Source organism: Elaeis guineensis, chromosome 11 (genome assembly GCF_000442705.2).
Source record: "Elaeis guineensis isolate ETL-2024a chromosome 11, EG11, whole genome shotgun sequence".
NCBI lineage: Eukaryota > Viridiplantae > Streptophyta > Magnoliopsida > Arecales > Arecaceae > Elaeis > Elaeis guineensis.
This window is the reverse complement of record NC_026003.2, coordinates 33,373,046-33,445,134: the sequence shown is the minus strand read 5'-3', so window position 1 is coordinate 33,445,134 and position 72,089 is coordinate 33,373,046. Positions and strand designations below refer to the sequence as shown.

Here is a 72,089-nt window from a genome sequence, read left to right as displayed (position 1 = left end):
ATTGCCTCCCTGGACCCGAACAGGCCAAAGAAGAAGCAAGGTAATTATATGATAACTCCTTGCAACTTTTCGATTTGTGATACTACTGTCTGGGTATTGGATACCGGAAGCCCTTATCATATTTGTAATTCGATGCAGGGTCTGCAGGTCAGTAGGAGATTTGATGAAGGCGAGAGGTTCCTGAATGTTGGAGATGGAAGCAAAGTTCCAGTTCTAGCTTTAGGAATCATGAGTCTTGTAATCAATTCTCGTAATGTAATTCTGAGTGAATGTCACTATTGTCCAAGTTTTTTATTAAATATTATTTCTGTAGGCCTTTTGGCCGTGTACGGTTATGATTTTTTAATAAAAAGAAATATTTGCAATATCATTTTGAATGGTGTTACAATATTTGTTGGACAATTAAATAATGGAATTTACTTACTATCACAGCCTGTTAATGTGGTTCAAAAATTCGGTAAACGCTCTAGAATAGATAATGTGTCAGAAGTCTACCTTTGGCACTGTAGGCTAGGTCATATCAATAAGAACAGGATAAACAGGTTGGCTCAAGAAGGAATTCTTGAAGTTAGTGATTGTGAATCACTTCCAACCTGTGAGTCCTGTCTTCTTGGAAAGATGACCAAGTCACCTTTTACTGGAAAAGGTGAGCGAGCCAGTGAACTCTTAGGTCTGGTACATTCTGATGTATGTGGACCCATAAGCTCAAGTGCAAGAGGTGGATTTTTCTACTTCATAACCTTCACAGATGACCTATCTAGGTATGGGTATGTCTATTTAATGAAGCATAAGTCGGAATCATTTGAAATGTTCAAACTATTCCGAAATGAGGTAGAAAAACAAACTGGGAAGTGTATTAAAACTCTTCGATCTGATCGAGGAGGTGAATACCTTTCCAATGAGTTTCTGACGTATCTAGGGGAGAATGGATTCTCTCTCAGTGGACTCCTCCTGGAACACCACAGCATAATGGTGTGTCTGAAAGGAGGAATCGGACCCTGTTAGACATGGTTCGATCCATGATGGGGTTTGCTGGTCTGCCGATCTCCCTCTGGGGATATGCGCTCGAATCGGCTTGTTACCTTCTAAATAGAGTTCCGAGTAAGTCTGTAGCCAAAATGCCATATGAGATATGGATAGGACGTAAGCCAGTACTCTCGCACCTTAGGGTTTGGGGGTGTCCGGCTTATGTTAAATGTTTAATTACAGACAAGCTTGGACCTAGGTCTGACAAGTGTAATTTTATAGGGTACCCAAAAGAGACCAAAGGGTATTATTTCTACCTTGCTGATGAGCAAAAGGTGTTTGTCAGCCTTAAGGCAATCTTTTTAGAAAAGGAGTTCCTTAGTGAAGGAACTGTTACCTCTAAAGTCGAACTTGACGAAGTTCGACAGGTGGAAAAATCGACACATGTTACTGAACCTGAACCGGATTTGATTAGATCAGATCCGGAGCCCATTGATTATGCACCCTTAAGGCGGTCTGGTAGAGTACCACATCAACCGGACAGATATTATGGTTTCTTGGTCCGGGATGGTGATCCTATCGAACTTGATGAAAACGATGAGGATCCGATCACCTACATGGATGCAATGCAGAGACCTGACTCTGAGAAATGGCTAGAGGCCATGAAATCCGAAATGGAGTCCATGAAGGTCAACGATGTGTGGACATTGGTTGACCCACCCGAAGGAGTAAAACCCATAGGGTGTAAGTGGGTCTTCAAAATGAAGAGGGGCGCAGACGGAAAGGTGGAGACCTATAAAGCCCATCTGGTTGCCAAGGGATATCGTCAACGTTATGGTATAGACTATGACGAGACGTTTTCTCCTGTGGCAATGCTCAAATCCATTCGGATTATGCTTGCGATAGCTGCCCATCTGGACTATGAAATCTGACAGATGGATGTGAAGACAGCTTTCCTAAATGGAGAGCTGGACGAAGAGGTGTATATGATACAACCTGAAGGGTTCACATCCACAGATGAGTCTAAGGTGTGCAAGCTACAGAGGTCCATTTATGGACTTAAGCAGGCATCTCAGAGTTGGAACATACATTTTGATAGAACGATCAAAACGTATGGCTTCGTTAAGAACGGAGAAGAACCTTGCATTTATAAGTGGGCTAATGATCCAGCAGTAGTATTTCTTGTATTGTATGTGGATGACATTCTCTTAATCGAGAATGATGTCCCTGCATTACAGGGAATAAAGATTTGGCTATCGTCACAGTTCTCCATAAAGGATCTGGGAGAAGCTTCCTACATCCTAGGGATGAGGATCTATAGGGATAGATCCAAAAAGTTGCTTGGCTTATCACAGTCCACGTACATTGATACTATGCTGAAAAGGTTCAGCATGAAAATTCCAAGAAAGGCTATCTACCGATAGGCCATGGAATTTCTCTCTCGAAGAGGGATTGTCCGACAACACCTCAAGAGAGAGAGCGTATGGGTAGGATTCCATATGCTTCGGCAGTGGGATCTATCATGTACGCCATGATATGTACACGACCAGATGTGGCATACTCACTAGGGGTAGTGAGTAGATACCAATCTGATCCAGGAGAGAATCACTGGAAGGTTGTTAAAACCATCCTGAAGTATTTGAGAAATACTAAGGACCAGTGGCTTATATATGGTGAATCGGACTTGAGACTTATAGGGTTTACAGACTCTAGTTTCCAGTCTGATCGCGATGATAGCAAGAGTGTGTCAGAATTTATTTTTACCCTTAATGGTGGGGCTGTCTGCTGGAAGAGTTCCAAGCAACACACTGTGGCTGATTCAGTATGCGAGGCGGAGTATATTGCTGCATCAGATGCTGCCAAAGAAGCGGTGTGGCTGAGGAAATTCATCACCGAGCTCGGAGTAGCACCCTCCCTTGTTGGTCCAGTTCTGCTCTACTGCGACAGCTCTGGAGCCATTGCTCAGGCGAAGGAACCAAACGCACACCAGCGGACGAAGCATATTCTGTGCCGCTACCATCTCATCCGGGAGATCGTGGATCGAGGTGACGTAGACCTTCAAAAGATCGACGGGAAGGAGAACCTGGCCGACCCATTCACTAAAGCCATTGCGGTGAAGGAGTTCAACGACTACAAGTCGAAGATGGGTATTAGATACTGCACCGATAGGCTTTAGGCCAAGTGGGAGATTGTTGGGAATAGTGTCCCAAAGCCAATCGTCAGCCTGTTGACGGTTGTGCTCCTTTTGTATTAGTACATGAATTATAAATAAATAAAAGTTATTTTGGTATTTTTTCATCACAAATGTTTCATCTTCTAATGAACTCCTGTGTTGTGGTGAAGTCCTTAGGACTATTTAGACTCGACAAAGGAGGATTTGTCGTTTAGTCCTTAAACATGTTCGCGACCAAATGATACGTTGTTACCAAGGACGACAACATTTATCGAGCATAGGTCGTTGTGTGCCATATGGGTTGGTTGTCCTCATAACCAAAGAGTGTGGAGACACTGGTATGGCATACAGATGAGATGTAATGGTACATCTGCACTGAACGTGACCAACTCCGGAGCTATTTCTGCTGTCAAGATTTGCTCCGATGGGATATGGGTATAAATGTCCCTCCGACCTGAGACCGCCACGGTGACTTGCAAGCAACTCACTGCACTTAGGCACTGGACTACCTGAATTTCTAATTCAGTGACGGAAGGTTGCTGGGTGTAGTCAAGTACTTGACTTGTCGGTGCGTGTGTCAAGATGGGATTGACCACTCCAGTTTAGGAGCTGTGTACAGTCGTGTTTCAATTTAGCAAAACCTTGGCCAGGGTAGTCCTAGTGAGGAGTCACAGGACTAATTGAGTTGAGCATGATTCGGATGATATCATCAGGGTTGACAGTTTAACCCTGAGTCATCCTAAACACAGGGGTCAAAAGGGATGAATTATACGGTAACCATATTCACGTAGGTTCTAAATGTTGCGATTGCGATTATTCGACCTATCCGGTCATCGGATACCATTGCTAGATGGTCACTTCGATTAGTACAGAAATTGGTTCCTGTGCTACCGGCTTAGGTTCGAACCTGTGGGGTCACACACATTAGAGGTTCCTTTCTAATCTGATGGCTGATTATGAGTCTTATCTATCTGGAACTCTATGATTGAGAATTAGGATTCTCTAATCATGAGTTCCACACATTTTGGGTACCGGGGTCAAAATTTTGAATTTCGAATTTTGAATTTGAAATTTGAACTCTTTGATCAGGGTTTCATATCGATGGTCTCTGATGCCTGATTACCCATCAGATTTGGACTCAACATTTATGAGAGGTTTAATTAGTGATTTAATCACTAATTAACTCAATTTGATTGAGTAATTATTTTTGGATCAAGTCCAATTGAATTGGATTCAGTTTGGATTGACCCGATTAGGTTAAATGTTGACCTAATCGCTAAGGTGGCTTAGTCCCTGATTTGATCAGGGGTTAGGTTTAGTTAATTTCTGATTCGATTAGGATTTTATTAAGCCTAATTAAGCCTAATTATGTTGGGTTTAATTTTGTCTAATTCTGCTCAACCTATTTTAAACTAGGTTGGCTCAATTTGAATCAAACCACCTTGTTTTAAATTCCCTGCGTCACCCAACTTCCTTGCACCCATTTGAATTCACGAGAAGAAACTTCTCGTGAAATTTTTCTCACGTAAAACCCTTCCCCACATCCTCATTTGTGAGCCATATGGATGGATAAATTAATTAGTTAGCCATTCAAATTCAAAGCATGTTTGAATTTGAATGGATAACTTATCACTTGCCCTTTCATCCTTATCCATTTTGTGCGCCACATTACTTACACGAGAAAAGGTTTCTCATGAAACTTTTTCCACGCACAAAGAGCCACGCCCCTTCTCTTCTCACGCCCAAAAGGATAGGGATAAGTTGGTTTTTGTTTGAATTCAAATTTGATTTGAATTCAAATGTGTAACCTCTTGTCTTTATCCTCTCACGCGGATAAGACACGTTCGACGTTGTTTTAAAAAGAGGAAAAAGGTGGGACGCACATAGAAAAATTAGGAGAGAAACTTTGGGGCGTGAGGAAGGCTTCTGCACAAGGTGAAGGTCCAAAACCTTCCGAGAGAAAAAGAAAGAAAAGAGAGAAAATTGGGCGCAGGGTTTTTGGTGTGTACCCTAGGGTTTCTACCTAGGGTTCGGGAAGTGAGATTGGTGTGCCACGAGTGTCGTGAGTCCACCAAATTTCAGAGAGAGATCCATCAGCCTCTCAAGTAACTGTGCAGATGATCCAGAGCATCCGAGAAGTCAGCACACATCGATCGAAGGAGTTCGATCAACATCTGCCATCAAAAGGGTGAAATCACGAACTAGCATTCGTGAGGAGCTGATCAGACGGGAGCTTCGTGTGGATGATCCGCAGAGGCTAGACAGTTGGGTGGCTACGATGTGACAATCAGAGCCCTCTGATGGTGATCAGATTGCGGTGATCGACTATCCGCAAAAGGTGATGTGTTCTGAACACAGTACTGTAAAACGTTTACTGATTTAAATTTGAATTTCAAATTTAAATGCATGCTGTTGTATCATATTTAGATTCTAGTGTAGGGTTAATTAGTATTAATTAATGAGATTAATTAATAATTCCGCTGTAAAATAGTAATTTTGAAAAAGTTTTAAAATTACCATTTTGCCCCTGCACTAAATTTTCGCTTCATTAGAGCCAACCTCGACTTGCTGGAAGAAAGACGGGAGATAGCTCAGGTTCGGATGGCAGCCTACGACAGAAGGTTGCTCGATATTACAACGCCCGGGTTAAGAACAAAGCCTTTAGAATGGGAGATCTAGTGCTTCGACGAGCCACTGTCTCGCAACCTCAGGACCGAGGGAAACTCGCCCCAAACTGGGAGGGACCGTATGAAGTCAAAGAAGTAGTCTGGCCCGAACTTATTATCTTAAGGAACTCGGGGGAACCGACCTCCCACGACCGTGGAGCTCGGAAAACTTGCAGATGTACTACCAGTAACTTCATTTTAATTGAAAATCACATACCTATATGCCTTTGGACAATGCGAACAAACTGTATCAAAAACGAAAGGGAAATCTCATCCCGACAAGGTCGAAGGCCCGGTTCCATTTAGACCGGATGGGGGGAGAGGCCCTACAATGCCCATATGCGCCCCCACAGCCCTGTTAGGGACAGGAGGAGAACCTCACCCTAACTTGAGCAAGGTCGAAGGCCCGATTCTATTTAGATCGGATGGGGGGAGAGGCCTTACAACGCCCATATGCGCCCCCACAGCCCTGTTAGGGACAGGAGGAGAACCTCGCCCTAACTTAAGCAAGGACGAAAGCCCGGTTCTATTTAGACCGGATGGGGGGAGAGGCCCTACAACGCCCATATGCGCCCCCACAGTCCTGTTAGGGACAGGAGGAGAACCTCGCCCTAACTTGAGCAAGGTCGAAGGCCCGGTTCCATTTAGATCGGATGGGGGGAGAGGCCTCACAGTGCCCTAATGTGCCCCCGTAGCTATGTCAGGAATAGGAGGAGAACCTCATCCTGACATGAGCAAAGTCGAAGGTCCGGTTCCATTTAGATGGATGGGGGGAGAGGCCTTACAGTGCCCTAACGTGCCCCCACAGCTAGGCCGGGAATGGGAGGAAAACCTCGCCTTGGCTCGAGCGAAGTAGAAGGCCCGGACTCCTACGGGAGCTGGGCTCCGTCCACAACGCCAAGGAAGACTCCACCCGGACTCCTACGGGAGCCGGCTCCGTCCATGACGTCAAGGAAGACTCCACCCGGACTCCTACGGGAGCCGGGCTCCACCCGCGATTCCAATCGTAGGAGGGTTCCGTCCGAACTCCCATGGGAGCCAAACTTCGCCTTGACTTCAGCGGAGAAAAATTCCAAGCAAAAAAGGAAAAGGGAAGCAATGGACCACAACAGCAACGATTGGAAAACAAGCAGTGGCCAAGGCACAGGGAACCCTGCCACAGCAAGGATTGGGGCTCCCATCAGGAGTCCCATCTTTCAAGGAAGCTTTCGACGCGAAATAAGACAACTTCTTCAGGGTAACAGAAGCTCGGACCTCCGAGCCCGAGCCCTGAGGGGGACTCCAAGCCCGAACGGCCCCAGGTGAGCCTGCAACCACTGACGAGAAAGATGGGTTGATGCAATGGCAACCGGGTGCCTTCGAACGGCGTAAAGCTCGAAAAGGAGCTCGACGAACAACAATCCAACACGAATAAAAGGGCCACCGGTGGCCTTAGGACGATGCTGAAAAAAAAAAAAAAAAAAAAGAGAAGAGAGAAGAATAAAGAAGTTCGACAGACAACTACTCGACGCAAGATGCGGATGAGGTAACAAAATCTCCTTTTCATTTTCCAACTAACAAGATGTACGTTACAAGACCCGGAGGGCCAGAAAAAAAATACATGTACATCGTTGCAAGGCTTGAGAACAGGTTTGGAAGGGATTCGCCGGAGGCCGCTTCAAGCTGCGAACTTCTCTTCCCATTTCTGTCCCTCCCAGCCGCGTTGTCCAATGCGTGTGGCGGGCCTATCGGCCTTCGCCCCGCCTTGTTTCGCTCCACCTCCGAAGTCCCGACCTCAGGGGGAAAAGGATGGGATAGATTTTCGGGGACGGTACGGGCAACGGCAGCGACGATGAAGACCTGTTTCAAGAAGAACCGGAGTCACCCTGGGGGCAGCGGTAGCGCCAGAGATATGCATCATTACCAAATGCTTCGTGACGGCCACAGTCCAAAATGCTCCGGCAAGGTCGGCATGCGCTACTTCCACCGTCCCCGCAACAAATTTTACTGCCCCACCGTCGACGTCGACCGCTTCTGTCCCTCAGCCCCGTCGACATCAAGGATCCCGCCACAACTTGTGACGACAGCTCTACCCTCTTGACCGGTATCACCCCGCCTTGCTATTCCGAAATTCTCGGGCAGAATACCTTTACCGGCGGCCCCGTTATTAAATCCCTGTTGTTGAAGGAATTCTTCCTTGGGCCCCCTTTGAAACGACGGGGATCCTCAGCAGCCATTTGATGGCGGAGAACTCACCGGCCGCTGTTCTCCTCCTTGCCTTCCTCCAAGCCCTCGGCATCCCCTTGAGGATGGCCTCTGGGGTGGAGGACATGGCGGGGAAACCCCTTAGAGAAGAATCGAGGGGCTGAAAATGGCAAGGACTGGTGCGGAGGAAGTGGTTGAGTAGTTAGGCTCTCAGGCGAAAGAAAAGTGCCGTCCTCTTGGCAGGATGAAGTCCCGAAGGAAGAGTAGGGGATTTAAATAGGCAACGGATCTTAGCGCAGTTATGGCGGCGGGTGTCCCTAGGCCAACCGGTGCATGCCGCGTGTCCCGCGTGTCCCACTCGCCACTATCGAGGATTGACTGTTCGCAAATTTCCGTAGCACGACGCTTGGGATCACGTTTCGGCAAGAGTTCCGAAAAGACTCTTCAAGTCGCCTTAACCGGGAAAAGGGCTCTGACGTGCGCACATTAAATGCCAACAAATCCCAGGGCAGTTGTGCGCAGGATTCGAGGGGATAACTTCGGCAATGCCCATCTCTCTGTACTTCCTTCATTCGAAATTCAAACTCGGAAGTAGGGGGACTGGTGTTGGGTATGAGATACCCGCGGCCGAAGTTCTCAGCAGGATCAGCCCTTGCAGGAGCCGAGCTCCGCCGCCGACTTCAACTGCCGGTAAGATTCTGCCTGGACTCCTACGGGAGCCGGGCTCCGTCACCAACTTCAATTGCAGAAGGATTCCGCCCGGACTTCTACGGAAGCCGGGCTCTGTCCACGGCTCCAACCTCAAGAGGGATTCTGCCCGGACTCCTAGGGAGCCGGGCTCCATCACCAACTTCAACTGCAGAAGGATTCCGCCCGGACTTCTACGGAAGCTGGGCTCTGTCCATGGCTCCAACCTCAAGAGGGATTCTGTCCGGACTCCTACGGGAGCCGGGCTCCATCACCAACTTCAACTGCAGAAGGATTCCGCCCGGACTTCTACGGAAGCCGGGCTCTGTCCACGGCTCCAACCTCAAGAGGGATTCTGCCCGGACTCCTACGGGAGCCGGGCTCCATCACCAACTTCAACTGCAGAAGGATTCCGCCCGGACTTCTACGGAAGCCGGGCTCTGTCCACGGCTCCAACCTCAAGAGGGACTCCGCCCGGACTCCTACGGGAGCCGGGCTCCGTCACCAACTTCAACTGCAGAAGGATTCCGCCCAGACTTCTACGAAGCCGGGCTCTGTCCACGGCTCCAACCTCAAGAGGGATTCTGCCCGGACTCCTACGGGAGCTGGGCTCCGTCACCAACTTCAATGCAGAAGGATTCCGCCCGGACTTCTACGGAAGCCGGGCTCTGTCCACGGCTCCAACCTCAAGAGGGACTCCACCCGGACTCCTACGGGAGCCGGGCTCCGTCACCAACTTCAACTGCAGAAGGATTCCGCCCGGACTTCTACGGAAGCCAGGCTCTGTCCACGCTCCAACCTCAAGAGGGATTCTGCCCGGACTCCTACGGGAGCCGGGCTCCGTCACCAACTTCAACTGCAGAAGGATTCCGCCCGGACTTCTACGGAAGCCGGGCTCTGTCCACGGCTCCAACCTCAAGAGGGACTCCGCCCGGACTCCTACGGGAGCCGGGTTCCATCACCAACTTCAACTGCAGAAGGATTCCGCCTGGACTTCTACAGAAGCCGGGCTCTGTCCACGGCTCCAACCTCAAGAGGGACTCCGCCCGGACTCCTACGGGAGCCGGGCTCCGTCACCAACTTCAACTGCAGAAGGATTCCACCCGGACTTCTATGGAAGCCGGGCTCTGTCCACGGCTCCAACCTCAAGAGGGACTCCGCCCGGACTCCTACGGGAGCCGGGCTCCGTCACCAACTTCAACTGCAGAAGGATTCCGCCCGGACTTCTACGGAAGTCGGGCTCTGTCCACGGCTCCAACCTCAAGAGGGATTCTGCCCGGACTCCTACGGGAGCCGGGCTCCGTCACCAACTTCAACTGCAGAAGGATTCCGCCCGGACTTCTACGGAAGCCGGGCTCTGTCCACGGCTCCAACCTCAAGAGGGACTCCGCCCGGACTCCTACGGGAGCCGGGCTCCATCACCAACTTCAACTGTAGAAGGATTCCGCCCGGACTTCTACGAAAGTCGGGCTCTGTCCATGGCTCCAACCTCAAGAGGGACTCCGCCCGGACTCCTACGGGAGTCGGGCTCCGTCACCAACTTCAACTGCAGAAGGATTCCGCCCGGACTTCTACGGAAGCCGGGCTCTGTCCACGGCTCCAACCTCAAGAGGGACTCCGCCCGGACTCCTACGGGAGCCAGGCTCCGTCACCAACTTCAACTGCAGAAGGATTTCGCTCGGACTTCTACAGAAGCCAAGCTCTGTCCACGGCTCCAACACTCAGGAGGGACTCCGTCCGAACTCCCACGGGAGCCGGGCTCCGCCGCCGACTTCAACTGCCGGTAAGATTCCGGACTTCTACGGGAGCCGGACTTCGTTTTTGACTTTAATTGCAGGAAGGCTCCGTCCGGACTCCTGCGGGAGCCGGACTCTGCCCACGACCCCAACTGCGAGTAGACTTCGTCCGGACTTCTACGGGTGCCGAACCTCGCTACTGACCCCAACCAAGCTCCGACCGACAATTCTGGACCCACTGGCGGGCCACAATAACGGCCATGACTCTGCTCCACTTCCTGCGACGGACCCTACGCGACCTCATCACTCCCTGACAGGCTATATTAACGGTCATGATTCTGCTCCACTCCCTGCGACGGATCCTATGTAATTCCACCACCCCCAGATGAGTCACGACAGCGGATGCCGCTCCACTCCTTGCAACTGATTCCACGTGGTGAGCTACGGCGATAGCCACGATTCCGCTCCACTACCCTTCGCAATAAATTTCTCCTGACTATGGACGGCCCACTACCAGATGGTTACGAACGTCGCTATCAGTCTGTGGCACCCTCCGCCTATAAAAAGGGGGACCCCAGATACGTTATTCTCTAAGCTCTCGTCTTTTTTATCTAAAAACTCTGCTAAATTCTCCATTCGAGCACTCCATTCTTGTTGAGGCAGAGAACTGACTTGAGCGTCGGAGGGTCAACCCCACCTTCGGTTTAGACTTCCTTTGCAGGTCCCGACGGCGACCGCGACTTTCTCGACTCCAGCTTCTCCGACGCAAGCGGATTTTTGCACCAACAGGAAGCAAGATAATTCTTCTTCCTATGACCTGCTTCTAGTAGAAGCAACATATCTAATTTGGATCAATTTTAGACTAACTATTTTGACTGGACTAAGAAGCCTCAATACGAACCCATTCGTACTGCTGAACCAAATTCAACTTTCGATACTAATTAACAAAGTTGGGTCTCATAAGTCATCACTGTCTAACAGCGATTGGAGCAATTAAGGTTTAGCCTTATTTTGAGAAAAGAGAACAATGATATAATGTATATGAATTATTTTAAGCCTAGAGACTTGGACTTTAGTCTCAAGGTTCTCCCACTATTTTATTCAAATTGGTAGCCCCTACCTTCAATTCGAAAATTACTTTAATTTTCTAGTAGGTACTAGAATCCACATAGACTTCACACAAGTCCGACTTTGGTCGGCCAACCCATCTGCATCTACAGATAGATTCATTAACCAATTATTTCTCCAAACAACTTCTAGTAATTCAATTTTGTCCCAGAAACCTAATCAGTAGGCTTTGGCCTCTACTGTAAGGATCCGATTAGATCCAACCATTAACATGACCATACTTGGTGCATCTAACCAACGAATGATTAAGCCCAACTTTGGTTGGCTCACCTAACCATCATTAGAGAGATACTTCCAAGTCATCATATGATGAGTGATAATTCCATTAGTCAACAAGCACCAGGCCTTTGGATTTGCAATGATTATTGAGTTAATGGACTCATTATCAAAACACCTTAATGGGAGGCTATGACTCAGTTATCTCCATAACTTTATCATTTTAAGGACCTAATAATTTTAAAAGATTTAAAATTATTAGTGATTTAAGGATAGAAAGGACACGGACCAATTTGCTCTCACTGACTTCACCAAGTCAAGTCCTCCCACTGACTTCTCAAGTCATTAACAAGGAGTAGGATCAAATTTGGTCCATGGGCACCTAGATCAGTCTCACTGAATGAAATTAGATTCACTGATTTCTTATGTGACATGGGTTAGCACGAATAAATGAGCAACTTAATCAAGACCTGATTAACCACATTGGTCAGATAAGTATGATTGGTGGGAGGGTCTGCCAAAGCTTGCCTTAGACACCATAAGAAATGGCCAGGTAAGCGGGCTCCCAATTAAAAACCACCGATCAGATTTACCTTAGACACCAACTGGTTTATCAGTTTTGATTTGGTCTACCTAAAGACTCGGACTCAGCCGCTGAGCCACGATCAGTATCTATTTGTTAGATATATGGACTTTGATCAACTATAACTATTGAAGTGATCTATAGAAATGACCTAATCCTAATTAACTTTTAATTAGGTTTGATCAATTTTTTAACTTAGTTCATATTTAATCTAACCCTAGGTCTAACCCAGTTAATGACCTGATCAAAGCTAGCCCATTACCCTTTAACCCATGTTTTATGAAATTGTCTTAGGATCTTTAAATCACAAACCTAGATCCTAAACAATTACTTAATTCTTTTAATTAAGTTCATGGCTGAGGGTTGGGGTTCAGCATTTTGAAATCTATTTTCAACTTTTGAAAGTTTTAATACAATCTAGTGTTGTTTCACTAAATAGGTCGACTCATTTTAAAAATAGATCGGCTTATTTCACTAACAAACACTAATTGTATGTTAAAATCAGTCAGAAAAATAATTCAGCCAACTTTTCAGTTGAGCTGGCATGCTGGTCGAGCTGGTATGCTGGTCGAGCTGGCCCGATCAGCAAACAGAACCTTCGCAAGATCCTATTCTTGACTGATTTTAATCTATGTACATTACATAAAAATTTATGAAATAAAATAGACCTAATCTAAAATATTAATGATAAAATTCATTTAAACTCTTTTAAATTTTCTAGATCGTAACGTACCAGGACAACCTTTGCACTGTAAGGGGTAAACCTTACAGCAGGATAACCTACAGTCCGTGCGATCATTATTTTATTTTTTTAGATTTATTTTAATGCAATCATGAATATGTTATAAAAGAATCTAGATGCTCTGATACTACTGTTGGAAAGGGTGTAGGGTTTCATGCATGAATTTCAAAATATTTTTGAAATATAACGCAATGGAACATGTAAATTAAATAATTTACTCTATAAATACATGTAATCAAATTACTAAATCTTATAATTAAGACCTATAACATGTCATATTAATTTATAAATCAAAAAAATAAAAATTTTGGTATTGATCAAATCAATACCCTAGATCTGAAACAGTTTCAGATCTAAAACCTAGATCACATCTAGATAAGAGAAGAGATCAGATCTCTTACCTTCATGCAGGTTGAGAACTCTGTGGTTAATTTTTTTTATTATTTTTGAAGTCACACATGCATCTGGCCTCTACAGGTGATCCACACGAGGCTGCAACAAAATTGGAGGTTCATCGAACGAAGATCCGCTCGAAGTGCTAGCTTCTTGCAGATCCCTCCGGATGGTTAATCTGAAAAATATTCTTCGGATCTCTTGGATATTCCAAGAAATGAAGAATATGAGAAAGAATAAGGAAGAAGTCAAACTCTTTGACCTCCCTAAAATCAAAAATAATCTGTAAAAGAAAAAGGGTCCTAAGAGAAGATAGTACTTCTCTTTCAGTACATCAACGATTGATGTCCCAAAAACATCTCTATGCTAGGATATGCGAAGACCTTTTTCTCTAGATATTTTCTTAACTTTCAGATCTTATGATATCTGATTTTTCTCATAAAAAAATCTAATGATTTATGGAGAAGAAAGATTCTTAAATAAACCTTAAGAGAAGACCTTCTTTTCTTCTTCTTCTCTTATCAGAACATGATCAAATCATGTCCAAAATTAGATCACCATGCTCCAACTCATTGGAGCATGAATTCACCATGCTATGCCTCTTTCCCTCTCATATTTTTATCACATAAAAATATAAAATAAAGAGAGAATAATCTGAAAAGAAAAATAATAAGAGAAAATAATCTTCTCTCTTACCTTGTGTTTCTACAAGACATCAACTTTTGATCTCTTGATAGAAGACTCTTCTCCAAGAATTTGATGCCTTAAACCATTTATTCCATCCTCTTTCTCTCTCAAATTTTATTATATAAAAAATATAAAAAATAAAGAGAGAATAATATGAAAGAAAAATAATGAGAGAAGACAATCTTTTCTCTTACTTTTTTTTCTACAAGACATCAACTTTTGATCTCTTGATAGAGGACTCTCCTCCATGGATATTGGTGCCTCAAACCACCCATGCCATTCTCTTTTTCCTCTGATTATTCTATCTATTTTTCATCAATTTTTGATTGCCTATTTCATCTCATATGGGGCGGCAACTTTATATATGGCAGATTAGGTCAAAAGACCTAATCAACAAGGAGTCCATGGGGCGTCCAACTCTTGGACGCCCCTTGCCTTATCTATTTCATGAAGAGTATGAAAATAACCTCAAAAGAGGTGACAAAAAGAAGGGATAAGGATGGAGGAAGTTGGTGCATGAGAAGAGGGAAGAATTCTTGTGAAGAGGGACTCTTTCAAACAAAGGAGATAAACCGAAACCACTTTTCATAATTAACTAAATCTCTTTCCATATTGAACCAAATCAAATCTGATTCAAATCTCTAGAATAAGTGGTGTGAGATAATATTTCTTAGATATGGATATTTCATAAAAATTATATAAAATTAAATTAGTGGTGTGGGCTTGAAGTTTCTTAGGTGGCACAAGGGAGGATTTGGAATCCTAGTCTAACTAGGATTCTTATGTAGATTAGGTCAAACTCTTTGAACCCAATCTAAATTAATTACAACCTAATTAATAATGATCCTAATCCAACTAAAAATTTAATTAAATCAGATTAAACCATATTTAATTTTGATTTAAATCCTAACTTAATTAGGAATTAGGTGCATACAAGTCCTAGTCGAACAGGGACTTGTTCTCCCTTGCAATTGACTTATCCAATAAATCAATTAGACTTAATTCAATTAAATTCAAACTAATTCTAATTAAATTAAATTTAACTAGACTTGATGTTAGCCCAATTGCTCAATCAGATTGAGCCAATTAGCAATCCAATTGCTAATTGATCCTTTTGCAACACTTGCATTAGGTCAAATATCAATCACATTGATCGTTTAACCTTAGAACGATTCTCAATCGTCGATTAACCATCTGATTAGGTTATAACCTCTTATGTGTGTGATCCTATAGGTTCGAACCTAAGTCGGTAGTACAGAAATCAATTTCTGTACCAGTCGAAGTAACCATCTAGCAATGATTTTTGATGTCCAGATAGGTCGAATGTATGCAAAGCAACATTCTAAGAATCCTAACCCATAGTTACCGTATAATTCATCCTTTTGACCAATAATGCCCAAGACGACTTCGAGTATGCTGTCAACACTCATACAAGTCATCTCTATTATGTCTCAAAATTTTGCAAATCCCGTGACTCCTCACGAGGATTACCCAGGCCTAGGTTTTGCTAAATTGAAACACAGCGAGACATTCTCTTCCTAAAGTTAATTAGGAGTGGTCAATCTCATCTTAACTCACACACCGACTTCACAAGTACTTGACTGTACCCAAAATTTTTTGAATCTATATTAAAAATACAGGCAGTCCGGCATCAAAGCATAGTAAGTTGCTTGCAAGTCACCGTGGTGATCTCAGGTCGGAGGGATACTTATATCTATTAGCCTTAGTTAGCTACTCTTGACAGTAGAGTGTTACATTGATCACGTTTAATGTAGATGTACTCCTACATCTCATCTGAATGTCATACCAGTGTCTCCACACCACTTGATTATAAGGACAATCAACGCATATGGCATACAGCGACCTATACTTGATAAGTTATCATCTTTGTTAATAACTTATCATTTGATCGTGAACAATTTAAGAACTATCCAATAAATCTTCTTTTATCGATTGATTGTGGTTCTAGGGACTTCATCATAATTTAGGAGTTCATTTAAGGAAGATAGTTCTTTTATGATGAACCTGCCAAATAACTATTATTATAGATAATTCATATACTAATTTCAATCATCTACCACTTAGATGATAGGATTTAGGACACATTTCCTAACAGTAATTACAGGACGTGAAGAGCTAGGCTCTGCCAATGGAGGTTGGGGAGGAAGATCTTTCCAGCGAAAAGATTGCCTCGTGGATCTTGTAGAATGTTGAGCTTTGATCTTTGCCATGATTGCTTATATTCTTTTTTCTTCTTGACACGCCAATCTATTACGATCAATCCCTTGTTGCACCTATTATCGGTGAAGAGCATGTGCAAAATAAAATCCATACTGACTGGAATTGTGTCCGGCGGGGATCTCCGATGCTTAAATCAGTGGGAAGTGGTGAATAGTAGGTAATATTCAAAGAGACAGAGTTTCAGCTTTCAAGAGACCTTACCAAATGCTGTTCATTTACCTCCTTTTATAGATGAGTAGTTGGTAACCGTCTGTAACGGTTAGACACATGGGTCTCGCTTGTTCTGGCATTATGTGATCGTGAGATGGGTAGTTATAGTCGCCACTGATCATGTTTTGATCATTATGCATTTTCTACACTGACAGTTTTTGATAAGCCGACTATATGTCGGTAATCAAAATATGTCATATGTCGATTGTATGTCGACGATTGTGGAAGTCGGAATGAGTATCGATCGATAACTCTGATATACCGACGGTCATCAATCTGAAATCAGTCGAGTCGTCATAGTTGAAGTTTGTCAAATTTAAGAATAGCCAACTGTCAGTCGGCCAACCGATTGATAGTCGGTAGATCGTGTTTATCAGACCGATCAAAAATCAGAATCGGAGAGTCGGCTGAATTGCTCCAACAGATATCATATATATGAAGGTATGAACTAAACTTTTGATACTCATATATATATATATATATATATATATATATATATATATAATTTTTTTTTTTTTTGAAAATTACAATATCCCAACCTTTGCATGGTCATATCAATTATCTATGTATATAGTTATATATATATATACACCATCTTTCACAGGTAAACATTTTATATCCATTTCTATTTTTTTTTAAAAATCTACTAATAAGTAGGATGAGGATGACGTAGGAAGATGCTCTGGAACCTGACCCCCTTCAATTGCCGTCCTGATGCCCGCACCAAGCCCGGACTGGTGGAAATTTGGAATGCGAGAGGCTTCGTACTTAAGACAACACCAACGTCCCCCACCCGGGCCAAAAAGATCGAAACGAAGTCTCGAGAGAAGGAAATGGCGGAGGAGGTGAAGCTGGGATCGTCGAAGCCGATGGTCGCCAAACAGGAGGAGATGGTAGAGGCGCGGGTGCCCATCCCCTACCGCGACCAGTGCGCCCACCTCCTCATCCCCCTCAACAAATGCCGCGTCGCCGAGTTCTACCTCCCCTGGAAGTGCGAGACCGAACGCCACACCTACGAGAAGTGCGAGTACGAGCTCGTCATGGAGCGCATGCTCCAGATGCAAAAGATCCGCGAGCTCAAAGAGAAGAAGAAGGCCGCCAAGATCCAGGGCAAATCCCCCATCCCCCTCATCCCCTCCACCGCCAACGCCTGATATCCTTTTCCCTCTTTCTTCCCCTTTCTTCTGGTCAGTATTCGTTACAACCAGATTCTCTCTTTCTTGTTTTGATTGATGATGTCTCCCGAATCTGCGATGATTGGGTTTTGATGGAATATTGGCTGATTGCTGATCAAGCACTCATTTTGCGTACCAGGGATGCCAGATCTTTGATAAGAATTGGATTTTTCTGGAGTTTTAGGGTTAATGCGTTTAGAGGAGATTTGTTTGCCTCATGTTATAGGTAAGGGCAAGAAGTTAAGAGGATGGTAGACCGTGCTGATCACAAATTACCAGTTTTTCATGGAGTCTATAGAAGAAACATGTTCATTATGCCAAAAATTTGTATACTGGTGCCGCTGAAATCTGGATTGCCGTCAGATGGAGCTGGAGTGGTGGTGTGTCCTCCTGACAGAAAATCTGCATACAAGTCCAGACCGGAATTGGCTCTGACGGGACCTTTCGACGCTCAAGGTAGATCTCAGAAAATAATAGAGAAGGAGTGTAGAAGATTATGAATGCGTACCTTGGGAGGTCCCTGTAGATCTTTTTGTAGGGAGTAATCGCGTAACCATTGAGAGAGATCATGGGGGTGATTTAGGTGCAACGTGGCGAGACTCCTGGTCGAGATCATTGGAGTGGTTATCACACCTCTCTTATGTGTTCCAAAAATCAATTGAGAGTCGTAGATGATTTTGGATTTCGAATTAAGGTGCACATGAGATTGGCTTTACCTCTTTAGTTGAAGGTTTGTATAATTTGATGGAGTTGGGTGCTGAAAGAAAGAAATGGCCGAGTTGAATCTCATCTAGCAAGATGAAAGTCTGTGCTTAAATATGGCCGAAGTCAGAATTTAACATGCTTGAGCGCCCCATCATCTGCAGTCATTTGTGTTAGAAGCCAATAGCTTGAATTCCGCTGACTGTGGTCAAGGTCCAGGGGTCACTATAGGTCGAAGCTAGGATTGAGCCATCTCGCCGTGCCCATCGGCCCAAACATAACCCTTTGTCTCCATCTTCGGCCTAAGAAGGAAATATCCCCCTAACATGTACCTCCTACTCCTGAGTTCAATTTGAGTGAAGGGAGTACTAGAATTTTGATTGGCCGAAGATGCATTGTCCCTTTTGCGAGAGCAGTGCACATGCTTCTGGAATGAAGGGGAAGTCATTTCAAATTGCAATCATGGCTACTAGACGATCGACAGAATCAAAAGAATAGCACGTCTTGTTTTTCATACATACCATTAATGGGCCGATTGACATCTCTTTGCTATCATTGAGTTGCGCCATATGTCAACCATCAGATGGCCGGATAGGATGTGGTATTTGGATAGTTTCAATTTTCCTTGTTTAAAAAGGAAGAGGTCTCTCACTTTTTCTGTACATTCTCGGATCTTCTTCTTTCGATTTTCTTTTCATTTGGAAGGTGTTTCGGTTCATCGACGGTTCCTTTTTAAGCGGCGTCTCCACCTCTCGAAAAATCACCATCTTCTTCTTTTTTATCATGCCACAACAGGTTGGTTTTCTCTCCTTTTTTGTGTCTCCTTTTTGCCTTCCTGATTTGGTTGCTTCCTACATCTCTAATGGCAGATTCTAAGAACCCTAGCGAAAATTACTCTTCTGAATCAATCCCTTCCTCTTCTGGGAATATTCCTGTTAATGGGGGTGAAAAGCGTGACGCCACATCTTTTGCTCCAGGCTAGATTGAATCTAAGTTGGGAGTTAAGGATTTGAATCGCATTCGCATTTGGTACAGAGTCCCATCCATCTTTGAATTAGAACCTCCTGGTCCCAATGATAGAGTAAGCCACCCTCCCCCTGATAGGATAAGTTTGTACGAGAAAGCCTTTAAAGTTGGATTCAGGCTTCCTATTCATCCTTTCATCGTCGAGATTTTTTGCTTCTTCAATCTTCCTCTGTGCTCTGTTATTCCAAACTCTTTTCGCTTTATCATCAGTTTTTTGATTCTTTGCTCTAGAGTTGGGGTTCAGCCTTCTCTATCTTTTTTTCGATCCTTTTATACCATGAAAAAATGCATCGGGGATTGGTGGTATGTCTTCCCAACAAGGAGAGCTCTCGCATTGATAACGGGGGCTCCATCCTTAGTGCATAATTAGAAGGTCTGGTATTTTTTCGTTTTTGATCCTTCCGTAGAGGAGTGGAGATGTCCACATTGGGATCGATCGAGGGATTCTGACTTCAAGGTCCCGAAGCTTGGAGATGAAGAATGAGAGCGCTCTGAGATCTTGAGGGGATATAAAGTTCTCCCACTGAAGGAGTTGCTATCAGAGTAGTCTCTTTATAATGCCGATGTTAGTGGCCGATCCTAGAGGTGAGGAGATCCCCATTCCTCCCCCCGATGTCTCTTTTGAGGCCTTCCACTGATGTTGAACTTTTTCGCAACAATGATGAAGCCTGAAGAAGTAAATGAGCTGTTGAGGAGATCATCGAAATGGGTTGTACCTTCTTCATCTGCTGGAGTTCCGATGAAATCCAAAGCTTCGGATAAAGGCGAAAAGGAGAGGGCTCCCTCGACTTCAAATAAGGAGGAAGCTATTTCGGTTCGTCCCTTACGAAGTTAGCTTCCAAAACCTGTTATGCTCCCCGCCCCCCCAGGTTGGCCCAGTATTGGCGGAGTTGGACTCTGTTAGAGAACAATGAGTCAAGAGCAGGGTCAAGGTTCATCCACCGCTAAGAAGATTTTAGATAGTTGGAAAAACTCTAGCTGTGCCTTCAAAAGCATTCTCCTGAATGACGGTTTGGAGGAGATTGAGAAAGAAAATACTATGAATTAGTAAAGACAAATGATCTCCACTTTCGGGAAGATGAATCTACTCCTGTTTCTTTTTTTCCATCTCTTATTATTTTTTTATTTTATTTTATTTTTACTCATTCCCTACTTATAAATATAGGCGGGACATTATGTGGCAACTCTTATCACCAAAATGAACGATGCTGAGAAAGAGTTGGCCGAAGCAAATAAGAAATGTCAGTCGATCGAAGCTGCAGAGGCTAAGGTCAAATCGAGGGCAAAAGCTACTGAGGCCGAGGTGGCCCAGTTGAAAAATAAGTTGAAAGAAATTGAAGCCACATTAGCTTCGGAAAGAAGAAAAAGATTGGAAGTGCAAATCAGGTCATTGAAGTTGAGAGGAAGGTCCAGGAGCGGGCTGCTGAAGCAGGATGCGTAGCTATGGAAGCCTTTCGTGCATCCGTCGAATATTCGGATGGGAAGCTTACTTTCAGTCTAGATGCCTTCAACACTGGTCTCGATATTTATCTCAAAAAGGTGAAGGAGCGCTTCCCAGACATGGATTGGGATTTTTTATACCAGTTGGAAGAGGAGGGAGAAGAAAATGTCGCCGGTGGGACTTCGATCGTCGAGGTAAGCAGGGGACCGTCCGAAGTTTTCGTACCTTCGAAGGTTGTCCTTGCACTCGTCTCTGTTGATGTTGCACCAACTCTACAAGTATTGGAGCAACCGGTCGTGGTTTCATCCGATCTACCATCGATCGATCCTTATGTTGAGGTCGGGCATAACTAAACTTATATTTCTTTTTATTTTTTATTTCGTTAATCAATGTAAAAATTGACTTTTGAAATTAATGAAAGAAAAAGTTTTACCCATATTTTAGACTTATTTGTGTGCGATGTCCTCAATTGATCCGTTGTGATTGTTGCGATCGCATGTTCACCCAATACCTGGTTAAGCATCTTTCAAGGGCTTTGCTTATAATAATTTGAATTGAAACTCTTGAAAGGAGCTTGTATCAGGCTCAGTAGGATGTTGCTGAAGCTAAGGCGAAACTTCGGAGGCTTGAGATAAGTGACGAGGAGGCAGCGATGCAGACAAGGAGTCTGCAGAAGCGTCTGGAGGAGGCGAATAAGCGTATGGAGGAGTTGAACAGAAAATACTTCTCCGAAAAATGTAGGTTGACTACAAAGCGCAATGAAATTGCTAAATCTACCGGGGCCGCTAGTTGGAGGATGGGTGCGGAAAAATCCTTTCTCAATGAGCAGCTGCAAGAGGTCCAAAACGAGATTGCAAGACTGAAGTATGACTTGGCTTCATGTAGGATCGGTGATAAAGCCAAGCAAAAAATTGATAAGCTTAAAGAAGAGCTTTATTTAGTTAGGGGCGAGATAAGAAATCTTTGTCGCTCATTGGATGCGAAGAGGTCAACAATTGATGACGTTTGGAGCAAATTGGTCAAGACCAAGAGGACGGTTGTTGACCTCTTGGAGCCCTCCAAAAGGATAGATCTTCATTGTCCGAACTTAGAATTCAGCTTGCGGAACATACGGTTGCGGCTGAGCATGCTAAAGCAACTATCAATTTATTGGAGGATCGGCTTGCTTCGACGTTACGGGATACCACCATCGCAATTAGTGGTATATCAGCTCAAGTGATGGATCTCAGCTTTGAAGAATGTCGAGGCTTAGTTAGAAGACTTTTCCCAAAAGTTGATTCTCATCTTCCTGCTTCAAACCTAGGGGGAACATCGAATGCCGAAGCTCCACTGGCCAAGGATTGATCTTTGAACCTGTGCATCTTTTCCTTTTGTCTTTTTGTGATTGCCTATTTTGTAATAGCTGTAAGAAATTTTTTGATAAGGAATAGGATTTGAAACTTCAGCGTTGCACAAGTTCAATGTCTCACTTGTAGGATCTATAATTTGGATGAATTATTTCCACACTGAGACGACTTGTCATGGCATCTGCAGAGTGGCCATGTTTTTAGATTCGGCTTATTTTTTGGCCAAAGCCGAGGGCTCGAGGGTCCTTTTGTGTTAGCCCTCGCTCGTAGATTTTGATTTTTGGCCCGGATGAACATCAACGGGCTTCGGGGGTTCTTGTTAGTTACCTCTGCTTGTAGATTCCGATCTTTGGACCGGATGAACATCAACGGGCTTCAGGGGTTCTCGGTTACCCCCCGCTCGTAGGTTCCAATCTTTGGCCCGGATGAACATCAACGGGCTTCAGGGGTTCTCGTTGGTTACCCCCCGCTTCTCCTGATTACTAAGGTCTTCTTGGGCGTTGGCCCGCTGAAGAACAGGTTCGGCCTTTAGGGGTTCTCAAGGGTTAGCCCCTGCTTCTTAGTAATGGAGGTTACTGTTGCTCGTTGGGAGAAGAATCATCGCGATTGGTCAAATGTCTTCCTAAAATTGGAGCGTCCATCGCGGCATGCCTTGGGACTCCTGCCATAATGGCAGGCGAAATTTTCCAAGGAAATCAATCGAAGGTCTTCTTCTAGGCCATCTTCCGGTTGCCATGTGGCAAACTTGGGTAGCTTTCGAAGCGCTTCGCTGACTTCGTTCGGATAAGAGAGAGGCGTAGGGAATGGCGGTGACGGTTGAAATTTCAAAATGCGACACGTGGAGGATTCGGATTGGCTCTCGCGTGGGCGCATTTCTGCTTGGATCTTCTATAAATTGTCCCTTCCTACCGCTGGTGCACCCACGAATGTCTTCCCTGTTCTCGTTCCTTTTTAGTTCTCGCTGGATTGGCTCTTGCGTGGGCGCAATTCTGCTTGGATCTTCTATAAATTGTGCCTTCCTACCGTTGGTGCACCCACGAATGTCTTCCCTGTTCTCGTTCCTTTTTAGTTCTCGCTCTCGAGATCATGGAGCCTGCTCCCCGCCAAGTCAAAGAAGCTACCAAAAAGAAGGCAGAGTTTCTTCAGAAGGACTCTAGCAAAAAGGTGAGGATGGCGCTCAATGAGCCTCCTCCTAGGACTCCTGGCGCGGGCTCCTCCATTGGGGTGACGCTCTGCCTTGGCACTGCTGAGGAGGCCTTTAATGAGGCCCCTCTGCTGCATCACCGAATTCAAGGCCTCAGAGGCCTTCAAGGGAGAACTTCTGGATGCCTCCACGACTGGGTTTGTGCAGGATTTTGAAAACTGTAAGACCCGCATCAAGTATCTGATGTCATAGCTGGACCTGCATCGTCTTCATCTCGAGACAGCGTTGATGAGGTTGGGATGTTCTCTTCGGATGAAGATTGAGTTTTCTTTATCTTGAATCTTGATCTTTGCTGTGGCCAAGGAGTTATGGTTTCGGAGGAGTCCCTATTTTCCCCTTTTCTCTTTCTTTTTTATGTTTCTGTTATTGTCTTTGTTTTTCCATCTTTCGTTTGTAAGTATTTTGAAGTAATGAAAAAAAGGGCATTTGCATTTATGCATACCTTCTCTGTGCTTTTTGTTTCTCCTTGGTATTCTCTTCCTTTTTATTAATTGCCTTCATAACATATTTAGTTGGTTAATCCCCAAAGAGAATTTACTTCAAGGGGGTGATATCAAAAGATAAAGAAAATAACAATGTCTTTAAAGAAGAATATAACATTCAGTGGATGAATAATAACATCACCAATAACACATCCGCAAGTTATTCAAGTTCCAGGACCGAGATAGAAGTGTGCTGTCCAATTGCTTGAGGCGATAGGTTCCTGATTGGAAAATTTCATCCACCTGATAGGGGCTTTCTCAGTTGAGACTCAGTTTTCCATGCTCGATGGGCTGAGAGACTTCGGCTCGTTGTAGGATCAGGTCTCTGACTTTGAACTCTTTGTCTCGGACATGAGAATTATAGCACCGTGCCACCTTCTATCGATAGACTGCCATTCTTACTCTTGCTTTCTCGTGGGTCTCTTCAAGCAGATACAGTTGCCCGAAGCCATTCTTCATTGCTTTGATCATCATAATTTTTGACTCGATGTGAAGGGAGTCCGAGTTCTATAGGGATGACAGCTTCAGTTTCAAAAGAGAGGTTGAAAGGAGTCTCCCCTGTAGGAGTTCTTTAGGTGGTTCGATGGGCCCATAGGATATTGTACAGCTCATCGACCCAAGCTCTCTTGGCTCGGCCAATCCTTGCTTTCAGCCCCTGCAAAATGGTTCGGTTATTAACTTCGGTCTCTCCGTTGGCCTAAGGATGGCCCACCACAGTGAAGTGTTGGGAGATGCTGCAATCTTGGCAGAATTCAGCGAACCTCGTGCCTGTGAGTTGGTGACCGTTGTCTGTAACAATCACTCTGGAAAAATCGAACCTGCAAATAATAGCCTTCCAGACAAAGTTAGTCACTTTGGCTTCAGTAATTTTGGCAAGGGGCTCAGCTTTTACCCATTTGGTGAAGTAATCGATGGCTACCAGCAAGAATTTTTTTTGGTTTGATGCTGGTGGAAAAGAATCTAAGATGTCCATTTTTCATTGAGCAAATGGTCAAGGAGCGGCAATTGGAGTAAGTGGCACAGATGGCAGATGCTGAACATTGGCATTCTGCTAGGATCGGTCGTATTGTTTAATAAAGTCAGCTGCTTCATCTTACATCTTGGGTCAGTAATATTCTTGTCGAAGTAGTTTGTATGCTAGGGATTTGCCGATCAGGTGATTGGCGTACATTCCTTTGTGCACCTCTCGAAAAGCATACTCGGCTTCGGATGGGCGAAGACACCTTAAGAGCGACAAAGAGAAGGATTGCTTGTAGAATCTCTCATTGTGGAAGATGTAGTGGGTGGCCTGAAACCTGATCTTCCTGGCTTCTTTTGAATCTGCAGGCAACACTCCATCCCTTAAGAAGCGAACAAAGGGATCCATCTAGCAGGGTTCGTTATCGACTTGCAGAACTTGAGCCAAATCTTCTATGCTTGACCTTTCCAGTACTTCAAAAAATGATTGTTGTGAAAGATCTCCTGGTGCGAGGGTTGCCAGTTTTGACAGCAGATCAGCTTTCGAATTTTCGGCCCGAGGTACTTGCTGGATGTCGAAGTTAGAGACTTCCGATATCAGATCTTTCATCTTCTACAGGTATTTTTTCTTATGTTCTTTCCGAGCTTCGAAGTCTCCTCTTACTTGTCCTGCCACCAATTGAGAATCAGTATAGACCCTCAATTTTGATACTCCAAGCTCTTTGGCGATCCTTAGCCTTATCAGAAGTGTTTCATACTCCACTTCATTGTTGGTAGATGGGAAGCCGAACCTCAGGACGTATTCAACAGTAAATCCTTCAGGCCCGAGTAGCAGTAACCCGACCCCCGATCCAGTGGTGTTGGATGAGCCTTCTACATATATTATCCAAGAGTTTTCTAGTTCAGATGACTCTGATTCTTCTATCACATCTTCATGAATAGGTTCGGACATCTCTAAGTCATTCAGAATGGTACATTTTACAATAAAGTCTGTCAGGATCTGCGTTTTGATAGAGGGTCAAGGTCGATATTGGATTTCAAATTCTGCAAGTTCAATAGCCCACTTCGCCAGTTGGCCAGAGGTGTCAGGATGATGTAAAATAGCTTTGAGGGGCTGGTCCGTCAACACCGCGATTGGATGTGCAAGAAAATATTGTCGAAGTCTTTTGACTGTGATAATGAGCACAAAGATCAGCTTCTCCGACTTCGTGTACCGGGTCTCCGCATCATGTAAGACTCAACTGGTGTAGTATATTGGCTTCTGAACATTATCCTGCTTATAGACCAACACAGTGCTTATTGCCACTGGAGATATCGTCAGGTGCAAATAAAGCTGCTCGCCTATGCTTGGCTTGTTGAGGAGTGTCGCCGAACTTAAATATTGCTTCAGCTCTTTAAAGGTTTGTTGGCACTCATTAGTCCATTGAAAATTTTTCGATTGTCTCAAGGTTCGAAAAAATGGGAGGCAGCGTTCGGCTGATGTTGAGATATTTATTTAAAGCCACCACTCGATTGGTGAGGTGTTGCACTTCCTTGATATTTCAGACTTATTTTTTTTTAATTATAGTCTGAATCTTCTCTGAATTGGCTTCTATCCTTCGACAGGACACCATGAAGCCTAGGAATTTGCCCGAAGTCACATCGAAGGCACATTTGGTAGGATTTAGCTTCATTTTGTACTTTCTCAATATAGCAAAAGTCTCTTCAAGATCTTCAATATGGGTCTGGGAAGCCTTGCTTTTGACCACCATGTTGTCCACGTAAATCTTCATATTTCGGCCAATTTGATTTTTGAAAAGCTTGTTGACTAGGCGCTGATAAGTTGTACCTGTATTTTTTAAACCAAAAGGCATCATCCTGTAACAAAAGAGGCCTCTGTCAGTAATAAAGGCTGTTTTCTCCTCATCTTCATGAGCCATTCGGATTTGGTTGTATCCGGAAAAAGCATCTATGAAAGTAAGGAGCTTATGGCCCGAAGTTGTATCTACCAACTGGTTAATGGAAGACAAGGGATAGCTATCTTTCGGGCATCCTTCCTTAAGGTTTTTGAAGTCAATGTAGACCCTCCACTTGCCATTTGCCTTTTTCACAAGGACTACGTTCGCGGTCCAGCTAGGGTAGTTGACTTTCCGAACGAAGCCTGCGTTCGGTAGTTTGTCTACTTCTTCAGCTATCATCTTTTGCTGCTCAGGTACGAAGCTTCTTCTTTTTTGCTTAATAGACTTGTTCTTTGGGTTGACGCTCAGCCTATGCATCATCACCTTTAGATCAATGCCGGGCATGTCGATCGGTGCCCAAGCGAACACATCAGTGTGGGCCTGCAAAAAGGAGATAAGTCTTTTCCTGATTACCTGGTCGAGATTCGATCCAATTCGGATGGTATGCTTCTTATTGCCATCTTCAAGTGGGATCGTCTCCAAATCCTCTACAGGTCTTCCTCTTTCTTCGGACAAATCATCCCAAGTGTCCAACCCATCAATTGGATAGATTTTGGATGGTCTTGATCCATGAAGTGCAATGTTGTAGCACTGCTAGGTCAAGGCCTGATCCCCACGCACTTCACCAACTCCAGAGTTTGTCGAGAACTTCATCTTCAGATGATAAGTGGATACAACGGCTTCGAGTGTATTGAGTTCTAGATGTTCAAGGATTGCATTATAAGTCGAAGGTGTTTGGACTAGCAGGAAATCCACTTGGACTTTAGATCATCGAGGAGACCGTCCGACTACTACAGGAAGAGTTATTACCCCCTTAACCGGCACAGCATCTTCAGTAAACCCCATAAGAAGGGTATCCATCCGTCCTTTCGTTCCGGTGGTATACTCGTTTGAGAGAAAGCATCATAAAATAAAACATCGATCGAGCTTTCATTATCAATTAAAACGCAACGTACATCATAGTTTGCGATATTAAGAGTTACAACCATCACGTCGTTATGTGGGAATTGAATCCCTTGGGCATCCTCAGTAAAAGTAAGAGATTCTTTGACCTTCGGCTTCTTGGATGGTTCGGCCACTTCCTCCATCCTTTCGCAGGATCCTTCAATTATTGCATTGATCATCTCTACGGGAGGTCGATCTTCAGAGGGCTCTCTCTGTTGTGGTTCTGACGGGGCTGGTAGTCTTCGCTGCTCCTGCTGATCCTGTCGACATCGAATAAATCGATCTAAGCGACCACGCTGAATAAGTTCTTCAATTTCATCCTGAAGTTGGATGTAGTCTTTGGTGTCGTGGCCATGGTCGCGGTGATAGAGACAATATTTATTTGGATTCTGCCGATCGGGACCAGACTTCAGTCTCGGTGCTCTTGGAATCCGATCCCTGATCTCCATAAGCATTTGGGATCGATTAGTATTCAAAGGGGTGTAGTTGGTGAACCTTCCAGGTGGGGGCATACGTCGATCCCGTTGAGGAGTGTCTCTCTATCGAGAGTTGCATAGGGGAGTTCAGGATCTTCGACATCTGGGAGGAGAACGAGGGGGCTGCTGGTTTCTTAGGGGAGACTCCAGTCTTTCTTCCCTCTAGTCTTCGGTAGGAATCACCAGGGGCTTGCCTTCAAATGTCTCATCTGTCCTAGCATATTTCTTCACTCGAGCCAGCATGTCGGCGAAGTCTCGAGGATAGATCTTCTCCAGAGAATAATGAAGATCATTTTTCAGTAATCCGTCTTTCAGGGCCGTATTAAAACGGCCGAGGTAAGATCTGATGGACTCCCCTTCTCTCTGCTTCACGTTCATCAGGGAGTCCGATCTTTTCTGGTGCTTCTGGCTACTCACAAAATGGCCAACAAATAGCCGGCTCATCTGATCAAAGGAATGGATTGTCCGAGACTTCAAACTAGTATATCAATGTCTAGCTATACCCTTCAAAGTAAATGAAAAGGTACGGCAGAGGGTGGCATCAGTTGCCCCATGGATGAGCATCAGGGACTTGAAACTCTCCAAATGGTTCACAGGCTTAGTGATCCCACGGTAACTCTCAAGTTATGGCATCTTGAAGTTCAGGGGGAGCGGCTCTTGCATTAGTTGGTCACTGAACGGCGGGTTAGTGTTGTACCCATTGTCAAGAGTCGTTGCCGGATGATGGAACGTCTTAATGTGCTCATACATCTTCCGAAATTTACGGTCGATGTCGGCAGCAGTATGATTCTCAGAACACAGTAGAGGAGATCGTCGACTAGGCATTGAGTCCTGCCTAGAATGGGGACACGGCGATCATCGTCTTCTAGGTTCGGGACTATGGGGTTGGCTGTGATGGGTCTGCCTTCCCCGCTTAGGGCTTCGAGGGGATAGTGGAGGTCGTGCCTGCGGTGTTGTTGCAGGCTGCTGTGGAGGAATTGCTGAAGATGGATTCACCATTGGTATCGCGTTGGTTGGTGGAGATGCGACTGTAGTCGCCACTACTAGTGCCACTGCCGGCGATGCCACGTACAGCTGCTGCATTGTTTGGACAGCGGTGGTTAATATTTGGACCTGTTGGAACAGTAATTGAAATTGTTCCACGCTGACAGTTGCCATCTGTGGGGGAGGTGATTGCTGGACTTCCGACTGCGGTTGTGCCAGAACTTGCTGGACTGCCGCATTCTTCACGGGCTGGGAGGTGGCAGCGGTGTCGGATCTCCGGGTGGACGCTTGTCGTGGTGCCATAATCGTTGTTTGGTGCTCCTCAAAGTGGGTTAGGATCTTTCCTCTAGCGTCAATCTGTTGCCGCTGCATTTTGGATCGCGATCGGATAGAGTGGAGTGGTGGCGCATCCTCCCGGCAGAAAACCCGCACTCAAGTTTTGACCGGAGTTGGCTTCGGCGGGGACCCTTCGACACTCAAGTCAGATCTCAAGGAAACAATAGAGGAGTGTAGAAGATTATGGACGCGTATCTTGGGAGGTCCCTTGTAAATTTTTTTGTAGGGAGGAATCACGAAATCGTTGAGAGAGATTATGAGGGCGATTTAGGCGCAACGTGGTGAGACTCTTGGTCGAGATCATCGAGGTGGTTATCACACCTCCCTTAGCCACTTCGAAATCAACTAAGAGTCGTAGACGATTCCAGATTTTGAATTAAGGCGCAGGTGAGATCGGCTCTACCTCTTTAGTTGAAGATTCCGTATTATTTGATGGAGTTGGGTGCTGAAAGAAGAAAATGGCCGAGTCGAATCTCATCTAGCAAGATGAAAGCCGGTGCTTAAATATGGCCGACGTCAGAATTTAACATGCCTGAGTGCCCCGCCATCTGCGGTCATTTGTGTTAGAAGCCAGTAACTATAAAGACTGCAGTAGATAAGGTGACGAAGCCCAGAAAGGCCGATCCTTGAATTTCATTGACTGCGGTCATGGTCCAGGGATCACCATAGGCTAAAGCTAGGATTGAGCCATCTCGCCATGCCCATCGGCCCAAACATAACCATCGGTCTCTGTCTTCGGCCTAAGAAGGAAATATCCCCTTAACACATACCATTCTTCAATATGTTCATCCTCATAATAGAGAATGAGTATGATTCAGCGTAAGCCAATGCAGATTTGGGCAGAGAATTACCATACCCTAAGTATAACATATTTTAAGAAGATTCCCACCAAGGACATGTACTCTGGAGTTGATATCAGAAAGAATTTATGCCTCTGGAGTGTGAGAAGAAATTGGATTGCATACATATTAAATTCAAAAATATTATCTCCTGTCATCTAATACCAAATCTTTGCAATAGATTGAATATGTAGCTTGCTTTCTTTCGGCATCTTTGATAACCACTTTATAGAAGGGAATCACTTAAAAGACCAAATATGTTGTAGAACATAGCAAGAAGAGAGTGATCTCCAACATGGAAGAGTGAGACTAGGATAAACAAAAACAGAGTCCTTGATGATAGAGGAACAAATTTATGGATTGATATAAGAGATTAATTTAGTTGTTTCATGGTTGTCATGGTTGTGTTTAAGATTCATTCAGTTATAGATATATTCAAAGAACTTGTATGAGAATCTATGCTTAGATGGAAGTCACTATGTTTTAAGGGTGCAAGTTACAAAACAATGTGGTGAATGTACAGAACATGAATCATGTTTGGAGCAAGAAGGTGGATATCCTCCAATTCCTTCATGCTTTGAGTCATCTTGATGCTGCATGTCATCCATTTATCCACTAGGAAAAGTGGACTATATTGTGATTTAGAGGAACAAGTGGCATAATATTTGTAGGGGAGAAGAAAATGCTTGATTGATGATTGGCAACTGAAAAATAAAAATATGTCCAAACAGAAAAGAAGAAAAGATAAAGAGGGAATTGAGTCTGAAGAAAGAATTGATTTTGGAGGAGTCAAGGGGCTTTTTTCTTCTTGCTGTTATACTTGTTAGAGTGATTTATTGATTTGTCATCATTATTTTCTTGCTTAGGATCTGTAACATCATGTGGAAGGAAACTGATGGTTAGAGAAAGGAGGTAATTTATCTATTTTGTATCTGTATATGTATTTCTCTTATATATATATATATATATATATATATATATAGTTGGTAGTTGGAACTATACACTACATGTTAAATTTTAACGAAATATTTAATGATTTAAAATCAATGATGGCCCATCTAAATTGAAGATCCAAACCATTGAATATGATGTACACTAAAAAAAAATATCTATAACCCAAAAATTATATATTTTGGTGGTATTTAATCTGTTTCAAATTGATGCAAGAAAGAATGATTTTAATAGCATGTACTATGTTTTTTTTTTTTTTTTTTGTAATTTAATCATCAAAATCTATTGAATTCAAATATAAACATGTTTTAAGATGTGTAGATTATGGAGTAGATCTCCAATCTATCTGCCCTATCATATATTTTAGCACGATAGCGCAATTGTTGTTGTTCATTTAAGTGCCTATTTGATGTATAACATAGAGATCTTCGAAACACAATTTTTTGGTTTAAACCAATATTTGAAGGTATAGATCAAAATAATAGTGGGGATTTTCAATTTGAATGGTCCATCATTGTTTTGGGAATTGTTAGATCTATTGTCAAAGATTTACATGCTCATTGTTTACTCAAACCCATACACAGAAAAAGAATACCTCCATGTAACAGTTAAAATAGACAAAGATGCCTTTTATTGCTCTCGAAACATTAAAACCAGCTTCGGAATATCATTACCTTATTATTGAAGAGTGAGTTCTCAGGTGCTTGCTTTGAGACAAATGTGCCCCTAGGCAGCAAGATGCTTGCCTAGGTGTCAAACTAGGTGCTTTAGTAGCTGTCTATTCTAAAGCTCAAGAAAGTATCAAGCGCTTAAGAGTTGATTTACCTTAGGATGCTGCCTTTAGTAGCATTGGAGATATCCAGAAAAAATCGTACAAATCCTAAGTCAATGGGTGTGTTTGTAGACATTAAACAAATCACCTCCTAAATTAGAGCATGGTCACCACCCTAATTACTGAGGTATTAAGAAAAAAAGCATCGCTTCACCCATGCCTTGTGTGTTCATCATCAATTCTTCACAGTGATTATCTGTTCAATTTGCACCATTTCCCCTTCTTGTCATTCCTCTTCTTGTTATTGACTATTCAACTTCAACATAGATCTACAACTCTTCCTTGCTTGTTCTTAACCATTCCAATAAAACTACATATTTCTATGAATCTTGCTTGTGTGTTTTGACCTTAAGGTCTATAAGATAGGTGCCATTGCAGCCAAGGCTTTACAATCACATTTTAAATCTGCTCGTTTAGTTACCAATCACTATTACTTTGTGTTATAATGGTATCAATTATCAAGATGCATACTGTATAGTGCTGATTATCAGTAAACATTAGTCTAGTTGTGCCCTAAATTTTGATTCCTTTTCCATAAAACTTACACTAATCGAAAATTGTGATTTTGATTTGAAGGTTTTAGAGCATTCAATTTGTATTCGTGTGTGGTTTTTGTTGTCATTAAAACAATGGAATATTCATGAGGAGTCATTATACATGATATACTTAACAATCAAATGATGAAGTTCATAGATTTTAGTTTATCACTATCAAGCTATTTAACAAAGACTAGGAAATTATTGTTCAACTAGTGTATCTTCATCAATCTTTGAGTATGTGTTGATATGTTCTTGAGTCATTTGGTTCTAATGTGTCCAAAGTGTTGGCGAGTGCAACATTTGTATGGTATAGAGAGGTGCTAACTATTGAGCAATTTATATGTGTTACTCTAAAAAAATCTAGGAAGGTTTTGCACAAAGAATTAAGCATTCTAGGTTTTCAAAAAAAAATTATAAAAAGATGGAAATGAGTGTTCCTTTTTTGTTATGAAGATTAAATTAAAGAGGAAAATTAAATTATAAATAAATTTTGACAATCTTTAATCTTTTGAAACAAAAAGAACTTATTGAAATTAATTTTTGTTTTTTTCATAAGGGGATGTGAACTGATATTTTTTGGGGGATATAATTTAGATAGTTGGATGTGATGCACCTCTTTGAAACACTAGATCGAGAATATATTGACTATTAAGGTGGTGAATGCACAAAATTGAGTCTTTTTTTTTGGTAAAAAAAATGGGTTGAGGGGGGGCGTTCGGTGTAGCTACCTCCTCTGGATGTTACCATGAGGGCCCCCAATCCACTGGAGGAATGTCCGATGTGGGGTGACAACAAAGGTGGCTCAGTCCCTCCCCGCCATGTCCAAGTGGATCAGGTGAGTATGTCACCCCCAAACCACCCAAGCACCAGAGGGACCAGATATCACCCCACGGACCCGCATCTAGGCATCGGAATTTAATCCTCATTTAATCGTAAGCCTGCAGACTCAAATCTTGGACGTGGGGATGAGGGGTTAACGGCCCGTTCCAACTGGGCTACCACTTCAGTGGTCAAAATTGAGTCTTTGTGGTTCTATTACCGAATCTAAGCCTTCATCACCAAATTCAAGAACCCATCTTGTTCCATATTCATAGTCGAAATGTGCCCTATCCAAAGAAAATAATTAAAACAAGCATCATTATTGGTACAAGAGTCCTTCAAAAGTAAGATATTGTACATGGCTTTTCTACTTATTCATGTTAGGCACCTATTAACATGTATGTTGACTCTAGTTTGGACACTTATGGTCCAACGCCTCAGATTATATGAGATATAATCTACCATCTTGCAGACTATACTTCGAAGAATATGATATGCTTGTCCATTCTTTTGCTATTTTTGAGATACTAAATTACTCGAACACATTCATGGTATATTAGTACAAGCAAATGATAGCCATTATTTTTAAATAAGAAAATATTGTTTAACATTGAAATGGTACAAATTATATTTAAAATATTTTTGAGTCATGATCCTCATGGCTATTATGATAGTAAAACAAATTATCATGGATGGTGGAATTGTCCTGAACCACACTGGTGGTTGACCAGGACAGTTCTGGCATTTAAAACGAGACACCAAGGAGGATGGATGGAGGGAGAAGGAAAGAGAGGAAAAGAAGAGAGGGGGGAGAGGAGCGAGAAAAGCCGGGGAGGCTATTGGAGGCTTACTGAGGCCATCAAATCTTTGTCCTCCTCCGGAGAAAGGAAAAGAGAGAGGGAAGGGGAGGGAGGTAGAGGAGGAAAGGAGAGGGAGAGGGTGCGGACGCCGGGGAGGCCGGCGGTGACCATTGGAGGGCCATAGAGGCCCCCAAATGACTGGAGGGGCAGCTGCGCCCTTCTTCGAGTGGAAATATGGTTAACTTGCCATATTTTAATCTTTCTATTTTAGCCAAAATCGGCAATAGCTCTATGTCCGACCGTCGATGCTGTCCTCTCCCTTTCCTTCCCTCCTTCCTCCTTCCCCCCCACCCTCTCTCTTTTCCTCTTTTTGGTTCTCCCTATTTCCTACTTTGGTTATCTGAAGGGCTGCATCACTGGCCTCTCTGCCCTTTCCCTCTCTCTCTCCTTCCCTTCCTCTCCCTCCCTCGCCCCTCTTTTTCTTTTCCTCTCTTCGGTTCTTCCTCTTTTTTACTCTGGTTATTCGGAGGCCTTTACAGCCCTCTGGTGGTCATTGCCAGCCTCCATCCTTTCCTCTCTTTTCCTATCTCTCCCTCCCCCTCGCTCTCTCTTTCTTGCTCCGGTTCTCCTTTTCCCTGCTCTCTCTGCTGTGTCGGTTTGGGCCTGGCACAGAATGGCACGGGGGCATACTGAATTGTTCCGCTAGCCAATCAGTACGGGCCTTGATACTGGCATAGCCAACCTTGCTCATTATCATGCATGTTTACTTAGATTTAAAGAAAACTTAATAGAGCGGTAAATACTTTCGAAACATAATAAAATGATAGGAAAGCTTAGAAAAGAAAGGACAAGATCTTAGGCCAAATCGTTGATAGGTCTTGCCAATTAATTATCATACTAAGTCTATTTTCTCTCTCACCTTTCTTAAATGGATATGATAAGAATGAGGAAAGCAATTTTATCTAATGGAAGAATTTAAGATGATTTGTTTTGTTGGTTTATATGAGGAAAAAATCTCATGCATAAGTTTTGAATGGTTCCAAAAATTTATGGATGCCAAGACATGGTGGTTTTCTTCTATGGTTAGCTCCCAAATTCAAAAAGTGAGGAGGAATTATTTGGTAAATTCAGCATTTTGTGAGAGCTTTTTTGTAGGGCTAAAGAATCAGTCATGGAGAGGTATCTAGAGATCATGTGAAGTGGATTTTGCTTGTCTATGGTAGCACACAACTTGGCAAATCTCTCTTCCAATGTTTATGAATGGAAATTGGCTACTAGGTCCTTGCTACCTAAGAATGTTGTTAGTCATTCCAACTATTGGGTGGATAAATTTGTTTATTGAGGTGGATTTTCAGATGTGTAGGCTGTCATATCTTATTAATTTTTTTAAGAGCAGAGATGCTTATGTTTGCTAGAATGGATTTTTAGGAATAACGGACATGACTAGAAAAGAAGTTTTCCTTCCATTTTGGAAGGACCATGGCCTTGTCACTCTAACGGGTCCTGTTAGTTCAATCTATATGTATATGCATAGAAAACATAAAGAATCTATTGTTTCCTACAATTATATATATCTTAGTCTATTGATCTACAAGTGTTCTTCACTTGCCAAAGTGTAATTGGTCTTAAATTGTTATCAATTTGTTGTCTATGTAGTAACTAATTAGCTACGAACCTTGAAGTCATATTTGTTTATGCATTCAAGCTATCTTTCTCTCCGTTATATATAGTGCATAACTACATATATTATACATATTTCATAATCTCCAATCTGCACACAACCTTGCTTTTTCTAAAGAAAACCAAATGTGTATTTTTCTTGACTTGTCTTCTCCTTTCCCATTATCATTTTGTCTCTCGTAAAACCTTTAGTACATGTTCATGTCTTGTCATAGTTTATTGATTGTGTTGGTACATTAGTATATGTACCTGGCTTTACTAGATCTTTTTGGAATTATTGTCTGAGACAGTCTTTTCCATAGATTTTACTCAAGGGTTAGATCCTTGGTTACTGCATGCTTATCTAATTGTCTACCATAACCGTAAGCATCTGGTATTTCCTCTATTGTTTGGTGTTGGCTTTATTGATTCTTGTTCACCAAATTTCTTATTTAGGGCCATCTCTTGTATCATTCCAAGTTTTTCCGTATCTTTATACATAACCTCCATCCATGTTATCTTAGGTCTTTCCTTTCTTTTCTTCCCACCTTCAACACAAACCAAAATTCCACTCCTTACTGGACGCTCCTCAGATATTCATTGCACGTCCATACCATCTAAATCTATTTTCAATCACTTTTTCGATCACTTTGTCTTTAGTTTATGCAACTCATACAACTCCTCTAATATCCTCGTTTCTTATTTTATCTCTTTTAGTCTTATCACGCATCTATCTTAGCATTATCACTTCACTACACCTAACTTGTTTTAGTGTACTTTCTTTATTGCTCAGTACTTTAAGCCATACAAGATGGCAGGTCTTAGTTCTATAAAATTTTCTCTTTCTAGGTATGTAGCTATTACATAATATTCCAGATGCATATCTCCATTTCATCCAACCATCTCTAATTTTATTACATATATCTTCATCTATTTTTCCCAATATTTTGTATATATATATCCTAAGTGATGTAATCAGTCATTTTGTGGTATCTCTTGGTCATTAGTCCTAATTGAAACCACATTTTCATTTCCATTCTTAGCAAATTTACATTCAGATATATGTTCTATCTTCAATCTAATAATCTTTGAGCCCGTATCCTCAAAAATTTTCCTCTATAGTGTTTGATCCAGTTCTCTTTTTATCAATCAGCACTATATAGACTATAAATAACACACATCATGTTCCTGAATATTGGCAGTAAGTTCATCCATGGTTAGTGCATAAAGATGTAGGCTCAGCACTGATCCTTGATACATGCTTATAGTAACTGGAAATATACTTTTAGTGCAGCTACTTCAAACACTTGTCACCCTCCTAGCATACGTGTTCTCAATTATTTCCATATATCATTATGTACTCCCTTTTTAAAACCTTTCAAATTGCTTTTCTTGGTACTTTCTAGCATAAGATTTCTCTAAATCAATGAAGATTATGTGGACTTTTTCTTTTTCTCTATATTTATTATCAATTATCTAAGTAGAAAGATAGCTTTCGTTATTAATCTTTCAGGCATAAATCTAAATTGCTTATTTGAGATGATTGTTATTTTTCTTAATCCAAGATGGTGAAACCATCTCGAACCATTTGGTTTGGGGCGTATCGAGCTGTGCGGGCAGTAGATTAGGATGGTTTTGACAAGCAAAACAAGAAACTAGCAATGGAGGGGGAGAGGGAGAAGGAAAGAGAGGAAACGAAAGAGAGACAAGGGAGGGGAGGGGAAAGGAGAGGAAAGAGGAGAGAGGGATAGTGGTAGTTGGCTGGTGGAGGGTCGAAGAGCTGCATGGAGGTGCGGATCTCTTTGCTGAAGGTTTGCCCAATCGAAATGGGACTCCTTGCTGGCCGGCCTGCGATATGGTTTTGTATGCCTCTGTATCAGGCTGTATCGGGCTCGAACCAATATAGCAAAGAAAGTGGAGGAGAGGGAGAACTGGAGAGGAAAAGAAAAAGAGAGAGACGATGAGGGAGGGAAGGAGATGGAGAGGTCGGCCGGCCACGGTAGTGGCCGTCGAAGGGATGCCCATGGTGCATGGCAGAGGGTGAACTAAAAAGAGAAAAGAGAGAGGGAGGGAGGGAAGGAGAGGGAGAATCGGCCATCATTGTGATGGCTGTTAGAGGGTTGGGGAGGCCTTCGGAGAGCCCTCCCCCTCCATCTGGTTGAAACAAGGATGAGTAGCCACTATTTCAATCATAGAATTGCTGTCAATTTATTTTTTTTGCTGCTTCATAGTGAAGTTGGCTCTCCGAAAGCCTCTTCGACCCTTCGGTAGCCATCAACGACCATAGTCGGTTATCCCTCTTCTTCTCTCTTTTTTTTCTCTTTAGTGCACTCTTCTCTATGCACCATGGTCATCCATGGCCCTCCGACATCCACGACGGCTCTTCGATCGCCTCTGATGGCCTTTTCCTTTGCTTCCCTCTTGTCTCTCTCTTTTCCTCTCTTTTCTTTAGTGTTTTGAATTCCATGTGCGAACCATACCATCAAGCCATGGTATAGTTTGGCATGCTTTGAACCGTTCGGTTTGGCGAACACTACCTCCACTTTTTTACTTTAGAAAAATTAAGGAAGTCGGCAAAGGGTTTGTCGACTTAACATTTTCGAAAATAAAAAGAGCCCCCTCCAATTCCCTTATTTCAAATGAAACAGGGGAACTGGAGGTGGAGTCCCTCTCTACCCTTTCATGCACCTCCCCGGCCCTCTGCAGCCCTTTGCCGGACGTTTGCCACTCTCCACTGGATGTTCACCACCCTCCTCCATCCTCCTCTCCTCCCTTCCTCTCCCCTCTCTTTTTCTATCTCCCGTTCTCCCTCTCCCCTGTCCTCTCTACTATGTAGGGATGCACTCCACCAGTCTTTCCCCCCTCTCTTCCTCTCCCCCCTCTCTCTCTATCTCCCTCCATTTCCCCCTCTCTTTTCCTCTCCTGTTCTCGCTCTCCCCTACCCTGTCGATATGAGAGCCCGATATGGAATAGCATGGGGTCGTATCGAACCATGCTGCTGGGCAGCTGGTTCAGGCCTCGATATCAGCACAACGATCTTTAATCTTTGTTCATTTCTTATAAATATATATGGTGACTCATAAGCTTAGTTCTCCAATAATTAGAATAGTTTCGTATATCACTCTTATTCTTATAAATAGGTGTTATAATACCTCTCCTCCAATCATGTCATATTTTCTTAGTCTTTAAAATTTTGTCAAATAAGTTAGCAAGATGATCTAATCCAATATCTTTCAAGATTTTCCAAATCTCAATAGATATTTCATTTGGCCTAAGTGCCTACCTTATTGCATTTTCAAAGCTATCTCCACCTTGCATTGTGTGAATAGATCCTTGACTCCTTCCTAATTTTACTTCTTCAATTAAGATTTCTTTAGTAAAATACTCATTTAACAATTTTTCAAAATAACATCTCTTTCCTCATCGTTCACTAATACCCTTTTATCCTTACTTTTTAGTGCATCTATCTTGATCTATATCTTTATATTTTCTTTCTATAATTATCTATTTTATTATCATGTGCTATAATCCACCACCAAGTTTCTTTATTTGTATATTTTTCCCCCTTTTTGACTCTCTAGAACATCTTGGTTACCCTTTTAATGCAATTGACCATTTTGTCTTACATTTTATTTGGTTCATTTCTCAACTTCCTATTTCTCTCCTTTAGTAATCTAAAAATATTAACATTTTTTCCTTTGAAATTCCACCATCTTCCTTTTGGACATTTATTAATCTCTTTTCCTTTCTTCTATACTTGGTATATAAATCTAAGACTAGTAATATATGTTGTGGTTAAATTTTCTCCTGGCATCACCTTATAATCCTCATATGATGGGTTTTCACTTGATAAAAAAGTGATCTATTTATGATACATTTGATGCATTCTTAAAGGTTGCTAAATGATCATCTCTCTTTCTTAAAGGTGTTTGTAGTTGCTAGGTTATAAGCAACTGCAAACTCAGGAATCAATCTCTTATTACGTTTTTATTCCCAAAACCAAATCTACCATAGACTCTCTTATATCCCATATTATTCTTCCCTACATGCCCATTTAAGTCATGAAATATTCTTTCTCCTCCAGTAATACCAAATCCATCCATCCCCTCTCAAATTGTTTCTTAATTCCCTCCTCTAAACCTACTTGCAGTGCATAAGCACTAACTATATTGATAATCTTCTCATCTAAAACTAGGTTAATAGGTGTTAATCTATCACTTATCCTTTTTACATATTCAATTTTATCTTTTATTTCCTATGCATCACTGTTCCTACTCCATTCTCGTTGTTATTCTTATCTACATATAATAGGTTATTTCCATTGCCAATATCTTTGGATATACTACCTTTCCATTTAGTTTCTTGCAGGAAACAATATTGATTTTCCTACTTGTCATTATATGCAAAAGTTATCTGCTTCTTGCAGTCAAATTTCCAACATTCTCTCATAACTTTATCTAGAATTTCTTGTCTCCCTGTGTTACTTCCTTTCGCATGCAAACTAAGCCCTCATTGATTTTCTCTACTTATGATCATAACATCTCAATTAGTTCTTTAACACTCTTTCCTCATTTCTTAAACTCAACTTTGCTTTGATGTTCAACTTGAGCATATAGACATTTCAACATCTTCTAGACTAATACTTGTTGGATTGGTTCGAGCTGTATTTAGTCATCAGAAATTAGGACCAAACAAATAATTTATGAAGTTTAGTTTCTGCAAGCTCCATAAAGGCATAGATTTTGATATGTGAATAGAGACTTAAATTGATGTAAGTAAAAAAAAATTATTGTAGAAAAAAGAAATGTAGTTAATTAGGTCAATCATGTTGGTTGTAGAAATAATAGGATTCTTGTTTGATTAAAAAAACGTACCGGATTATTTAATTGGAGATAAAACCATAAAGTGATATCATATTTTACTTTATAATTTTAACATTATAAGGTTTTGTTCTATAAATTGTATATTGATAGGTACATAATTCTGTTGCCATCATTACGTAGTGATATAGCGCAAGTAGTTTTTCTCTATGAAAGATTTAGTGTAGACCTGATTTGGAAAAAAAAAATATAGCGTAGATGTGATTTGTGTCACAATGCATGTTAACTTTGTTCAAATGTGATGCAGGAGCATCCAAGAAGTTTGCTTGATTAGTTTTTTTCAATATGTTCTTTTGTTTCTCTTATTTTTTTTAGTTTATGGTCCATAGTTTTGTTTCTAGTTTTTATTAAATAGTCATCTGACTAGTATGTGACCTTTAATGAGTTTGCATGGCTAAGATTTGGTAGGGATTGTTTGTAATCAAGGGCTGGTATTGGAGAGCTGCTGCAATTCTATTATAGATAGTCTGTTTGGATTCCATGTGAGTAGCTGTCTTATTCTTAATTTATAAGTTATTGGTTTTCAAATACTAAAAATGATTAATCATTTTCCAGCTTCAGTCTTATTGAACTATAGCATCTATTTTGTTTTTTACTTGCTGTCTTTCACTTTCTGCACTGCATCGAAGGGGTATTAGAGCAAAAAGATCCCAAGGTTGCATTAGGTTTTTCATTTATAAACCATGGTGAAAATGAGGAAATCAAGCCCCACATATAGCATTGGCTGAGATGCGGTGTATGACTGAAGATTTGTCATGGGTTGTACAAGCTTTATAGTGGTAGGAACATGTGGGAGCCTGTGTGGAGAATATGGAAAGTGACTGTGATATCTTAGATGTGCCAGAAGGTTGTCTTGAGGATGAAAGTGATTATGGAGAAGATGAATATCCCTTTCATGATTTGGACCTATATATCATGTGTACAAGGTGGATTGTGATGGTTAGTACCAATATTTGCCGTCTTGGTATTGGGCCCCATATCGGGATCCATATGGTGCCAATCTATTATTGTGTCAATATGAGGCGAGTGTTGGTACACTGCTCCATACTTGTACCAGTATGGTATGCCCCATACTATCTGGTTCGATATAGTATGGTAAACCTTGGTTAGTACTTTTCGTTGATTTAAATAGTGGTGAAATCACAATAGAAGTCGCTGATTTTTTTTTTTGAAGGTTGCGTGCAAAAGATTATTTAGATTGGGGAAGCTAGCTTGGATAATTATTTTGAATGGAAATGGGATGACCAAAATAGGAAGCTATTGTTTATAAAGATTAAATTGAAGGGCATTGCACTTCAATGGTGGAAAAGAGCTGAAGGGCAGTGTGTAAGACAAGGCAAGCCAAAAATATACACTTGGGAACACATGAAATCAGAGATGCGGAAGCAATTTTCACCTACTGATTATGCAGTGGAGTTGTATGAAAAATTCATCCATTGAAGCAAATGGTATGCCGGTAGAGGAATATGCTTTTGAGTTTAATAACCTTTTTATTAGGGTTGGTTTTAATGGGACTAATGAACAAATAACTTCTGGTTATATTTCTTTAAATCAATCCATTAGAGATTAGATGAGAGTGGTTCCTTTATTCAATCTTGAAGATGCTCGACTATATGCTTTAATGGCTCCAAAACAAGTGTTGCGCTATGACCCAAGGAGACCAATGTGTAGTAGGGAATGATAGCAGTTACAAAGTTATATTCATGTTGTTTGGGGCTCTTGGAATGATCATGCAGCTTGGCAGAGTGGTCTAGGGGCTGCCACAACCAACAAACAAGTGGCGTAGTGTAGCTAGTATTGATAGGAATGATGAGGGGAGGGATGTAGTGTAGTATGGAGCGTAAAACAGTTCTGGTCCTAGTGCTTTTAAAGCAAAGCAACGGATCACACATTCGTTGTTTTACTAATGGTGAAAGAGGATAGAAGTAGAGGTGCTAGAACCTGTTTATGATGATTGAGAATGAAGAAGTTGATGCTTATCCAATTCAAGGAGAGTCTTCGGTGGGTTGAAGAGTGATGACAACGTTGACCATGGATTAACTGGAAGATCGGCAGCAGCATAGCATTTTCTAGATACGTGTTCTTTCTGGTGGCAATGTATGTGATCTAATTATCAGTGGGGAAGGGTTGAGAATGATATTTCAAATGATGCAGTGGAAAAGCTAATGTTGCCTACTGCGGTGTCATTTTGTAGAGGTGACAAGAATTATACCTTGCATCTTCTTAAGGAAGAAGTTAAAGAAGAAGCTACTCATTCTTCTACAAGGAGCAAGGTTCATGGATTTTATCCACCAGAAAATTTGTAGCTGAGTAGAAAAATTGGAGTTTTGTATACCTTGGTCAGCAAGATGGTAAAGGGTGACTAGCCGTACTATGATTTGAGTCAAATCTGGTCCACATAATGCTTCATATGGCAAGAAAAGCGAGTTTAAGTAAATTTTTGCATCCTCAATGTTTGACCTAAGATTTGGTAAACATGTCTTTGTGGCAGTGTCTAACATGCCTGTTCAGTATGTAGTAGGACATGCTTGTCTAATTAGGAATGTTGATAGGTAGGCTAAAACTGCCATAAAGAGAAGTGACTGCTGAAAGGAAAACCATCCAGTTGATGGGATGTTGTTAAGAATGTAATTTCTGAATTCTCAACAAAGCCAACCAACCAAATTTTTATAACCTCAAATGATTGTGGTGTTGGTATGATGCCTTAGATGTAATGATGTTATCCTCACTCTCCATTCATTTGAAGATTCTTAAGTTTATTGAATAAATTTATTTTTATGCTTACTCTTTTCCCCTTCTAATTGTTCTGCTCCTTATGTACCTCAAATATTGCAACAAAAAACATACTTGGAGACAGACAACTGATCGTTTTGGTTGGTGACAGATATTCCTGCATATAAGTGATAATAGATGTTTGGTTGTAAGTGTACTTATATTACTATTACAGATGTATTATCCCATGTTGTGGTGTCTGAAATTTCTGTATGATTTTGGGTTTACCACTTTGATTCTTGATGGAACTATTTTGAGATGTTTCACTATTCTGTTAAGCTAGCAATGATCTTCTTAGAGCTTGAGGCATTTATTTCGTCCTGCAAGTTTTTGTGACTGAACACTGCCATTGCAACTCATAACGTTCTCGATTTTACTGAAATAGTATGTTAGTTGCGTCTAAGCTATACATGTGAAATGGCAAAATGTCTGGAGTCAACAAAATACCATATAGTGATGAGTGCCATTATTTACGGCCTAGAAATATTTCACTAAGTTGGAACCATTATACTTTTAAAATTTATTCCTGCTTTCCTTGTTTCTAGGTTGTGCATACGAGAAATTGGTTAGATATTATATTTGACTCGTATTATTCTCATACTACGCTAATGGCTGTCAAGAAAGGGGATAGAGATGGGAGACTAAAATCTGTCTCTCTCCCCCTCCCTCCTATGCGTGTGTGTGCACATGCGTGCAAATAGAGAGACATGGGAGAATAAAATTTTTCACCTTGGCTCTCCTAATATCTGTAGGTTTTCTTTCATGTATTTAGCCCACCACGATACTCATTTAAACAAATATGAAAATGTGCTTTTGGAATCGAGATTCGCATGCCCCACTTTAGGAGTTTTGTGTATGCAATGGATAGATTGTGCGTTGATGTTCTTTTATATATTGCCTTGGTGATGTGTCATGGAATCTGGTTAAAAAGTACAATTTCTCTTTGTTCATGAGTTTTAGCAAAGTCTCTGTTACTTATATTGATTTTTTTTTTCTTTTTTTTTTTGTAGCTTAGTTACTATACCCTGTCTCTGTACATTGTATGTGTTGGTGCAAAAATTCGCCTGCGCCGGAGAAGCTGGAGTTGTGGGGGTCGTGGTCGCCGCCGGGACCTGCAAAAGAAGTCTAAATCGGAGGTGGGGTTGCTCCGGCAAGACTCTCCGACGCTCAAGTCAGTTCTCTGCCTCAACAAGAATGGAGTGCTCGAACGAAAATTTTAGCAGAGTTTCTAGGTAAAAAGAGAGCTTATAGAATAACGTATCTGGGATCTCTTTTTATAGGTAGGGGGAGCAACGAATTGATAGCGATTGTTTGTAACCGCCTCGTCGTGGGCCGCGCGGGCCAGGAGGAATTAGTTGTGGAGAGTAGTGGAGTAGAATCGTGGCCATCAGCGGGATATGCCACGAGGAGTCTGTTGCGGGAAGTGGAGCGGTGTCCGTTATCGCGACTTGCCAGAGGGTGGAGGACCTGCGCCGTATCCGTCGCAGGTAGTGGAGCAGGATTGTGGCCGTTACTGCGGTCTGCTAGGGAGTGATGGAGCCGCGTGGAAGCCATCGCAGGAAGTGGAGCAAAGTTGTGGCTGTTACTGCGGCCTGCCAGGGGGTCCAGGCCTGTCGGCCGAAGCTCGGTTGAGGCACCCGACGGAGAGAAGTGGCTATCCATTTGAAAGGAGCTCGGATGTTGCTGGCGGGTTGCGATCAGAGTCGGGGGCGGAGTTCGGCTCCCGTAGGAGTCCAGACGAGGTCTGCTAGTAGTAGAAGTTGGGGGCGAGGTCCGGCCCCGTAGGAGTTTGGACAGAGCCCGCCTGCAGTTGGAGTTGAGGACGAGGTTCGGCTCCCGTAGGAGTCCGGACGGAGTCTGCCTGCAGTCGAGGTTGAGGATGAGGTCCGGTTCCCGTAGGAGTCCAGACGAAGTCCGCCTGTAGTCGAGGTTGAGGATGAGGTCCGGCTCCCGTAGGAGTCCGGACGGAGCCTTCTAGCAGTTAAGGTTGGGAACGAGGTCCGGCTCCCGTAGGAGTCCGGACGAAGTCTGCCTGTAGCTGGAGTCGGAGACGAGACCTGGCTTCCGTAGGAGTCCGGTCGAAGTCTACCTACAATCGAAGTTGGGGACGAGGTCTGGCTCCCGTAGGAATCCGGATAGAGTCTACCTGTAGTCGAGGTCGAGGACGAGGTCCGGCTCTCGTAGGAGTCCGGACGAAGTCTGTTTGTAGCTGGAGTCGGAGACGAGATCTGGCTCCCGTAGGAGTCCGGTCGAAGTCTACCTGCAATCGAAGTTAGAGACGAGGTCCGGCTCCCGTAGGAGTCCGGACAGAGTCTACCTGTAGTCGAGGTCGAGGACGAGGTCCGGCTCCCGTAGGAGTTCGGATGGAGTCCGCCTGCGGTTGGAGTTGAGGATGAGGTTCAGCTCCCGTAGGAGTCCGGACGGAGTCTGCCTGCAGTCGAGGTTGAGGATGAGGTCCGGTTCCCGTAGGAGTCCGGACGAAGTCCGCCTGTGATCGAGGTTGAGGACGAGGTCCGGCTCCCGTAGGAGTCTGGACGAAGTCTTCCTGTAGCTGGAGTCGGAGACGAGATCTGGCTCCCGTAGGAGTCCGATCGAAGTCTACCTGCAATCGAAGTTGGGACGAGGTCCGGCTCCCGTAGGAGTCCGGATAGAGTCCACCTGTAGTCGAGGTCGAGGATGAGGTCCGGCTCTCGTAGGAGTCCGGACGGAGTCCGCCTGCGGTTGGAGCTGAGGATGAGGTTCGGCTCCCGTAGGAGTCCGGATGGAGTCTTCCTGCAGTCGAGGTTGAGGATGAGGTCCGATTCCCGTAGGAGTCCGAACGAAGTCCGCCTGTAGTCGAGGTTAGGACGAGGTTCGGCTCCCGTAGGAGTTCGGACGAAGTCTGCCTGTAGTTGGAGCTGAGGACGAGGTTCGGCTCCCGTAGGAGTCCGGACGAAGTCCGCTTACAATCGAGGTTGAGGACGAGGTCCGGCTCCCTTAGGAGTCCGGACGGAGCCTTCCAGCGGTTAAGGTTGGGGACGAAGTCCGGCTCCCGTAGGAGTCCTGACGGAGTCTGATAGTTGTAGAAATCTGCCGTTGGTGAAGTTCGGCCGTTGGCGAGGTCCGAGGTAGTTCGGATTGGAGTTGAACCTGGCTGGAAGAAGTCTGGAAGGGATTCGGGGAGCAGCCGACGATCGTAGGAGGTCGGCTGGCGGCAGAGCTTAGTGAGCGCTTGGGGCGGCTTGATAGACGACTGGGGGAACTCATGTTGAAGGAGTTTGGGGTGGTGCAGTGGGAGTTCGTCCGTCGGGGGAGTTCAGTCAGCATTGTGGAAACCCGGCTGTTGGAGAAGTTCGGAGAAATACCATCTGCAGTCGAAAGCTGGATGAGTCTTGGGAGGGTCAATCCCGTTGAGAACTTCGGCTGAGGGTAATTTATACCCAACACCAGTCTCCCTACTTTCGAGTTCGAATTTCGAATGAAGTACAGAAAGATTGTCAGAACCAAAGTTACGCCCTTGAATTCTGCACACGACCTCCTCAGAAATCTTGGCATTTAATGCGCGCATGTTGGAGCCTTTTTCCGATTAGGGTGATCCGAAAAGTCTTTTCGGAACTCCCACCAGGACGTGATCCTAAGCGTCACGCCATAAAAGTCCGCAAATGGCCAACTCTATGCCGCGGTGAGTGGGACACGTGGTGGGTACTGGTTGGCCTAGGAACATCTGCCACCATAACTGCGCCAGGCTCGTTGCCTATTTAAGCCCCCGCTTTTCCTCCAGGGGCTTCACCTCGCCTGAGGGTCGACGCCTTTCTTCCGCTTGAGAGCCTAGCCACACAACCACTCCATCGGTGCCCTTTCTGACTCCGAGCATCCTTTGCGCCGGCCTTTGCCATCTCCGTCGGCCCTCCACCGTCTTCGGTCCCCCGAGTCTCTCTGAGGGGTTCTCCCGCTTGGGCCTCTACCGCGGAGGCCAACCTCAAGAGGATGCCACAGACTAGGAAGAGTGCGGGGAGGAGAACAGTGGTATGCGAGTTCTCCGATTGTCAAACTGCCGCCGCGGGTTCCCGTCGCCTTAAAGGGGGCTCGAGGGAGAATTTTTTCAACAACAGGGGTTTAATAACGGGGACAACCGGTGAAGGCGTCCCGTCCGAGAACTTCGGAGTAGCTGAACGGGGCGACACCGGTAAAGGGGGTAGAGCTATCGTCACGAGCCGTGGCGGGATCCTTGATGTCGTCGGGGCCGAGGGACCAGAAGCGGTCGGCGCCGACGGTGGGGCAGTAGAACTTATTGCGGGGACGGTGGAAGTAGCGCATGCCGACCTTGCCGGAACACCTAGGATGGTGGTTGTCGCGGAGCACATGGTGGTGGCGCATATCTCCGGCGCCATCGCTGCCTCCGGGGTAACCCCGGTTCTTCTTGAAACAGGTCGTTGTCGCCGCTGCCGTTGCCTTTGCTGCTCTCTGAATTTTATCCCATCCTTTTCCCCCTAGGGTTGGGATTTTGGAGATGGAGTGGAACGAGGTGGGGGGCGAGAGCCGAGAGGCTTATCACACGTACTGAAAAATGCTGCTGGAAAGGACAGAACGAGAAGAGAAGTCTACAGCTTGAAGTGGCCTCCGGTGTATCCCTTTCGAGTTTTGTAATAATGTTTTCTTTTTCTGGCCCTCTGGGTCTTGTAACGTACATCTTGTTAATCGAAAAATGAGAGGGGATTTTGTTACTTCGTCCGTACTTTGCATCGAATTGTTGTCTGCCGAACTTCTTTCCTTCATCATTGTTATTGTTGTATTCCCTTCTCTCTATTTCTCTTCTTTTCTTCTTTTTCCCCTTATCTCTCTCTTTCTTTTTTTTTTTTTTGACGTCGTCCATTGGTTACCGGTAGTTGTCACATCGGCTCGTCTTTCAGCTACCCTTCTCCTTCAACCTTAATGGCTTTATAATGTATATTGGATGAATAATATGAGAAGAAAATTTTCTGCTACCTCTTATACTCACGTGTTGAATTGTCGCTTGCCGAGCTTTTTTTCGACCTTCACACCATTCGGAGGTCCCCGATTGCCATCGTATCGATCTGCCCTTTTCGTCCGTGGCCGCAGATTTGTCTGGGGCCGCTCGGGTCTGGTGCCTCCCCCCAGGGCTCGGACTCGGAGGCCCGAGCTTCCATCACCCTGAGAAAGTCGTCTCATCTCGGGCTTACGTTGAGAGCTTCGTTGGGAGCTGGGATTCTTGATAAGAACCCCAATCCTTGCTGAGACGGGGTTCTCTGCATCTTTGACGTTGTTTGTTTTCCATTCGTCGTCGAAGCCCATCGCTTTCCTTTTTAACCCCTCCTCCCCTTTTCTTTTTCGAGTGGAATTTTTCCTCCGCTCTTGGTGGGGCTACGGGAGTCCGATTCCCGTAAGCGAAGTCGGGGCGAAGTCCAGCTCCCGTGGGAGTCCGGACGGAGTCTACATGCAATTGAAGTTTGGGATGAAGTCCGGCTCCTGTAGGAGTCCGGACGGAGTCTTCTTTTGATCAAAGTCTTGGGCGAAGTCTGGCTCCCGTAGGAGTCCGAACGGAGTTTGCCTGCAGTCGAAGTTGGAAACGGAGTCCGGTTCCCGTAGGAGTTCGGACGAAGCTTGTCTGTAGTTGAAGTGGGAGATGGAGTCCGGCTCCCGTAGGAGTCCGGATGGAGTCTTATTGCGAAGGGGCCGCTGGGGAAGGTCCCCCTTTTTCTCATCTGGTCTTGAATGACCAGACTTTAATTGATGTCGGGGCGAGGTTCTTTTCCTATTTCTGTCGTAACAGGTTTCAGCTCTGGTTAGGACGAGATTCTCCTCTTGTCTCTAACGCGGCGGTAGGGGCACATATGGGCGTTGCTGGGCCCTTCTCTCCATCCGGTCTAAAGAGGATCGGGCCTTCGATTTTGCTCGAGTTAGGGCGAGGTTCTCCTCCTGTCCCTAACGGGGCTGTGGGGGCGCATATGGGCGTTGCAGGGCCTCTCCCCCCATCCGGTCTAAAGAGGATCGGGCCTTCGACTTTACTCGAGTTAGGGCGAGGTTCTCCTCCTGTCCCTAACGGGGCTGTGGGGGCGCATATGGGCGTTGCAGGGCCTCTCTCCCCATTCGGTCTAAAGAGAATCGGGCCTTCGACTTTGCTCAAGTTAGGGCGAGGTTCTCCTCCTGTCCCTAACAAGGCTGTGGTGGTGCATATGGGCGTTGCAGGGCCTCTCCCCCCATCCGGTTTAAAGAGAATCGGGCCTTCGACTTTGCTCAAGTTAGGGCGAGGTTCTCCTCCTGTCCCTAACAGGACTGTGGGGGCGCATATGGGCGTTGCAGGGCCTCTCCCCCCATCCGGTCTAAAGAGAACCGGGCTTTCGACTTTGTCGAGACGAAGTTCTCCTCCTGCTTCCGATACAGTTTGTTTGGGCTGCCCTGTCGATATAAGATAGTGCCAAGAGGGGAGACGTGTAGATATGCAACTTTTATTTAAAATAAAGTTATTGGTAATACATCCGTAAGTTTTTCGAGCTCCATGATCGCGGGAGGTCTGCTCCTCCGAGCTCCTTGAGATAATAAGTTCCGGGCCGGACTACTTCTTTGACCTCATACGGGCCTTCCCAGTTTGGGGCGAGCTTCCTTCGATCCTGAGGTTGCGAGATAGCGGCTCGTCGAAGCACTAGATCTCTTGCTCTAAAGACTTTGTTCCTGACCCGGGAGTTGTAATAGCGAGCGACTTTCTGTCTGTAGGCTGCCATTCGAACTTGAGCTACCTCCCGCCTTTCTTCCAGCAAGTCGAGGTTGGCTTTAAGACCTTGCGAATTTTGATATTCGTCGAATGCCACGACTCGTGCCGACGGGAGTTTAAGCTCAATTGGGATGACGGCCTCCGTTCTGAAGGCTAAAGCAAAGGGGGTCTCTCCTGTGGGCAGTCTTGGGGTAGTTTGATACGTCCACAACACATGATAAAGTTCGTCCGCCCAAGTTTTCTTCGCCTTTTCAAGCCTTGTCTTGATCCCCTGTAGAAGGGTTCTGTTAGTCACCTCAGCTTCGCCGTTCGCCTGAGGATGGGCTACTGATGTGAAGTTGTGGGAGATGTTTAGATCTTCACAGAATTCGGCGAATCTTGCTCCCGCAAATTGCCGCCCATTATCAGTGATTAGGGTCCTGGGCAGACTGAACCTACATATGATTGACTTCTAGACGAAGTTTTGCACTTTTGCTTCTGTGATTTTTGCTAGTGGTTCGGCTTCAACCCATTTGGTGAAGTAGTCGATCGCTACAAGGAGGAACTTCTTTTGCCTCGACGCCATGGGAAAGGGTCCAAGGATGTCCATCCCCCATTGCGCGAAAGGCCATGGGGCACTCAAGGGTATAAGCTCGGTGGCGGGCTGTCTCTGGATATTGGCATATCTCTGGCATCGATCACACCTTCTGACATATTCAATCGAGTCATGATGCATTGTCGGCCAGTAATATCCTTGGCGGAGCAACTTGTGGGATAAAGATCTAGCCCCCAAATGGTTTTCGCAGATTTCTTCATGCACCTCTCACAAGGCGTAGTCAGCTTCCGAAGGTTGGAGACATTTCAAAAGGGGCAAAGAGTATGATCTCTTGTACAACTTGCCCTCATAAAGGATGCATCGGGAGGCTTGATTTCTGAGCTTCCGAGCTTCTTTTGCATCTTGGGGGGAACTCCGTCTCTGAGATAGGTTATCAGTGGGTCGATCCAGTTGGGCTCGTGGTCAATTTCTATCACGGGCCACGATTCTTCCGTACTCGGGCACTTTAGAACTTCAAAGAGAACGCTTTTGGGCAATTCGGCCGGAGCCAGCGTTGCCAGCTTGGAGAGAAAGTCGGCCCTGGTATTTTTTAACCTTGGAATCTGTCTGATGTTGAAGCTACTGAAGGCGGGGATGAGCTCCTTTACCTTTTCAAGGTATTTAGTCATGCTGTCCTCCCGCGCTTCGTAGCTTCCATTGACTTGTCCCACTACTAGTTGAGAGTCGCTGTGGACCTGGAGCCGATCTATCCCCAGCTTTTTGGCGATCCTCAATCCTACGATCAAAGCTTCATATTCTGCTCCATTGTTTGTTGCGGAGAACTTGAAGTATAGAGCGTACTCGCGAGACTCCCTCTGGACTGATCAAGATCAGGCCCGCGCCTGACATATTAGAAGACCCGTCCACGTAGAGGGCCCAAAAGCAACCAGAGGGATCTGCCTCTTCTTTGGGGGAGTTCGGTCGGGATTTCGGGCCGTCAATTTCACATTGTTCAGGTTCGGCCTCCTCTGGGATAGTACACTCCACTATGAAATCTGTCAATATCTGGGCCTTCACTGTTGGTCTGGGTCGATAGTTGATGTCGAATTCTGTGAGCTCGATCGCCCATTTTGCCATCCTCCCGGAGGCATCCGCCCGATGCAGAATCGTCTTGATCGGTTGGTCGGTGAGCAGCGTTACGGTGTGCCTTTGAAAGTAGGGTTGGAGCCTCCGGCTGCAATCAACAAGGCGTAAGTCAGTTTTTCTAACTTGGTATACCTGGTCTCGGCGTTTCTCAACGCGCGACTGACGTAGTAGATCGGCTGTTGGACTTTTGCTTCTTCTTTGACAAGGACTGCCGCAAGGGTCAGGGGAGAGACCGCCAGGTATAAAAACAGTTCCTCTCCAGGCTCTGGCTTCGCCAACAGCGGGGGTGAGCCGAGGTAGCTCCTTAGTTTTTCGAATGTCTGCTGGCACTCAGAGGTCTAACAGAAGTTCTTCGGCTGCTTGAGAGTTTGAAAAAAGGGTAAGCACCGTTCGGCTGACATCGCGACAAAGCGATTCAGGACTGCTACTCTCCCTGTAAGGCGCTGAACCTCTTTTATCGACCTTGGAGCGGTCATCTCTGGATGGTGCGAATTTTCTCCGGATTGGCCTCAATTCTGCGCCCCGATACCATGAAGCCCAAGAACTTTTCTGAGGTCACTCCGAAAGTACATTTAGTCGGGTTCAGCTTCATTTTATATTTTCGGAGGGCGCTGAAGGTCTCTTCGAGGTCGGTGACGTGGTTCATGGAAGACTTGCTTTTTACGAGCATGTCGTCCACGTAGACCTCCATGTTGCGGCCGATCTGCTCCTTGAAGATTTTGTTCACCAACCGCTGGTAAGTTGCGCCTGCATTTTTGAGGCCGAAAGGCATGACCCTGTAACAGTAAAGGCCACGGTTAGTAATGAAAGCAGTCTTTTCTTCGTCTTCCGGTGCCATCCTGATTTGATTATAGCCGGAGAATGCATCCATGAAGGTGAGGAGCTCATGGCCCGAGGTCGCATCCACCAGTTGATCAATTCTGGGCAGGGGGTAGCTGTCCTTAGGGCAAGCTTTATTCAGCTTTTTGAAGTCTATGCACATCCTCCCCTTGCCGTTTGCTTTTGACTAGGACAACGTTGGAAATCCAATCAGGATAATTGACTTCTCTAATGAATCCGGCCTTAAGGAGTTTGTCCACTTCCTCGGCTATCGCCTTCTGCCTCTCTGGAGCATGATCTCGGATTTTTTCTTTCATCGGTCGATATTTGGGATCAACGGTCAAGCGGTGCTCCATGACTTTCGTGTCGATCCCCGACATGTCCGTCGGAACCCAAGCGAAGACGTCCGCATTCTTTCGTAAAAAATCGATGAGATGCATCCGCATCTCTTCCCCAAGTTGGAGCCGATCATCGCCACATGCTCCGCATTCCCGTCGTTCAAAGGGATCGGTATCAGATCTTCAATTGGATCGCCCCTCTCTTCAGTGAGGTCGTCGCGAGCATCCAGCCCATCAACTGGACAGGGGTCGGATTGGTCACTTCTTTGCAAGGCTATGTTGTAGCAGTGTCTGGCCAGGGCTTGGTCTCCTCGGACCTCTCCGATCCCCTGGTTGGTGAGGAATTTCAACTTCAAATGGTAGGTTGATACGACGGCTCGGAGAGCATTGAGGTCAGGTCGGTCGAGGATTGCGTTGTAGGCTGACGGCGCCTTCACCACCAGAAAATTCATCAGAGCCTTGGATTGTCTTGGATATCGACCTGCAGCTACAGTCAAAGTCACCATTCCCTCCACTAGGACAGCGTCGTCGGTAAACCCTATTAGAGGGGAGGTAATCGGCCTCAAATGGCCGTCAAGGATGGACATTCTCAAAAAGGCGTCGTAGAACAAAATGTCGGCCGAACTTCCATTGTCGACAAGAATGCGGCGGACGTCGTAGTTCGCTATATTCAAGAAAACCACAACCGCGTCGTTATGAGGGAATTGGACTCCCTGAGCATCTTCTTTAGTAAAGGTTATGGGCTCCTCAATCTTTTGTCGCTTGGGGGGTACGGCCAGTACGTTGGTTGCTTCCTGCCGGGATCCTCCCGAGATGGTGTTGGTGAAACCCGTCGGAGGCCGATTGTCCGATCGCTCCATGCCGGCGACCATTGTCGGAGGATGTGGGGCCTGGGAAACTAGAGGCGAGGCCGGAGCCTGAGGTCTGGCCGCGGAGGCTGTGGGTCGCCGTGTGGATGCTTCGCGAGAAGGCATCGGACGAGGATCCAGTGGGGGAAGGAGGAGCGGATGTCGGAGAAGATGACCAGAGGCGGTCCCGTTGAGCGCTCCTTTAAGAACAAGGGTACTGCGAAGGTTCAGGCCCTTCCTCTAGTGCCAATCATGTTGGTGCAAAAATTCGCCTGCGTCGGAGAAGCTGGAGTTGTGGGGGTCGTGGTCGCCGTCGGGACCTGCAAAAGAAGTTTAAACCGGAGGTGGGGTTGCTCTGGCAAGATCCTTCGACGCTCAAGTCAGTTCTCTGCCTCAACAAGAATGGAGTGCTCGAACGAAAATTTTAGCAGAGTTTCTAGGTAAAAAGAGAGCTTATAGAATAATGTATCTGGGGTCCCTTTTTATAGGCAGGGGGAGCAATGGATTGATAGCGATTGTTTGTAACCGCCTCGTCGTGGGCCGCGCGGGGCCAGGAGGAATTAGTTGTGGAGAGTAGTGGAGTGGAATCGTGGCCATCAGCGGGACATGCCATGTGGAGTCTGTTGCGGGAAGTGGAGCGGCGCCCGTTGTCGCGACTTGCCAGAGGGTGGAGGATCTGCGCCGTATCCGTCGCAGGTAGTGGAGCAGGATCGTGGCCGTTACTGCGGCCTGCCAGGGAGTGATGGAGCCGCGTGGAAGCCGTCGCAGGAAGTGGAGTAGAGTCGTGGCCGTTACTGCGGCCTGCCAAGGGGTCCAGGCCTGTCGGCTGAAGCTCGATTGAGGCGTCCGGCGGAGAGAAGTGGCTATCCATTTGAGAGGAGCTTGGATGTTGCTGGCGGGTTGCGATCGGAGTCGGGGGCGGAGTCCGGCTCCCGTAGGAGTCCAGACGAGGTCCGCTAGCAGTAGAAGTTGGGGGCGAGGTCCGGCCCCCGTAGGAGTTCGGACAGAGCCCACCTGCAGTTGGAGTTGAGGATGAGGTTTGGCTCCCGTAGGAGTCCGGACGGAGTCTGCCTGCAGTCGAGGTTGAGGATGAGGTCCGGTTCCCGTAGGAGTCCGAACGAAGTCCGCCTGTAGTCGAGGTTGAGGATGAGGTCCGGCTCCCGTAGGAGTCCGGACGAAGTCTGCCTGTAGCTGGAGTCGGAGACGAGATCAGGCTCCCGTAGGAGTTCGGTCGAAGTCTACCTGCAATCGAAGTTGGGGACGAGGTCCGGCTCCCGTAGGAGTCCGGACAGAGTCTACCTATAGTCGAGGTCGAGGACGAGGTCCGGCTCCCGTAGGAGTCCGGACGGAGTCCACCTGCGGTTGGAGCTGAGGACGAGGTTCGGCTTCCGTAGGAGTCCAGACGAAGTCCGCCTGCAGTCGAGGTTGAGGACGAGGTCCGACTCCCGTAGGAGTCTGGACGGAGCCTTCCAGCAGTTAAGGTTGGGAACGAGGTCCGGCTCCCGTAGGAGTCTGGACGAAGTCTGCCTGTAGCTGGAGTCGGAGACGAGATCTGGCTTCCGTAGGAGTTCGGTCGAAGTCTACCTGCAATCGAAGTTGGGGACGAGGTCCGGCTCCCGTAGGAGTCCGGACAGAGTCTACCTATAGTCGAGGTCGAGGATGAGGTCCGGCTCTCGTAGGAGTCCGGACGAAGTCTGCCTGTAGCTGGAGTCGGAGACGAGATCTGGCTCCCGTAGGAGTCCGGTCGAAGTCTACCTGCAATCGAAGTTGGGGACGAGGTCCGGCTCCCGTAGGAGTCCGGACAGAGTCTACCTGTAGTCGAGGTCGAGGATGAGGTCTGGCTCCCGTAGGAGTCCGGACGGAGTCCGCCTGCGGTTGGAGCTGAGGACGAGGTTCGGCTCCCGTAGGAGTCCGGACGGAGTCTGCCTGCAGTCGAGGTTGAGGATGAGGTCCGGTTCCTGTAGGAGTCCGGACGAAGTTCGCTTGTGGTCGAGGTTGAGGACAAGGTCCGGCTCCCGTAGGAGTCCGGACGAAGTCTGCCTGTAGCTGGAGTCGGAGACGAGATCTGGCTCTCGTAGGAGTCCGGTCGAAGTCTACCTGCAATCGAAGTTGGGTACGAGGTCCGGCTCCCATAGGAGTCTGGACAGAGTCTACCTGTAGTCGAGGTCGAGGATGAGGTCCGGCTCCCGTAGGAGTCCGGACGGAGTCCGCCTGCGGTTGGAGTTGAGGACGAGGTTCGGCTCCCGTAGGAGTCCGGACGGAGTCCGCCTGTAGTCGAGGTTGAGGACGAGGTCCGGCTCCCGTAGGAGTCCGGACGAAGTCTGCCTGTAGTTGGAGCTGAGGACGAGGTTCGGCTCCCGTAGGAGTCCGGACGAAGTCCGCCTGCAGTCGAGGTTGAGGACGAGGTCCGGCTCCCGTAGGAGTCCGGACGGAGCCTTCCAGCGGTTAAGGTTGGGGACGAAGTCCGGCTCCCGTAGGAGTCCGGACGGAGTCTGATAGTTGTAGAAATCTGCCGTTGGTGAAGTTCGGCCATTGGCGAGGTCCGAGGTAGTTCGGATTGGAGTTGAACCTGGCTGGAAGAAGTCTGGAAGGGATTCGGGGAGCAGCCGACGGTCGTAGGAGGTCGGCTGGCGGCAGAGCTTAGTGAGCGCTTGGGGCGGCTTGATAGACGACTGGGGGAACTCATGTTGAAGGAGTTTGGGGTGGTGCAGTGGGAGTTCGTCTGTCGGGGGAGTTCAGTCAGCACTGTGGAAACCCGGCTGTTGGAGAAGTCCGGAGAAATACCATTTGCAGTCGAAAGCCGGATTAGTCTTGGGAGGGTCAATTCCGTTGAAAACTTCGGCTGAGAGTATTTTATATCCAACAGCATGCTTTATAGATTTATTTGTGACTGTTTATGTTCAACAGGAAATGGGCATTCGTAGTGGGAATAAAGGCATATTTGATATTCAGTGACACCATATCCGTGAACTCAAATTCAGTTTGTTTCATCAGGACTGCCATCTGGAATCAGATAAACCTGTTTGTGTTATTTCCTTTTCCATTTTTTCCTTGGTTTGTGCATGTACTGCTGTAGCTATTCAAATAAGAAAATTAGTTGTCTACATGTGTTAACCTGTTAGCATGACCCTAAGAGACAGGTACAAGACTGTCCACTCTTGTGCCAATCCAGCTTCATACCACATACATGGAACTATGGTATTGATGGCCATCCTCATGTTTTCTACCTTAAAGTCAGACTCCATTGATCACTTTAGAGAGTGGTAAAATATCTCTGGATGATTCCCTGTGATGAGTAAATTTGTTTCCTTTAACTCTTCGCTCTCAAATTTGCGCTGGTCCTGGCTGTATTGCCATTTCAGTGAGTTTTATGTGAGTACATGGAGGCTTGTCCTATGCAAGAAATAGTCTCCAGCTCTGGCAATTGTGGTCCTGTTCTGTGGTCTGTATTTGTTGGATCGACTTGTTCAATTACCCAGCCCTGGGTCGTTCATCACTGGGATGGGAGTATTTTCTTCGGAATGGTCTTCTCTGACCTTTAGAAGTTTCTTAGTGGTCTGGTTGAAATGGCTTCCAGTCTGGTTTGGCTGAAGGTAATGGACAAATTATGGACTGGAAAGCCCTTGAACATGACTTATTTGGTACGGCTTAGACCATTGATATGAGGGGTTGACAGTGAATTCAAGGACCTTCTCACTGGTGATGGATTTTGGTATTTGTATCTGGAATGCCCTGAATCAACCGGCAGTTGGTATTTGGTTGGAATACCTTTAACAAACCTCAACCCCCTCCCCAGCGCATGCAATTAGACGGTGTCAACCAGCAGATGGCATGCTGAAAGGCTGATGAATGGAACTCCTAAAGACAATTTTAGTACGATGGTGGATTGGGGTAGCCTTGGAACGCTGGCACCCTATCAAAATGAATGGTGGCCAGTCTTTTGTCTCGAATTACTCATGATATCTTTTGATATCTGAAAAGAGTGAAAATAAATAAATAAATAAAAAAATAGAAGAGATATATAAGAATATAGGCATATCTCTTGTTCTTTGTTAACCTACAAGTAAAGGATCAATCTAACCAACATTTTTTAATAGGTCGTGTGTGCAATCACAGTATAGAAAATATACTTATATCATAACTTAAGTGTCAAATTTGCAGAGTTAGATAAGAGAGATTTGTGCCTTATTATGTTAGAAGAGAATCGATGTGGAGATTGAAAAAAATCTTATTAATTAGGTGGTTACTACATTTTATATAATCTGTAACTAACGGTTATTTTCTGCCTTGAGTATTTAGTGATTTGTTGAATCATAATTTTATTGCCAATGTATCATATGATATCTTAATAATATTTTAGTATGTCATGAATATTTTTGTTAATGGCATAACATGTGTTATTCTTGAAACCATGTTAAGTTGTACTCGTTAATATTAAAGTATTCACATTCTTTTTTGTTAAATCATGTCAAAATGGTGATCATAATTCACACCAAAAAATCTTTGAGGCTTACTCAACATCTATTGGAGCCCATCAGGAACTAGAGGATGGATCTTAATCATGAGATGAAGGAACACACTAATATTGTTAATTGAATATTTAAATTAATTGAGAATCATAATTATGTCATTGATGAGCATTGGAAGATGTCTTTGCTTAAAAAGACTTTATCTAAATTCTGGCCATAAGGCTATAAGAAATAATGATTGAATATCAGTGGGGATCTTATCGCATAGTGACATCGGACATTATATGCGAGTATGATGAATATACTTATTTTGTGAAGAGAGCTGTTGGATGTATTGTTGTATTGTCTGAGCTCTCAAGTCTCCATGATATCAGATATGCTGTATATGGCCGGCATAAGGGAGGTTGATGGCTATAAAGGACTGGGCATAGAATCATGAGGGAATTGAATCAAGGCATAATTGAGTATTTTTGAATATATTATTAAAAAAATATGTTTCTTATCTAGTAGAAAATGTTGGCTTATGATGTAGTTGTTATGTTATTAATTTGTTAATTATGACTCATGTGATTATGTATTATGAACATATTGTGAAGATTAAATGTTATTTAGTATTCATGATATTGGTATCTATTTATATTACATGTATCATTTAAATAATTATTGTATATTTGGCATGCTTAAATATCGTTGTCAAGTGGGAGTTCATGGTTTGGTAGGAACGAGGGATTTCTGACCTAAGATCTAGAATTTTGTATAATTAGTGTTAATTAATAATAATTATATGTTGGAATGTAGATGATGATTGGGAACTTGTTAACTTTTGATTCCATATGAGTTATTATTAATTAACTTATAATTTGTAACAAGAATGATATGAATATAAGTAGTGTTTAGTGTTGATTAATTAATTATGCATGCAAATGACTGCTACTAATCATTCCCTCTCATTCATTTTCAAATGGGCATAGATCGGGTTTTGCCCATCATGGGTGCCCGTCCTGGTTTGTATCCAATAATATCTAACCAAAACAATTGAGACGTTGATGTGATTCATGATCTCTTGTTTGTGACTGTCGAATAATTCATTAGTAATCATATATTATTTTTAACTTTATATGTCTTCCTCACTAATCCATGTTATCTTTTTAACAAAATTTTTAAATACAGCTTGAAAATAGAAACAGAGTTACATAAAATATCTTGCGTATCCTCTCGCCATGGAAACCAACGACTGCGCTCGACATGCATGCTTGCATGATATGGCGGTGAAGCAATCATGATGGTTAGCAATGAGAATTTGATCGTTTGTGTTACATCCGTAGGATACCCTGCTGTCAGTTTGTGGTCCAAATTTGGACCTCAACACAATTTCACCCACTTCAAACCCAATTGTCATTTTAGCCGTAAAAGGGACCTTTCACCTCGCCGCTAAGTGGATGGTCACCAATTACCGGTTTGGTTGGCCAAAACCGAGTCCATGTCCACATCAATGCTGGACCACCTAACCTCATTTAGAGCCTCCCGAAACAACATGATGGCTATCTTTTTCTGAAGATCGGACACAAAATGACATGAGATGATACTGAGAACAGTTTTGGTGAACCAGGAGAGGAATGATGGCTTTGTACGTGTAATGAGGGAATTCCATTCAAAACCTTGAGCCTCTGCCCTCGGACAAGCAACAATAATGGTGGACGCGGTGGCTTTATTCTTTGCATGCGCCCGAGGGTGTGGTGGGGGGCTCTCTTTATGGCATATAATGCGACCATCCTTCTCTCCCGCCGGCCAGCCTTCTGCGGTGCCTGCACCTGCTCCGTACTCTCACCGCTCGACCCGTGACCCGCCCCCCCCCCCCCCCCCCCCCTCTCTTTATCTGACCCAAGTCTCGTGCCTTTGGATGGACAACCGACGGATTTGTTTATCTGTTCACCGGCCTCGAATGCAATTATGCATGAGGGTGGGGGAGGGCGACTTCATTACGTGTTCATGGTGCCTACGTTAGAGCTTGGTGTCCTTGCTTTTGGACCTCCATTTACATGCAAAAGTAACTGAGGCGGTAACTTCACTGCCACTCGTGGGGACGTGACCGGAGTACTGGCTTCATCTCATCAGCTGCATTCTGTTCCATAAAAATAGCTAATCACGGACAATGCATGACGCATGCATGCAATGCACGTTAATAGGGTTGAGTTTGGATATTTAAGATGCAGGCCAAGCAATAATGTGGGAGTTCATGGAATCGATTAATATGATTGGCACTTGGAACAAATAAAATGCTTGAGAAATCAGTTTACGTGAATAGCATCATATAAAATTAATAAAGTAATCGGTTATTCTTCTTTTTGACCAAAGAATATTATTTTCTTGGGCTCATGCTGATCAAATGATGATAGAATGTTGTGCCAAATTAGATGTTACATTTTCTTGATTTCATAAACTGCAAAACTGGTTTTGATAGCAGCATTCTTGAACCTAAGGAGGATATGAAGTAATTTTCTAAACATTTACATGATAACCTAGCCTGGTGATTATCAATGGAACTTGCTCATGTAGAAGAAGAATTATTTGCTCGAAACTTCGAATCCTAGCCACATTTCTCTCCCATATTTGTAAAACAGAATATTTTTCATATTTTCACAAAAAGAATTAGTTTTGAATTTTTTGGGCCATTTTGCCCTTTTCTTTAAATGAATATATATTCATCTTACGTGATATACATTTATTGCTAATGGAGGCAGCATGCTTAAAATATTCCTATGTGTGGTTAATGTGTGTGCGCTTTCCTTTTGTTCCATGAAGGCAACAAATAAAAGAAGAAAGAATGTGATCTTCTTTTACAATTTGCTGGAAAGATATTTTCTGCAAATTATTATCACTAAGAATTAGTTAGGCCTATTAGAATTATAAGAGACGTTGCATCCCTGATAATGAGATCTGTATGTATGAAAGGGTCCTGAGTCAGTTGAAGCTCTTGTGCTGCTACCTAGTTTGATGCCCTCACTCGATTATCCATTATATAATATCATATATATAATTTTCAAATATATGTATAATTTTCCGTATATATAATTTTCAAATATAATTTTTTCATATTTATCACCGAAAACACTATCTGTATGTGTACCTCTCATCTTTTACGTTGTTATCCTAGTACGACGTCTCCCATTAATATTTCGTTCACGGTGTCAATAATTAACTTTTAGGTATAAGACGATTATATTGCCCTTTAATGTCCAGACCTTTGAAAAATTTTCAACCTTTTGTTTCTACTATAGAGAATTATATTTTTTTTCACAATTTTGACATAAAAGTATAATAGTGTCAAATAAAATGATTTTTTATAAACACCATCTATTGTCATCCATCCTCAGTTTGGTGATGCAAGCTGCCTCCGTGGATTTGCAAGACCAAAAATGAAAGGTTAGGTGGATTGTTGGATCAGCTCCGATTGCCCTTCAATTCTTAAATTTGAGAGAATTTTGTTAGAATTTTATTTAAAAAATAAAAAAATTAAATTTTTTTATCTCTTAAATTTTAGTTATTTAAAAATATTAAAAAAATTATTTTTAATCTTAAACAGTTCTTTTCGAAGAGATATAACTCTTCGAAAGAGAATATTGATTTCCGAAGAAATGCGATGTTTCTGAAGAATCGTATCTCATTGAAACCATGGCGTCTCTTTAGTAATCCAAATAGAGTTTATAAATAAGCTCTAGATTTGAGTATTTAAAAATAATAAAATCTCTGAATCTCTTCTTGTATTCTGTTTCTCTTTATTTTTTCTGAGATAGAGACCATCTTCCTTTTTTTTATTTTTTTATTAATTGGATATCTAAAAAAAATCTTTTAGATCAACCTCCCTATAGATCGTGCTCATGAGAGGAGGATCAGACTGAGCTGGATCAATATACCTTGGAAACAAGATCACCAAAGGTTTGCATGTAGAGAGCGAATCACGTTCTTAGGGCAGTGTTTGATACGTCTCGATTCAGGTAAGATCTTTTCAATCTCTTATTGTTTTAGTACTCCATTCTTTTTTATAAAACCATTTAAGAATCATATGAATAATAATAATAATTTTTAAGTTTTGTAAACATATAAATTCCAACAGTCTAAGAATGAGATTTTGATAAAACTAGAAATTATTATTTATTGCTTATAATTAACTTTAAATTGATTGCATAATCCCAAAAATTTTAGTATTTATTATTTAGAGATTGTTCTTAGGATTTTGAATTTATTAACAAACTTACTTGCTCTAAAAATAGGGTAGATTATTTTTTTATATTTTTTAAAAAGTGAAACAAAATTTTTCTATAGTTATAAATTCTTTGCAAAATTTTTCTACAAAGATTTAAAATTCTATCCAAAAAATTTTAATTGATTTTTAATTTTTTTTTTTTTAATCTTAGTTTTCTATAATCTTAGTTTCTGCAGGTTTTAAATTCTATATAAAAAATTTTGCAACTTTAAAATATGTGCAGAATTTTTTGTCTTTAAAATCTGTGCAGAATTTTTTCTGTATCTTTAAAATCTGTGCAACAAATTTTTGCATGTTCAAAAAAATTATATAAAAAAATTTGTTGCTCTAAAAACTATGCAATATATTAGTTACATTTTCAAAATTCATATTGCAGCTGTCTTGAAAAACATGCAAAATATATAATTATTTTATTTGTTATACTTTTAGTATAATTTTTAATTTTATTCTTTTTACTATTTTTTATTGTATTTATTTTAAAATATAGAATTGTATCTATTGTGGGATCTTACCATCGCAGCCAATGTCTTCAGGACTCATGCTCAGGAGCTATCGAGTTGACAAGAATACCGATGTGAGCCTTGAAGGCTGATCTCATCAAAAAGTCAAGATCATTAGAAAGTCAACTTCATTTGAAGGCTGAGATCATTATCATCTGGATACATGATAGCAGATCATTATCTAAGTTAATGATACTCTCAGGTTACATCGGTTTCTAGCTGATTTGACTCTTCAATATTATTTGCTAAGTCAGCTTAGTCCAGAACTGCTAGTAAGCAGAACATTCACCTCGATTATCTATCGATCTTCCTCAACTGAATTTAAACTTATATCGATTTCTTATCGATCTGATTACTGACACTCAATTATTACAGATATTCATTCAGTTCAGAACTTACAGGCACGGCGTCCAGTTCAGATATTCATCGATATCAATTATTCCACATCGATCTCTTACCAACATGCCACTACATCTACGTATAGTTATCTGACAGCTGTCATCTAGTTCAGCAATAACTGTTTTTCAGTTGTATTCCAGCTTATTTACTACGTGGGCAGCCGTCCCACAATCTCTACACAGTTGGTCATTCTGTTACAACAATCCAACGGCCTGATAGATCTTCAATGGCCTAACAGCCTAATAGATCGCTAATGGCCTAACAGATCTTCAATAGTCTAACAGCCAATAGATCTCAAACGGCCTAACAACTTAAGGCCTAAATGAGCTCCCTCTGTAAAAGGGGCACAAGGTGCTCTCTGGAAGGTAAGTCAAGTTTTAGTAGACAGAGATAAAACTCTGTTAGATTTCTTAAAGAAAATCAAAGTTCTCTCAACTTTTCTCCACTTAAACTCTTACTTCTTACTTTCTACTTCTCCATTTTCACTACATGTTTTTAAGGCCCCAACTGACTCAAGTATCGAAGGGTCCTAAATCGAAGGGAATCCTATAGTTTTGGGACTTCATTTGCAGATTTCGTCCATAGTTTTTATCAATGCAACTCTCAGCTCTCCAGTTAGGTTCAGCACCGATCTCACTTTTGGAGCCTTACAGTAACAGATTAGTGCTAGAAGAAGGGGATCTGAAAATTTTTAGTGAAAATAGTGAATAAGAAAGCACCAATTCCTTCTCTACTAGCCTCATCTTCTCTTAGAGATGCTTAGAATAATACTCAACCACTAGTTGCTGATTCACAATAATTTAGTCTTCTTATCCAGCAAGTTCAAGTCTTCACTGCTATGGTACAATAGCTCCAGTGTATCATTAAGCAGCAGCAACGAGAAGCAACTCCTCAAGTGGTTCAATCTCACCACTCTTTAGCAACAAATACCTCAAAATCCTCCTAATAATCATACTTTGGATCTCACAGATCAGTCCTGAGGGGCAGAATCATCTACTCCAAGTAAAAAAATGAATTTGGAAGAAGTTCTTGGGCAAAAGATTCAAGATCTTAAGAAGAAGCTGATGGAGATTCAGATTGGCAACTCACAAAGCGAAAGGGATTTTAGTCTGCAATCTCCCTTCTCTCAGCAAATCCTTGATAAACCAGTTCCTATTCGATTCAAGATGTCTGCTGTGGAGTTATTCGACGGGTCTACTGACCCTTTGGATTACTTAGAAGATTTTAGAGCCATCATGAGGCTACAAGGGACATCTGATGCCTTACTCCATATCACCTTCCTTATCACCCTCAAGAAATTTGCAAGAATCTGATTTCTGACCTTCAGCCAGGATCTATCTCTTCTTTTGAATAGTTAGCCAAACTATTCATCATTTACTTTGACAATAATAGAGTTCATCTAAAGAATACCAATAGTTTTTTTATTATGAAGCAATAGGAAGGTGAATCTCTGCGAAATTATACTGCACACTTCAATGTAGCTACTCTAAAAGTGAAGAACTTCAATGAGTCTGTTGCTATGGTAGTTTTGAAGCAAAGACTTAGGAGCAACCACCCGATCTTCTTCCTTAACAAAAACTATCCAGATAACTATGAGCAAATAATCATCTGGGTACGAAAGTATGCATAGGTTGAAGATGAAGAAAGCATACTCCATTAGGTGAGAAAAGAAGAAAATAGGAAGAAGCAACGGAGGGAAGATGGTGAAGCTCAATAAAACAATAATGGCTCCAATCGACCTCAGAAAAATCTGAGGTCAAGAAGCCCACCTCGGTATTTTGATTCTTACACTCCTTTGTCTGCCCTTCAAGCATAAATTTTCATAAAATTGAAGGAGAAGGATATCTCCAAAAGTCTAATCCTATGAAGGCCCCACCAGTAAAAAGAAACAAAAAGAAAAACTGATTTCTATCGAGACCATGGCCACGATACCAAAAACTACAAACAACTGCGAGATGAGATAGAAGCCTTGGTGCATCAAGGTTACCTCGGTAAATATGTAAGACCAACAAAAGTAATTGAATATCTGCCTCAGACAGAAGGAAATCCAAAAGATCACAACCAACCAACAGCTGGAGTCATCAATATGATACCTAGCATATCATAGAAGGTTGGTGATCCATCCCCCAGGAAGCAACCAATTCTGATCGGTTGAGAGCCGATTTATATCTTCTATTCCTCGTACTTAGAATTCAAAAAATCTCGAAGTATTATCAATAAAAACTTCTATGGAGCTCATTTTTGTACATCATGTACTATGTAAAAGCAAAAAATTAATTTTTGGATCGAGCTTATGTAGGAACCAGATCTAGGGTTTCAGGTTTAGATCTTGAAAAAGAGGGTTAGATCTTGAAACTTTTTCAAGATCATACAGCGGAAGTCTAAAATAAATCAAAATTTATTTTCTAAGATCAGAAAATTCTTAGATCTAAGATCCTATTACATGATTATTACATAGCATTAAATCAGAAATTAAAATATATATAAATATAGTATGAACAACATGTTGATCATATCAACATGTTTCTATACTAGCTACATCTAATGTATGTATTAAACAATAGATCAGATCTATTACCTTGCAAGTTAGACGTTCTAACCTTGCTGATCTGGGCTTGAGGATGATGTTGCAAGCCGCACACGCGTCCGGCCTCTAGGAGTCGTCCACACGAGCCCACGAATCTCGATCAGAAGTCCTGCTTCAGGAAATCAGCACAGTATGCTAGTACTGCGCTGATCCTTCTTTGATGGTTGATCAGGTGCCTCCTTCTTCTTGATTTGGACTCTTCCAAAGATGGAAAGTAGAAGGAGGAGTTTCAGATCTGAGACACTCTCAGGAAACTCAAGATGGAAGGAGGAAAGATATGAAAATAAAAACCCTAGAAGAAGACCCTCTTCTTCTTCACGTTTTTTTCTCTAGACACCCAAACTTGCGTCTTTTATATCTCCACGACCCAAAGGTATTTCTCTCTGATTTCTGGATGGCAGAAAGGCCTCTCAAAAAACTATCTCCCCTTAAAATTTCACAAAGAAACTCATCTTATATAGAGAGATATGATAGAGTCCTTGTTTAGGTCAAACACCTAGTCAAGGCTTATCCAAACATGGCAAGTTAAGGGACGCCCAACTCTTGAGCACCTCCTCCATATTTTCGTACATGGATCACCAGAAAAGGGTGTACAATGTAAACCCTAAAAGCCACAAAATTCAAAAAAAATTTGGATAAATTCGGTGCAAAATTGAAAGAGTTTTGGATTTCTAAAACTCTATCTCATAGAATTCGAAATCCAAACTTATTCCTTTTAGATTTGATCCAAATCACCTTCCATGTAAGAAAGAAGAGAGGAGACCTTTTGTGAACGTGGGAGAGATCTGGGAGAGGGCTTTTGTCGCACAAAATAAGTGGAGATTGGCGTTGAATAAGAGAGAGGGCGTGGAGAAGGTTTATGTGGCGCAAGATGGAATCCTAGTCCTACTAGGATTCTGTCTCATAACTTGTTTTAATTTGGTTTCCCAAACCAAATCAAATCAAAATTAGATCAACCCAATTAAAATAGGTCTTAACCCAATTAAGAACCTAATTTAATCAGATTTAAATTAGATTTAAATCTGATTTAATTTTCTAATCAAATTAGAAATTAGATTGACCCAAGTCCTAGTTGAACTAGGACTAGTCTTTCCTTGCACTTGGCTTATCCAATAAACCAATTGGACTTGATCCAATCAAGCCCAAACCAAATCTAATTAAATCATATTTAATTAGACTTAATCTCAGCCCATTGGCTTAATCAAATTAAGCCAATTAGCAATCAAATTGCTAATCGATCCTCCTGCAACACTTGCACTGGGTTAAATGTCAATCGTATTGATTATTTAACCCTATAATGATTCTTAATCGTTGATCAACCATCCGATCGGATCATGAACTCTAATGTGTGTGACCTCATAGGTCCGAACCTAAGCCGGTAGCATAGAAACAAATTTCTATACCAATCGAAGTGACCATCTAGCAATGGTACCCGACGTCCGGATAGATCGAATGTGTAGAACAACATCCTTAGAACCCATGCGGATATAGTTTTCATATAATTCATCCCCTTGACCAAAATGATCATAGGACACCCCAGAGCTCAACTGTTAACTCTGATCAGGTTGTCCACATTGTATTTCAAAATATCAAATCCATCTGATGGATTACCCTGGCCAAGGTTTTGCTAAATTGAAATACAGCGACTCATTCTTCTCCAACTCTTGGAGTGGTCAATCCCATCTCGATCACACTCTGACTTCGCAAGTACTTGACTGTGCCCAGAAGCCTTCCGTCCCTGAATTAAAAATTCAGTTAGTCCAGTACCAAAGCACAGTGAGTTGCTTGCAAGTCAATGAGGCGATCTCAAGTCTAAGGGACATTTATACCTATATCCCATCAGAGACATTCTCGACAGCAGAATGCTCTGGAGTTGGTCACGTTCAATGACGATGTACCCTTACATCTCACCTGTATGCCATACCAGTGTCTCCACACTCCTTGGTTAAGAGGACAACCAACCCATATGGCCTACAGTGACCTATGCTTGATAGAAGCTGTCGTCCTTATTAACAGCCTATCATTTGGTCGTGAACATTTTAAGGACTAATCGATAAATCCTCTCTTTATCGAACTTAAATAGTCCTAAGGACTTCATCATAACAACGGAGTTCATTAGAAGATGAAAGCTTATGATGAAAATGCCAAATATATTTTATTTATTAATAAATCAATTACAATACTTGGTTGCTCAACCGTCAATAGTTTGACGATTGGTTTTTTGGGACACATTTTCCAACAACTCCCACTTGTCCTAAAGCCACTCGGCACAGTATCTAATACCCATCTTCGACTTATGGTTGTCGAACTCCTTTATTGCCAGGGCTTTAGTGAAGGGGTCGGCTAGGTTCTCCTTTCCATCGATCTTCTGAAGGTCGACGTCACCTCGATCCACGATCTCCCGGACCAGGTGGAAGCGGCGCAAGATGTGCTTCGTCCGCTGATGTGCTTTGGATTCCTTCGCCTGAGTTATGGCACCAGTGCTGTCGCAGTAGAGCAGGACCGGACCATCGAGGGAGGGTGCTACTCCGAGCTCGTTGATGAATTTCCTCAGCCACACAGCTTCCTTCGCGGCATCTGATGCTGCGATATACTCTGCTTCACAAACAGAGTCTGCCACAGTATGCTGCTTGGAACTCTTCCAGCAGATGGCTCCACCATTCAGAGTAAAGATATAATCCGACACACTCCTGCTGTCATCATGGTCAGATTGGAAGCTAGAGTCTGTGAACCCCACAAGTTTCAGATCTGACTCGCCATAAATCAACCATTGGTCCTTAGTATTTCTCAAATACTTAAGGATGGCTTTAACCACTTTCCAGTGGTTTTCTCCAGGATCAGATTGGTATCTACTCACTACTCCTAGTGAGTATGCCACATCTGGTCTTGTACATGTCATGGCGTACATGATAGATCCCACGGCTGAAGCATATGGGACTCTACTCATACGCTCTCTCTCTTCAGGAGTTGTCGGACAATCCTTCTTAGAGAGAGAAATTCCTTGGCCTATCGGTAGATAGCCCTTCTTGGAATTCTCCATGCTGAACCTCTTCAGCACAGTATCTATGTACATGGACTGGGATAACCCAAGCATCCTTTTAGATCTATCCCTATAGATCTTCATCCCTAGGATGTAGGATGCTTCACCCAAGTCCTTCATAGAGAACTGTGATGACAACCAAACTTTTATTCCCTGTAGTGCGGGGATGTCATTCCCGATTAAGAGAATGTCATCCACGTACAAGATAAGGAATACCACAACTGGACCATTTGCCCATTTATAGATGCAGGGCTCTTCTCCATTCTTAATGAAGCCATACGTTTTGATCACCTTATCAAAATGCATGTTCCAACTCCGAGAAGCTTGCTTCAATCCATAAATGGATCTCTGAAGCTTGCACACCTTGGACTCATCTGTGGATGTAAACCCCTCAGGTTGTATCATATACACCTCTTCGGTCAGCTCTCCATTAAGAAAAGCTGTCTTTACATCCATCTGCCAGATCTCATAATCTAGATGGGCAGCTATTGCAAGCATTATCCGAATAGATTTGAGCATTGCCACAGGAGAAAATATCTCGTCATAGTCAATACCATAACGTTGACGATACCCCTTGGCAACCAGACGGGCTTTATAGGTCTCCACCTTTCCGTCTGCGCCCCTCTTCCTTTTGAAGACCCATTTACACCCAATGGGTTTAACCCCTTTAGGTGGGTCAACCAATGTCCATACATCGTTGACCTTCATGGACTCCATTTCGGATTTCATGGCTTCAAGCCATTTCTCGGAATCAGGTCTCTGCATAGCATCCATATAGGTGATCGGATCCTCATTATTCTCATCAAGTTCGATGGGATCACCGTCCCGGACCAAGAAACCGTAGTATCTGTCCGGCTGACGCGGTACTCTATCGGATCGCCTTAATGGTACAGGTATATTGGGCTCCGGATCTGATCTAATCATATCCGACTCAGGTTCAGCTATTGGTGTCGGTCCTTCTACCTGTTGAACTTCATCAAGTTCAACCTTAGAGGCAACGGTTCCTTCACCAAGGAACTCCTTTTCTAAAAAGATTGCCTTAAGGCTGACGAACACCTTTTGTTCATCAGTATGGTAGAAAAAATATCCTTTTGTCTCTTTGGGGTACCCTATGAATGAGCATTTGTCAGATCTAGGTCCAAGTTTGTCTGTGACTAATCGTTTGACATAGGCCGGGCACCCCCAGACCCTAAGGTGTGAAAGTGCTGGCTTACGTCCCGTCCATATCTCATATGGAGTCTTAATTACAGACTTACTTGGAACCCTATTTAATAGATAACAAGCCGATTCGAGTGCATATCCCCAGAAGGATATCGGCAAGCTAGCAAAACCCATCATGGATCGGACCATGTCTAACAGAGTCCGATTCCTCCTTTCAGACACACCATTATGCTGTGGTGTTCCTGGAGGAGTCCATTGGGAGAGAATCCCATTCTCTCCTAGATATGTGAGAAATTCACTAGAAAGGTATTCTCCTCCTCGATCAGATCGAAGAGTTTTAATACTCTTCCCAGTTTGTTTTTCTACTTCACTTCGGAATCGTTTGAACATTTCAAATGAATCCGACTTATGTTTCATCAGATAGAGATATCCATATCGGGATAGGTCATCCGTGAAAGTTATGAAGTAGAAATATCCACCTCTAGCACTGGTGCTCATGGGTCAGCATACATCAGTATGTACTAGGCCCAAGAGCTCAGTAGCTCTCTCACCTTTTCCAGTAAAAGGTAACTTGATCATTTTACCAAGAAGACAAGACTCACAGGTTGGAAGTGATTCACAATCACTTACTTCGAGGATTCCCTCTTGAGTCAACCTGTTTATTCTGTTCTTGTTTATATGACCTAGCCTACAGTGCCATAAGTAGATATCTGACACACTATCTAATCTAGGGTGCTTGCCAGTTGAATAGACTACATTAACAGGTTGTGATAACATATACACACCATTGTTCAAATGTCCATAAAAAATAGTAACACCATTCTCAATGATATTATAAATTTGTTTCTTTATTGAAATTTCATAATTATTTTTGGTCAGAAGGCCTACAGAAATGACATTTAAAAAGAAACTGGGACAGAAATGACAATCATTAAGAACAACGATATGGGATTCAAATACAAGTTTCAAGATTCCTAATGCTAGAACTGGAACTGGTCTTCCATCTCCAACGTTCAGGAACCTCTCGCCTTGCTCGAATCTCCTACTGACCTGCAACCCCTGCAATGAATTGCAAATATGGTAAGGGCTACCGGTATCCAATACCCAGTCAGTTATATCACAAATAGAGAAATTGCAAGGAGTTATCATATAAATACCTTGCCCAGCAACAACTTGCTGCTTTCTCTGCCTGTTCGAGTCTAGGGAGGCAATGTACTGGGGACAGTTCCTCTTCCAGTGCCCCCGCTTCTTGCAAAAGAAGCATTCAGCTTGACTCTTATCGGGTTTGATCTTTTTGGTCTGACACTGCACAGTTGTCCTAGCCTGAACTTGCACCTTCTTTACTTTTTTCTTCTTGTTCTTCTTTCCTTTCTTAAAGGGTCGAGAACCAGAAGATGAACCTCCCACTAAGTTCACCGACTCTTTATGGAGTTGGTGATCTTTCTTAAAGTTCTGAAGTAACCCCAGTAATCCATGGTAGTTTACTTCAGGCTTTGTCATTCTATAATGAGTGAGGAATGGGAGATAAGACTTGGGCAGCGAGTTCAGTATTGCATCTTTCCCAAGCTGCTCATGCAAGGG

General features: G+C 43.5%; 1 protein-coding gene across 2 annotated transcripts; it reads left to right on the top strand.

Annotated features, from left to right (window-relative positions):
* Window positions 1–17,351: 17,351 nt before the first annotated feature.
* Window positions 17,352–43,919, top strand: LOC105034735 (NADH dehydrogenase [ubiquinone] 1 beta subcomplex subunit 7). 2 transcript variants are annotated; one of them, XM_010909998.4, is made up of 2 exons: window positions 17,352–17,799; window positions 43,800–43,919. In XM_010909998.4, the coding sequence occupies exon 1, from the start codon at window positions 17,446–17,448 to the stop codon at window positions 17,764–17,766; it is 321 nt and encodes a 106-aa protein (XP_010908300.1). In that variant the 5' UTR covers window positions 17,352–17,445; the 3' UTR covers window positions 17,767–17,799; window positions 43,800–43,919. The 2 variants fall into 2 exon arrangements, with proteins under 2 accessions (XP_010908300.1, XP_010908299.1); XM_010909997.4 differs by lacking the exon at window positions 43,800–43,919 and adding an exon at window positions 31,329–31,386.
* Window positions 43,920–72,089: the final 28,170 nt, after the last annotated feature.

Coding starts and splice junctions, on each gene's coding strand:
- LOC105034735 (XM_010909998.4), top strand. CDS start 17,446: ATGGCGGAGGAGGTGAAGCTGGGATCGTCGAAGCCGATGGTCGCCAAA.